The sequence below is a fragment of the Azolla caroliniana genome, unplaced genomic scaffold, assembly GCF_043228905.1.
Source record: "Azolla caroliniana isolate FFs.n. ecotype wild unplaced genomic scaffold, voAzoCaro1.0.p SCAF_3, whole genome shotgun sequence".
Lineage (NCBI taxonomy): Eukaryota > Viridiplantae > Streptophyta > Polypodiopsida > Salviniales > Salviniaceae > Azolla > Azolla caroliniana.
Window position 1 is genome coordinate 21,690,890 of NW_028230438.1, and position 72,089 is coordinate 21,762,978.

The 72,089-nt window shown below is 39.5% G+C and overlaps 4 protein-coding genes and 2 pseudogenes across 13 annotated transcripts in view; 3 read left to right on the forward strand and 3 right to left on the reverse strand.

Moving 5' to 3' along the window:
- Positions 1 to 14,160: 14,160 nt before the first annotated feature.
- On the forward strand, positions 14,161 to 16,136 carry LOC147866557 (cytochrome P450 86B1 pseudogene; annotated as a pseudogene). Its single transcript, XR_015529500.1, has 2 exons — positions 14,161 to 14,263; positions 14,475 to 16,136. The product of XR_015529500.1 is annotated as a cytochrome P450 86B1 pseudogene (transcript).
- A 702-nt stretch (positions 16,137 to 16,838) lies between these two features.
- Positions 16,839 to 32,557, reverse strand: LOC147866558 (NAD(P)-binding Rossmann-fold superfamily protein). Of its 2 annotated transcripts, none has more exons than XM_087317012.1 (13): positions 32,434 to 32,557; positions 32,280 to 32,335; positions 31,791 to 31,824; positions 30,650 to 30,748; positions 30,242 to 30,369; positions 30,008 to 30,046; positions 29,806 to 29,898; positions 29,521 to 29,619; positions 27,626 to 27,715; positions 27,465 to 27,548; positions 27,315 to 27,380; positions 26,646 to 26,721; positions 16,839 to 16,930 (listed from the first exon to the last, which is right to left on the reverse strand). In XM_087317012.1, exons 1-13 carry the CDS (start codon positions 32,516 to 32,518, stop codon positions 16,923 to 16,925), a joined length of 957 nt encoding a protein of 318 aa, XP_087173138.1. In that variant the 5' UTR covers positions 32,519 to 32,557; the 3' UTR covers positions 16,839 to 16,922. The 2 variants fall into 2 exon arrangements, with proteins under 2 accessions (XP_087173138.1, XP_087173137.1); XM_087317011.1 differs by having other exon boundaries at positions 30,242 to 30,384.
- A 4,814-nt stretch (positions 32,558 to 37,371) lies between these two features.
- LOC147866559 (phosphatidylinositol 4-kinase gamma 5 pseudogene) lies at positions 37,372 to 41,685 on the reverse strand (annotated as a pseudogene). Of its 6 annotated transcripts, none has more exons than XR_015529505.1 (4): positions 41,534 to 41,685; positions 41,330 to 41,441; positions 41,143 to 41,210; positions 37,372 to 41,012 (listed from the first exon to the last, which is right to left on the reverse strand). The product of XR_015529505.1 is annotated as a phosphatidylinositol 4-kinase gamma 5 pseudogene, transcript variant X5 (transcript). The 6 variants fall into 6 exon arrangements; XR_015529502.1 differs by having other exon boundaries at positions 37,372 to 41,039; XR_015529504.1 differs by having other exon boundaries at positions 37,372 to 39,995; positions 40,718 to 41,210.
- Positions 41,686 to 45,535: 3,850 nt separating this feature from the next.
- Positions 45,536 to 48,099, reverse strand: LOC147866560 (uncharacterized). Its single transcript, XM_087317014.1, has one exon. The coding sequence runs from the start codon at positions 48,040 to 48,042 to the stop codon at positions 45,985 to 45,987; it is 2,058 nt and encodes a 685-aa protein (XP_087173140.1). The 5' UTR covers positions 48,043 to 48,099; the 3' UTR covers positions 45,536 to 45,984.
- Positions 48,100 to 57,949: 9,850 nt separating this feature from the next.
- On the forward strand, positions 57,950 to 65,503 carry LOC147866561 (ferric reduction oxidase 6-like). Of its 2 annotated transcripts, none has more exons than XM_087317017.1 (8): positions 57,950 to 58,169; positions 58,389 to 58,441; positions 62,163 to 62,514; positions 62,680 to 62,914; positions 63,076 to 63,421; positions 63,549 to 63,810; positions 63,914 to 64,731; positions 64,982 to 65,503. In XM_087317017.1, exons 3-8 carry the CDS (start codon positions 62,186 to 62,188, stop codon positions 65,161 to 65,163), a joined length of 2,172 nt encoding a protein of 723 aa, XP_087173143.1. In that variant the 5' UTR covers positions 57,950 to 58,169; positions 58,389 to 58,441; positions 62,163 to 62,185; the 3' UTR covers positions 65,164 to 65,503. The 2 variants fall into 2 exon arrangements, with proteins under 2 accessions (XP_087173143.1, XP_087173142.1); XM_087317016.1 differs by lacking the exons at positions 57,950 to 58,169; positions 58,389 to 58,441 and adding exons at positions 61,558 to 61,612; positions 61,668 to 61,922.
- A 5,689-nt stretch (positions 65,504 to 71,192) lies between these two features.
- LOC147866562 (ferric reduction oxidase 6-like) overlaps positions 71,193 to 72,089 on the forward strand; it is a 4,727-nt gene continuing 3,830 nt past the window's right edge. The window contains exon 1 of the mRNA XM_087317015.1: positions 71,193 to 72,089. This exon is cut by the window's right edge and continues 49 nt beyond it. Within this exon, the coding sequence (XP_087173141.1) occupies positions 71,895 to 72,089 (195 nt within the window). The 5' untranslated portion in view covers positions 71,193 to 71,894.

Here is a 72,089-nt window from a genome sequence, read left to right on the forward strand (position 1 = left end):
CAAAGAACTCCACGCGAGAGTGGAAAGGGAATCCGGCAAGAAGCTGAAAGCGATACGAGCGGATAACGGAGGGGAATACCGGGGGCAGTTCCAGGAGTACTGTCGCTCGAAGGGAATCCGGCTCGAGTTTACTGTGCCGAAGACGCCGGAACTAAACGGGTTGGCCGAGAGGATGAACCGGACCATAATGGAGAGGGTCCGGAGTATGCTGGCGCATGCGAAATTACCCAAGGGGTTTTGGGCTGAGGCAATGTCGACGGCGACATACGTGATAAACAGATCACCCTCAGTACCTTTGGACGGAGACACGCCGCAGAAAGTGTGGACCGGTAAGGAAGTGTCCTACCGGCATCTGAAGGTGTTCGGGTGTCTCGCATACGTGCATGTGGCAAAGGACCGGAGAGGAAAGCTAGATCCAAAGACCCGGCCATGCATATTCCTCGGTTACGGCGACGACGAGTTCGGCTACCGAGTATGGGACCCGGTGGACAAGAAGATATTCAGGAGTCGAGACATCATCTTCATGGAGGACAAGACACTCGCCGACTGGGAGTCGGAGAAGAAGATGAAGAGCTCAAAGTCGACCGGTGAGGATAAACTCTACGTGGAGCAGTCCCGACCGGCAAGGGACCGGTTAGCACTCGAGGATCCGGCCGAAGACGGTGAAGAAACAGAACCGGCCGAAGAAGATGAAAATGATACCGGAACCGGCCCCGATCCCGAAATGGATTCGGATGAAGAAGAATCGGAAGAACCGGTTACCGAAGCTCCGGAACGGAGATATCCTCTAAGAGAGAGAAGGGCCCCCCGGAGATTTCCGGAACCAGAGCACGTGCTGCTAACCGACGAGGGGGAGCCGGAGAGCTTTGAAGAAGCAAAGCATGACACCCAGAGCCGCAGGTGGTTGAGTGCCATGCAGGACGAGATGGATTCCCTGCATGAGAACCACACATATGAACTTGTGGAGTTGCCGAAAGGAAAGCGGGCACTTCGAAACAAGTGGGTGTTCAAGCTGAAACCGGGAGATGCCGGAAACCCCCCGAGATACAAAGCCAGGATCGTGGTGAAGGGGTTTCAGCAGAAGAAGGGCGTCGACTTCGACGAGATATTTGCCCCGGTAGTGAAGATGACCTCCATCCGGACGGTGCTGAGCATAGCGGCAAGCATGGACCTCGAGGTAGAACAGATGGACGTGAAGACGGCATTCCTTCACGGTGACCTCGAAGAAGAGATCTACATGCAGCAACCGGAAGGATTCGAGAAGAAAGGGAAGGAGCACCTGGTATGCCGGTTGAAGAAGAGCCTTTACGGACTGAAGCAGGCTCCCCGGCAATGGTACCGGAAGTTCGACTCCTTCATGACCGACGAAGGGTACCACAAAACGCAGTCCGATCACTGCGTGTTTGTGAAGAAGTTCGAAGGAGGAGACTTTCTAATACTCCTCCTATACGTGGACGACATGTTGATCGTCGGACGGGACCAGGTCAAGATATGGATGCTGAAGAAGGCTCTTCACCGAACCTTCTCAATGAAGGACCTGGGTCCGGCGAGGCAAATACTAGGGATGCACATCATCCGGGACCGGAAGAAGAAGCAGTTGTGGCTGTCACAGGAGAAGTACGTGACAAAGGTGCTTCACCGGTTCAACATGTCGGAAGCAAGACCGGTCGGGTCAACCCTCCCGGCAAACTGCAAGTTGTCCAGCAAGCAGAGCCCCAAGACAAAGGCTGAGAAGGAGGACATGATGAAAGTACCATATGCCTCTGCCGTCGGAAGCTTGATGTACGCAATGGTGTGTACAAGACCGGACATAGGATACGCAGTCGGAGTGGTGAGCCGGTACATGAGCAATCCCGGCAAAGACCACTGGAACGCGGTCAAGTGGATACTCCGATACCTGAAGGGCACGGCAAACGTGTGCCTCCGATTCGGCTCCGGTAAGCCCGAACTCGACGGCTTTACCGATTCGGATATGTCGGCTGATGAAGATACCAGCCGGTCCACATCAGGGTATGTGATGACGTATGCAGGGGGAGCTGTTTCGTGGCAGTCGAGGCTGCAGAAGACGGTTGCGTTGTCAACCACGGAGGCGGAGTACATGGCGGCTGTTGAAGCCGGCAAGGAAATAATATGGATGAAGGACTTCATTAGAGAGCTCGGTATCCGGCAAGAGGAGTACCGACTCTACTGCGACAGTCAGAGTGCCATCCACCTTGCGAAGAACGCGGCCTATCACTCCCGGACGAAGCACATCCAGCGAAGATATCACTGGATCCGGGAAAGGATAGAAGACCAGGAGTTCATGCTGACGAAGATCCACACGGAAGAGAACGGGTCAGATATGCTGACCAAAGTGCTCACACCCGACAAGCTGGAAGCGTGCCGGAAGAGGGTCGGATTGGAGAGACATCCCATGCCGAAGTGAAGGGGGAGTTTGTTGGGATTTCGGTCCCTCCGGATGGGATGTCCGGAGATGAATGACGGCAAGCCCGGTTGCGGTTACGGTGCCGGATGATGAAGACCCCGGCTACGGTGCCGGATGATGAAGACCCCGGCTATGGAGCCGGATGATGAATACCCCGGCTACGGAGCCGGATGCTGAAGACCCCGGTTACGGAGCCGGATGACGAATGTACCCGGAGGGAGATCCGGATGCGGGGACATATTTGTGAATATGTTTGCCAAGAGCCCTTGAGGCTATATTTGTAAATAGCCCGAAAGTCATATGTGTATAAATATGACTTAGGGCAAACAGTTTATGTTGTTGCTCATTTTTTTCTGTTTTCCACTAAGAGGGAGCGAAGTGAGAGCAGCCGAGAGAGAGTGAGAGAGAAAGAGGAAGGAAGAGGTCGACGCCTCTGTGTAATACCGCCGCCTGTGGCGAGGACAGTGAGCTCAAGGTCGTCGCCTTGCAGCTCGCCATTGTACATTCCCGCGTATAGTGATAGTTGGAGTCTTGCACTCCCGTGGTTTTTCCCATTTAGGGTTTTCCACGTAAAACATCCAGTGTACCCTTCTCTCTATTGTTTTCGTGCATTGTTGTATTTCCCGTTTTCTGTGAATCGATCCAGTTCCTCGGTTGTGGCCGAGCACGGAATTTCGACAATTAGCTCCTTCGACGTAACTCCAGTAACCGTGTCCGAGCAGGTACTGGTGCATCTTGTAGGACCAAGACGCGTAGTTGGTTCTGTCGAGCTTCTCTGATGGAAGCGAGCTCGCCATGCCTCTATCCATCGTTCTTCTTGTTCTTCTTCGTCAAGCTGTGTCGGCTACAGAGAGGTTCTCAACCCTCGCGCTCTGATACCATGTAGAAAGTAGCGTGCGGAAGCAGGTATGAAGACCGAACAGAAGGAAGGAAACTCAGGTTCAATGGAGAGCTTGGGCTTACACGGTATACGCAGGAGAGACAGAGAGAGTAGACACAAAAAATATATTCAACAATAATACTCTTGTCTGTACATAAGACGTGCTCAGTGAACACTTTTATACAAGTCCTAGAAGGACTGACCGAAGTACTGACAGTACTTCAATGCTCATTAAGAACTCCTACACTAACTCCCAGATATATTCCTCACGGAATATCTTTCCTAACGACCTCCCGGTTTACGCACTCGGCCTAACCGATCGGTCCCAACCGATCCGGTCCTCGGCTTCTTCAGCCGATCCGGCCGATGTTGAGCTTGTCTCTCAACAGTTGAGATACAAGACACATTGCCAATGAGATAATTAGGATTTATTAATTATTATTCATTGCATACATTACTTGCTTTCCTTTCCCTTCCTCTCCTTCTTATATAGATGCCACCAGGCATATGTGCATGTGAGGGTGTAGTACATGCATACAATGCATGATTGCCATTTGGCGCTCATGCATCACATGCAATGCATGATGACCATGTACCTCATCCAAGCTCTCATGTACCAGCAGTTCGTGTGAAAAGTACAATGAAAAAAACAAGTTTTAAAGGAAATAACCTAATCTAATGGTATGTCAATTTCCTCCTATCTTAGAGGTGTAAGGTTCAAACCCTTACTTGTACCTCATTGTATGCGTTAGGCTTATTTTATATGTTTGTATAATGAACACCTAAACACACATTACACGTGCACATTCATGTGTTAACATACACGTCTAACCATCACTCCTTTCATACATGTGCATATTGCATCTTCTCGATTTCCCTCGTTCCACGCAATTTTCACACTGTTGCCGAAAATCTTCACGACACCGCATTCCATCGCTCTCTACTGGGATAGCTCATGAACCGGCTCACCACTCCAAGGACATATCCAATATCCGACTGGGCACATACCATTGCGTACATCATGCTTCCGACGACAGAGGCATATGGTATCTTCATCATATCTGTCTTCTAGAGTTGGAAGGGACTACGACAACGAGGAGAGAAGAGGCTGATGCGGAGGTCGGGTCAACGGCGGGTGAAGCGCGTAATATGAAGCATGCATTACGGTTGGCGGAGGGCCAAGAAACAAGCATGCATTCGGAGGAGCCACAACGAGTGACTGAAGATAGCGGTCAGGTTGAGCCTTTGAGAGGCGAGTACGAGACAGAAGACAGAGCGGTGAGGTGTCAGGATCGACGGATGAACGGCGTGTGCGGGGGAGTGTGCACGGAGAACGAAGGGCTACGCACCAAGAAGAGCAAACACGACATCCCGGAGGATGTGCAGGGCCAAGCGGGCCAAGAGGGAGTAGGTCAAGAAGAAGCGGTAACGAGAGCCGCAAAGGACATCGAAACAGGGAACATCGACATAGATGTCGGGATGGAGGTACGCTCTACCACGACAGAGCACCGCGAGCAAGTGTGGAATGAGGAGCGAGTAATGCGGTCACATAAGGACCTAAGAACGAGCGAGCATTCGGAGGACGACATCGACGCATGGGAAGAGCCTACGGAAGGCAAGCGTAGAACGGAGGGAGTCAGCACGTTGAGGTGTTCGGGACGAGAACAAGGTCAAACCGAAGGAGGGACACACGCAGTACGCGAGGGGCGGAATCCAGCATGCGATCGGAGTGACCGGGAGCCTAACGATGAATGAAAGAAGAGTGACAGGATCGGCAACATTGTTCGGGAGGGATACTACGACCGATCGGGGAAGAAGGTGTGAGCATCGGATATGGCGAATCGGATGGAGTCGATGGTTCGAGGACCTGCGGCGGATGTGGTGGATCGGGAGGCTATGGTGGTTCGTGTGGAAGGGACGAGCGTGCTCGAAATGGAAGACGAATTCGAGCAAGGCCAATGAGTACACAGCCAAACCCGGTTGATCACCATTGTCGAAAATCTCACCCCTTCTCCTTTCTTGGCACATACCGGTGGATGTGCGGTTTGGTGGGGGCGGATGTCGTGAGGATTTTCGGCCATGGTGAGAAAACCCGAGCGGAATGAATAAAACGAGATGTGCAACATTGCACATATACTTAGGAAAATTGTAACTTAGGAAATAGACAAATGTAAGAAGGAAAAGTAAGTGTGGGGTGTAAATGTGATGTGCACTTTGTAGACTAGAGGAAAGTACATGAAGAATGGGTGTAGGGAGTAGTGGGCATTGAGTGTGAATGTGAAAGGAGAGAGAGTTAAAGGCCCACCGATTTAAGATAAAGGAAAAATATTCCCCATTGAAAGAAGGGGATTTGACCTCTCCTTTTGTAATGTGCCTCACCCCTTACTACTATAAAAGGGAGTGAGGGGTCTCTTGTGAAAGGGGTTGCCTATTTTGAGTGAGGGGCTTCCACTTTTGGGGTTTTCTTTGGGGAGTCACCATTTTGTTGTTTCGGGGTAGACCATTAGGGTTTTAATGATCCCTATTTCGTTTTAGGGTTTGGGGTTTTAGGATCTCGTTTAGGGTTTCATTCTTCTTCTTCCTCTTCTTTACCTATCCGGTTAGGGTTTCTTTTAGGGTTTTGATTTGGCTTATGCGGCCATGGTTGTAATCATATAGTGGATTCTTAATATAGTTTGGTGATGTATCTTGTCTCTATTTTCTCTACCATGCTAACCTCTTATTCTTTCTCCTTTCCTCTTGAGCTCAAAGGTCGAAGGTTAAGCTCCCATTCCCCCTCTACTCCCTAGTCCAAGACCCCCGCGGTCCCGCCTAAGATCCTACACATACCCGCGGAATTCCGTGACACTGGTGTCGAGGGATCTCGCCTCCGTCCACCACCCACTTCCTCATTCGCCTTGTCGTGAACTCAGTTGTCCACCTTGGTGCCGCCACCGTCAGTCTCTCCAGTCTCATGTGGCCTCTCGTAGCCGGCCGCTGAAGTCTCTAAAACTGGTGTGGGCAAGGTCCCGGCACTGTTGTCCGCCGGAATAGTAACCGACGGCCAAAAGCGTAGGAATAAGTATAAAGCGTAACGTATGTAACGGTTCACGCTTTATATAGTTTCTTATTCCTACGCTTTTGGCCATCGGTTACTATTCCGGCGGACAACACCTGGCATGCCCGATGGGACAGTTGGTAGTCGAACAAGACAGACGGCATCAACTCGAAATCTGCCTAAACAATGAAATGGGGAAATTAGAAAAACAACATGAAAAGGAATCCCAGTTGTGGGCGGGCCTGAAGGCCACATATGAGGAAGCGGCAGCCGTTAAACAACAAGAAACCGCAAATCTCCAGAAGTCGATGGAAGACGCACGCAACCGCTGCCAGGCCATCATGGATAATGTGCGCATCCTTCTCCAAACCAACCGGGAAAGGTTCACAACGCAATTGAAAACTGCGTTGGACAAAGGATGGATGGCGTGGGCAACCCAAGCAGCAGAATTGCACGCGTATCGTACGGACTGGGAGAACCGGCGGAAAGACGGTCGAGGGTTTTATAAGCTAAACGAGGAGAGCATTGCGACCGTACGGGAGGACCTAGCACAAGACTATCGCGCGTTAGCAAACCAACACTCCGAAGAACTCGCACAACTCCTAGATGATTTTGGTGAAAGTCAGGAGGAGTTATGTCACCAGATCACACAAACCGATAACACGCATACAAACGAGGAACCCGGCGAGACACCAATTCCGGGCCCAGCCGAAGAAGAGGAACCTCAGGACCGATCACCAGCAAGGACAACGGAGGAGAATAGCGGGGACGAACGAGCAGAGTTCCCCACAAGACCAGACAGTGAAACAATTAACCACCAAAAGGTCCAGCCCACACCATCTTCAGAAAACGCGGAAAATAGTGCGGACCAGGCGGAATCCCCGCCCCACGCCCAGGGACACACAAAAACAGCCAACACCGCGGAGGACGTAACCATAGAGGCGGAGCAGCAGCCGACGGCAAGCACACTACCGGCGGAGCCCAGTCCACGAACTCAAGAAGAGCCCACCGTACCCGAACCACCCGCACACGGCGAAGGCGACTCCAAGAGAAACCAGGCCGACCAAGCAGAGGAGCCGCACCACGATGCTCCTACAGGCCCTACATCAACTCCGGCCGAGGACACCACAACAGAACCAAACATCCGGGGCATTTTGGAAGAAGATTAACGGGATGGGTCCGACGTGCAAAGGCACTGTCCCACAGGCGTGCCAGGTGTTGTCCGCCGGAATAGTAACCGACGGCCAAAAGCGTAGGAATAAGAAACTATATAAAGCGTAACGTATGTAACGGTTCACACAAGTACGCGTGAACAGCTAATTAAACCCTGCATATATAAAGGGCAGAAAACCTCGTAAGGAGGTGTGTGTAAATTCTGGGAATTGTAAAAAGAACGCTTGATAATAGAATATTATCTTCTCTGAGTTTCTGTGTATAGCTACGGCTAATTCAGTGTCTGTGTCTCGGATACGTAATCGTAGTAGTACGTAAGCGCAACCTGTGAGCAGGAGTCGGTTGTAGCCGTCTCCCCTTACACACAGCGGAGTCACAGAGGTTCTCTCCTTACGTAGTATGATTAAGCTCTATTCGTTGTTCCACACCCACCTTGAGGTCTAGGTCGAAGGACTGACCACGAACCGTGTTTCCTAAGAGGCAACAGGCACCACCGCTCATCATGTCTGCAACCGCCTTTATTCGTACATCATCGTCCATGGCTTCCCCGTCACTGATTACGCAAGCCTCGATTACGCTTGCCTCCTCCTCGCTCGATGTTTCGGGCAACCGTGTCCCGAAAATTCCGCCCACTCTCGAAGTGGCACTCATCGCTCCGTAGTCCCCAACCTTCTCCATGGTCGTCCCTTTTCCGCAAGACAAGAGGGTCGCTCGCTCTGCACCCTCTCCCATGTCATCGTTGCACGCTCTTTCGGCCTCCACATAGGCCCCGTCCTCCACGCGTAGGGAGGCGTCTTCCTCTGCGTCCTCTGATCCTCTCGGACCCAACTCCACAATAGACCCTACTTCGACTTCGATCTTTTTCCTCAATATCTCGCATGCTTCCCGTACCAAGGCTTCTAGGTCGAATTCCTCCGAACCATTACCCATTGAGCTCTCTTCCTGTGGTAGTGTGTAGCCACTCACCACTGTCTCTTCTTCGCCACTCACGGGTCGTGTTGTGGCCAACCACTTCTCATCGTGGTGTCGGCATACCCTTTCCACCTTGGTCCAATCCTTGATGAGGTCGGGTGCTCCATAATCATCTTCGAGCTTGAATAGAATGTCCATCGTTTCCTCCCAATGGACCAACTTAAAAAATAGGAGGACTTTATCCGCCCCCACCGATCTCTGATCCCGCTCCGAGAGTTGAGTGAGCCGCTGCTCGAACGCTCAGAATGCCTTCGTTGCGCCCCGATGGGTCTTCGCCGATGCAACCCACTGGTCGAAGTCACACCGTCCTTGGCTCTTCGGCAGTCCTCTGTATGTTTGTAGGAGCGCCTCTTCGAAGGCCTCCCACGAACTATGACCTTCTCGAAGCTCCTTTAGCTCCGCGCGCATACAGACGGCGATGACCCGACAAAAGAACTCCAGCCTCAACGTCTCGTCTACGCCTCGCACCTCCATTTCTGCGTTGTAGCCTTCCAAGTAGAATGAGACTTTGTCCCCGTTGAAACGGCTGACTCTTTCGACCACTCGCTCAATAGCTTGTTGCGTCGCTTCTCGCCTCATCATTCCTCGTCCGAACTCCATCACCACATCGGCCACCATCTCTATGAAGTCTTCGTCTTCCAACTCCATCCTCCCTTACCGCCCTTTCACGTCGGGTTCACCAAAGATGTCGCGGTATTCTACGGGTACGTGTAGGATCTTAGGTGGGACCATGAGGGTCTTGGACTAGGAAGGGGTTAGGAGAAAGGAGAAGAGATTAACATGGAACAAGAAATAAATGGAGGCAAGATACACCAATGAGTTACATTAAGAAAACACCACACGCTTTACAACCGTGGCCGCATAGGCCGAACGAAAACCCTAACCAAATAGGTAAAGAAGAAGAGTAAAACCCTAGACAAAACCCTAAGACCCAAATAGGGAGAAGAAGAACTCTAGAACAACCAAAACCCTAACCAAGAAGAGAGAGACTACCAAACCCTAGATCTAAGTGGTATACCCTTCTAACACAAAATAGGCAACCCCTTCACAAGAGACCCCTCCCTTCCTTTTATAGCCCAAGGAGGGAGGGACGTTACAATGTGGGATAAATACTCCCCTTTATTCTATACACATTTTCCTACTATACATGTGCTCATGTTGCACACCGCCTACTTGCCCATTCCATCCAGATTTCGCACTATAGCCAGAAATCTTCATGACAACGCATATGCCATGATCAACATCACAACATGTTGAGATATCAAGTTCAACTAGGTTTAGTTATTTTGTCAATAATATAACTTAGTAGTTATATAAATAGAATCTAGTTAAGTGGGATACATTCGAGATCCTCCACTCCCAAGTTCAATAAATATAGAACTTACATCCTTGTACCTATATTCTCCTCACAAATGTGCACCCTTGCACATGAGATGTATATATACATACCTCATTGTGGGTATTTTTGTAATTTGATGCTTATTAATATAGAGAAAGGTGTTCTAGATACACTCTTGTTAATCATCCCCCATTTGCTTTATTGTTCACAAAATATATTTCCTCTCTATCTCTCATTTAACTTCCTTACTCTCACACACACAAACATATCACATAGTCTTCCATTGCTTAATCACATACATGATTAACTACTACATAATTAAGAAATAATTAACCCTAATTAATTACCTAAGTATTAACAATTCCCTTATTGACATCTTCAAGATTAGTGTATGTATTACAAGGTGTTTCAATGTTCTCAACCATAGGATTCATTCGGACCTCATGCATATGTAGGCTTTGTGCATATTCTAGCATTTCTTTATCTGTAAATATATAATCAAGTTTATGCAATTAAGCATATTATAAAATATTTTTCCATAATCCATTATAATACAATCCTTTGAGCCGCGCAATCGACAACGATCCTCTTTCTGATATCTTTATATTTTGGTATTTTCCAACTCTAGCATTAAAGTCTCTCATAATTAACACTTTACCAAACTTCTCAAAAAAGGCTTTATTGCCTCTTGTCATTATTGATCTTACACGCTTTCTTGATTTGCAAACCCGCGCCAGATCGAAATCCAGACAATTCTTCCACCTTTTGCAAAAATCTCCCCTTGACAATCAGCTACCTTGTCCCTTTAACAGGTTTCTGGAGCTAATTATGCAAATTAAAATAGTAAATCTTTCTTTTAGTATACACCCATACTTTTGTTCACATGCTCCTTTCATTGTCCCAAGAGGATTAGATTCGAACCCTTGACCTTATCATTGTAGGCATAAGCTCTTGCCAATTGGAGTATTGTCTTTATATTATGCTAATAGTTTATACTACCTCTTCTCCTTCTTATCATACCTTCCTTCAATCTTTCTTATATCTTGAGTTGATGCATTTCCTCTCTTGAACTCTCCATGTCACGGCAACGTGTGTGTGTGTGTGTGTGTGTGTGTGTGTGTGTGTGTGTGTGTGTGTGTGTGTGTGTGTGTGTGTGTGTGTACATGTATGTATGTACATATGTACTAATGATTGTATGTATGTGTGTAATGCACTAATGGTTTATTTAGTAATTTGTAGAAGTTCAAAAAACATTATCTTACTTTGCATAATTTGATTGGTAAGAGTTATCAACAAGTTAGCCCATACAATTAGGTGAGACAAGAAGCCTATGATAATAATAGTCAATCACGCAATTTTTTCTAAGGAGTTGTGGGAGAATGTTTATGGATCCTCAAGTCTAGCAGTGAAATGTGTGAATTATTTTACACAACTGTCTGATGTACAAATGTGTGTTGATAGGATGATCAACACTTACAGAGGCCATTAGCTAATTGATTTGCAACGTAAAGTATGACTCTAGCAACTCTTTTGAAATCAATTATAAGGGTTGATTCTTGGCAAAAAGGCTATTCCCAACAAGCACATGGCATTGACTATGATGAGACCTTTGATGATTGACATGTATCCTTCCATATCCTTTGATATTCTTCCTATTAAGTTGCAACAACATATGAGAAGCCCATTACAATTCATATATTTACCCTTAAACACAATTCGTACTTAAGTGAAATGAAAGAAATCCTTACTTTTTTCAAAAATTGCCTATATATGCTTGGGTAAAGGATAAGGCTCCTCGTCACATAAATCTTTAGCTTAAACATATATGTTTCGCGAATTTGTGAATACTAATTGAAATGGTGTATGTCATCATTGGACAAATTAGAAACTTAATTTCCTTGGCTACTAGCCTATTCTTAATGATGATATGTTGAAGACAAATGGATTGGTGTACTATAAATCTATTATATATTGTAGATTTTATTTTAGCAACTTAATTATGTGTTCAATCTAGAACTCAACTTCGACCTAGTTGTATATATGGTAGTTTTCAAATTACCAAGGGTAAAACTTTTCCATTGTGAGTTGAGTCACTGCCTACAGGTATATATTTCAACGCTTGTACCTCTCACATAGCTACCAGTTCACTTTTGACCAATTGAATTTGTCAAGCATATTGTATACTCTTCTCAATAATTGGAGTTCGCCGCCTGTTGTATGTTATTTAATGCACTTAAATTATATGGTTCTATATGCATGTACATTTAATGTTAATGTCATCTATGAACTTGTTGCTTATCTAAAAAACTATTAACAAGTTTTTTAATACACTTAAAATTGTACATGGCATTACCACTAATGATAAATTACTTATTTTTAAATTTTTGTTGGGAGAAATTAGCAAATAATTGATATACTTATTATTAATTCATCGTTAATAGTGAGTTTAGGGATTGAGAAACATTTGAACATTAACAACATCCAAACAAGAGCCCCATATTGAGAAACATGAAGTTGATGACATCGTCTAGAAGAAAAGTTGAATCAACATCCCAATGATCTCATATGATGTTTGACAAATATGGACACACTAGACACACTTGACAAGAAAAGTTAATACAACGGTATTTATTAGAAAAGAGAAAAAAACATATATATGAACCATTGACTCTTTCACTCCTCCCCCACATTATGCACACAATGGGATTAGCTCTTCAATGCATGCCCCACCCAGACAAATCACATGGCATACTTATGAAGCCTTTTCATTACATTTCATGACATCTCTTTGCTCTTTTGGAAAAGAACAAACATCCTTGCCTAACCTTCTTGACCAACCTAGCCTTTTAGAGATATGCAATTGATTTCCCATCTAAATAAAGTTGCATTAACTAATTTACTACCTATATGTTGGTGAGCATCTATACGCACAATGTTGTCTGATGTTGTAACATTAAATCTTCTAGCATCTAATCTAGTTGTACCTTACCAGATTTGCAATGTTATATGCAAGTGCCATTTGCCATGTATGCATTTAAGAGAGAGAGAGAGAGAGAGAGAGAGAGAGAGAGAGAGAGAGAGGGAGAACACATCTACATAATAGGTAGATACATGGAGAAATAGATTTTATTACCATCCTTGAAGGTTGAATATGACCATGGGAACAATAATGAAACATATTCATGTAAAAAATATTAATGTACTATCTAGGAAAGTGACCATTGATAGCGCATTTTGTGGATGTGGGGTTGCCATTTGCCATGTATGCATTTAAGAGAGAGAGAGAGAGAGAGAGAGAGAGAGAGAACACATCTACATAATAGGTAGATACATGGAGAAATAGATTTTATTACCATCCTTGAAGGTTGAATATGACCCATGGGAACAATAATGAAACATATTCATGTAAAAAATATTAATGTACTATCTAGGAAAGTGACCATTGATAGCGCACTTTGTGGATGTGGGGTACATGTATGTAGATGTGGGACAACAATGTCACAAAATGGTCAATAGAGTACAAGTTGTCCTCATCACATAAAAATTTATGCTTAAGCACATATAGTCCCTTAGCAAATAATTAGGAATGAACTTTTGGGAGTGTTAATTGCTCTCGATTTAGAAATTGCCATCATTAACCAAATTGGAAACTGGATTTCCGCAACTATCTTTAATTTGGATTTGTTAAATCCCAAATAGGCTAGAGTAAATATATTTTAGACCTTATATTTCTTTTGAAGTTAAGTTAATTATGCATTCAATCTTACTTTTCATTTGACTAGGAACTCAACTTTGATTGAATAGTATATATTGTTAATTTTCAAATTACCAAACAGAGCAACTTTTACATTGTGAATCAAATTTCAATATTTCAATGCTTGGATTTATTGCTTCTAGATAATCCAATTTTTGGGAGTTCACACTTTTATAAATAATGGAGGTTCACTCAGTCATGTATATTATTTATTACAACTAAAGACATATTCACCTAACAACTAATGTTTTATTGGAATCACAAGCAATAAACCCAATATTACATTTTAACTAATGATTTATAACGTCCTTTTTAATTGCAATGAGATTGAATGAGAGAGATACATATATATAATCATGAGTTTATGAAAACAAAAGACAATATTTGAAAAGGAAGGAAAGATACCATGAGTTGTGTGTGTGTGTGTGTGTGTGCGCGTGTCAATGCATCCTTTGGTAAGCCTTTAATTAAAGAAGAATTTATACCTACCAATAAAACTTGGAGGGGAGGAAACCTATAAAACAAATCCGACATTACTCTTGAGTCCTACTTCTCATAACACAAACTTAGAACACTTGCAGGTAATCTCTTCCAACAATTTGTTTTTCCCATTACATTTGCTTTTAAAACATATGAATTATGTATCACAATCCAAGGCTTTGGTTATCAACCAAGAACTTCAAGTACGTTCAGATGATTAATTGCAGTTTATTTACATAGAGCTTGAACCATGGTTCAACCTCCATTAATGTTGTTTCCTTAGGAATGAAAAGAATGTGGTCAACGACCATTTACCTCTTATAAAATGTACTCTATACTATCTACATATGTGTAGGTAATGTATTTTGTACCATATACTAATACATATCTTATATTGTGGCTATATTGTGGCAGGAAATATGGATCTTGCAACAATAAGGGATGAACATGCAATGTTAAACCTTATAATGGAGAGGAACCAAGAAGTGATGGTATGTGGTACAATCATTCCTGTGTTTATGGATTTGATCTATTGGATGGAGGTGCTATTGTTGGTGAGTGTAGCATTTGTAGGAATAGGTTCTCTTAGAGCATTGATGGTATACAACAAAAATCCTTCACAACTTGTTGATTGGCCCGTGGTGAGGATGTTGCCAGCACTATTGGCCAATGCACACAACGTTTATGATTGGTTGACAACATTACTAATAGACAATGGGGGAAGCTTTCAATTTTGGGGACCATGGTTCACAAACATAAACTATTACTATACAGCTGACCCAATGACTGTGGAGCATGTATTGCGCTTAAAATTCAACAATTATCAAAAAGGTCCTGACCACCATGCTATATTCCAAGACTTACTTGGGGATGGAATCTTCAATGTAGATAATGCACTATGGTCCCTACAAAGGAAATCATCAAGTTTACAACTAAACTCACGAGAGTCCAAGACATTCAATGATGAGACAATCATTAAATCTGTAAATGAGAAGCTACTTCCCATTCTTCACCATTTGTGTGTTGGTGGCACTCCCATTGACCTACAAGATCTCATGTTGCGCTTCACATTTGATACAATGTGCATTTTGGGATTTGGGATGGACACTGGCTACCTTTCCCATGATCTCCCCTTGATCACATTTGCTTCTTCCTTTGAGCATGCACTTGATTGTTGCACCCATCGCTTCTTGCTTCCCTTGTCTTGGTGGAAAACCCTCAAGTTCCTTAAATTTGGTAAAGAGAATCAAATGCCTACCGCCATCCAAGTAATTAGTGGCTTCCTTGACCATGTAATCTCAACTCGTCGTCGTGAACTTCAATTTAACTCTCCCCCAACATCTAAAGCTGACCTCTTGTCTTGCTTTATGAGACTTCAAGAAACTTCACATGATGACAAATTTCTCAAAGATATCTCTTTGAACTTCTTACTTGCTGGTCGTGACACTTCTGCCATTGGTTTGTCTTGGTTCTTTTGGTTGGTTGCTAACCATCCACATGTTCAAGAAAAACTTCTTGAGGAAGTGAATCAAGTGTTTGGTTCTTCAAAAAAACCCTCACTTACCAAAAGTGCTCTTTGTCAATTGACCTACCTTCATGCCACTTTATCCGAGACCCTTCGTCTTTATCCTCCAGTGCCAATTGATGTAAGGCATGTAATGGAGGATGATGTATTACCTAATGGAGACCAAATAAAGGAGAACCATAAGTTGGTATATTCTATATATAGCATGGGTAGAATGCAAAGCATTTGGGGTTCTGATTGCACATCCTTTCGTCCTGAGCGATGGCTTTCGAAGGATGGCACCACATGTAGACAAGATATTTCACCTTTCCAATATGTTGCATTTAATGCAGGTCCTCGAACATGCCTTGGTAAAGACATGGCCTACTTCTTAATGAAGTCAGTGGCATCTATGATATTGTTCCATTTTAAAATCATATTGGTCCCTGAACACAAGGTTCTCCCTAAACTTTCTGTCACATTATATATGAAGCATGGTCTACTTGTAACCTTGGAACCTCATGAACCCAAATAACAATATTAAAACCTGCATTTTATCATTATAAGTTGCAGTCTATTTTAGTTTTCACACCTCACAAAGGCAATTTATGATTGTGCATAAGCTCAATGGATTGGATTTAAGGAGTTAGTAATAAAAAATTGTAGGAGTTCCATTTTGATGAACCATGTATGCTATCTATGCATATTACACATCACATCATATTTAATTTGCTACCATCAATTCTCAACTCTTTACCTTGTGTATTTAATCATTGTATGTATAGATATGCAAAAGGATTTGATCATTAGTTTTGGTGAGCACAAATCCCACTCTGGTTTTCATTGGTTGCACAAAGTACAATATCTTGTATATAAATTCAAAAGTTATTTGTAAATCTGCTTCATAAAATCTTGCATAACATCATTGGACATCAACCATTATGTTAATTTAAAATTCATTCTACAATCACTTGAAAACTTCATTCAAAATACATAATTTAATGTACCATGCTTTCTTCATATTGCTCATGTGTGCATCTTACTTCTAAATACCCCATTAATTTTCTTTATTTTCCCAAATGCACGTTGAAAAGAGGGATGCAACTAACAATAGGAACAAATTTCATTGCAAGGTTGAAAAGACCAATTAATTGCTCAAATGAGACAAAAAATGCTTGAAAGCTTATTGTTGCAAGATGTGCTTTATGCTGGTTTTCGTGCATGTTCCATCATTCGTTGTGGAATCTGATTGCAGGATGTGTTTTTTGTTCCTCCATCTTATCGTGTTTGGTTGTGTTATTTTAAGTGAATAAGGACAGCAAACTGCTCCAATAGTGTTGTTCGCCTAAAGCAATGCTTTAATTTTCTGGATCCCAACCACAAAAGAGTAAAATTTGAATATTGACAATGGATGATGGGTTGAAAACTTGGTAATGACAATTCATAAGGTTATACGTAAATGACAATTTTTATTGGTTTAAAATATCATAAAAATAAATTTTCGAAACAGATTAGAATAATGCAACTTACTGAAATCACATAATCATATTTACTAAGCATTAGTGTATTTTATGTTTCTTGCAACTTTTGAGCAAATGCAAACAATGAGAGAGAACTAGCATATGCAAACAATGAGAGACACTCCACTTCACCTCTACCAATGGGGTTTCACTTCTGGATAGCCTTATTATTTTACAAAGAGAAATTTTCACAAACGAGGATCCACAAGCTCATCCAAAGCACATACGCATACGCCTGCTGAATAGGCTGAGTGCGCTCCATCTCAGACTTCAACAAATTGGCAAAATATGTATTCATATATGCCCATCATAGCACAGGGCTAATAGTTGCAACATGTACCATTGCTTCAGCTACATTACCCTAATGATCCAGTTTGGTCAGCTCAAATAAGTAAAATGGTGCATCTAAACATCTAAACAAGACCTTAACCTAAGATCATACAAACTAGCACCAATGGGTTCTCATGTTACAACTTCAGGATTGGAGATGGCTATATACCCTCCTTCCAGAAATCTTATATATTTTTGTTGCAATAGAGGATTTCCTAAACGAATGTCTCCAGTCAAGGATCTAACTTGATTTAAACGGTGCCTAGTAGATCAATTATTTTCACTCAAGAAAGAGGCACGTGAAATTATAAGGGATTGTATCGTTCAATTACAAAATTTACACTGTAGGAGTGAAACTGAGGACAAGATGACCGATTCAAAATTGATGGATAGGCTCATAGTGGTATGACCAAACTCTTCACAATTTCATTGTACCACAAAATTGAAGATCATTCACAAAAGCATATGACGAAGCCATTAAATGTAAGACAACTTATTCGAGGGTAAACTAGCTTTAGCACTTATCTTAGTTATGCTAACTCTTAGAAATACTACGTCCGACACGTAGCACAAGATGACAAATTTATGATAGGCCATGTAATGAGAAAACACATGACCCCAGAAACCTTCTTCCTTGTTAGTGTGTTTGACATTCCTCCTACATCTTTTTTATTGCATCAACCTTTGTTGGGAACTTGCAACCATACCGCTATCATGATGTGGCGTGCTAGAAGGTGGAAAACATATGAAAAAGATAAAAATAAGGTGCCACAGATTGTACATGTCCTTATGAAAATATAAGCATATGAATGGCCTAGTGGTTAGAACCATTCACTTGGTTCAATAGGTGCAGAGTTCGAATCTCTGTAATGCAGCACAAATTAAGGAGCATTTATTCCTTTTTCTTTTTCGATGAAAAAGAGAAATATTTGCATTTAAGGCGCCTCTCTCAGTATAAGAGGGGGAGATGGCTCTTTTTTTTTCTTCTTCGATTTTTCTTCAGAATTTCAACATTTTGGAGGAGCACTGCACTCCTGACGTTCAATTTTCAGCATTTTGGAGCCCGACCTGTATTTTCATGTGAAGGTTATTCGTTCCTTCACTTCTTCTCGACCTCCTCTTCTATTTAGGTGGCCATTGTGGTCTCTAACATCACCAAACTCGTTGCATGTGGGAGAAAGAAAGAAAGAAAGAAAGATATATTAATGTCTTCTAAGGCCAAAATTGGCCCATGAGACAATTGGTTTACAACAAAATGAGTTTCAACATTTTGGAGGAGCACTGCACTCCCAACGTTCAATTTTCAGCATTTTAGAGCCCGACCTGTATTTTCATGTGAAGGTTATTCGTTCCTTCATTTCTTCTCGACCTCCTCTTCTATTTAGGTGGCCATTGTGGTCTCTGACATCACCAAACTCGTTGCATGTGGGAGAAAGAAAGAAAGAAAGATATATTAACATCTTCTAAGGCCAAAATTGGCCCATGAGACAATTGGTTTACAACAAAATGAGTATTTATCCAGTCATCAAAATGAGGGATCCGTTAGCTTGCTTATTGGCCATTCAAAGCGAGGATGGAGTGGCCAAGAACACTACTCCAAATCTAGAAACCAAAACGGTTTTGGCTTCTTGGCAAATTTGTATACTAAATTCTAGGGTCGTGGATGTGGCTTCTAAGCGTAAGGGGTCGAATACCTCAAAGAGTTTTTTGAAGAATATAAGTTTCTCTTCGGGGGGTGGGGAGAGGTGGTGAAGATGTTGACTTCATGATCCTGTAGGTTTTCTAGGTTGTCCAGAAGCGGGGCCAAGGGTGACTAAAGGGGCGATTGTGCGGGCTGCTTCTAGGGTTTTCGAGTGCTAAGAGTTTTTTTTCATTGTTTGTGTGTGGGCTATCATTGGGCTTTTCTAGTGCTAGCATTCTAGTGGGCATGGGGACAATTTTGTGGGTGTGGGACACTTTTTGTGGGCATGGGGGCGATTTTTGTGTTAGTGTTGGGATTATGTGAATCGACGGTGGTGATAGTGTTATTATTAGTTTTTTCTAGTTTCGAAAGGTTATTTGTGGTGTCTTCAATATCTACATAAATATGTTCAAACATTAAAAAAATCATTAACAACATTTACATTACCACAAGAAGTTGAAAGAGAGGGGGGAGAGGGCATGTTTGTATTTGGTTGTGCATCGTGTGGTTCGCACCTTGGAGCTTCCTTTTGGGATTTTTGACGCCATTGAAGGGTTAAGTAGTGGGCGAGGGAAGACAGAAGTGGAAGGAGAAATGATAGAATAATTGGGGGGGGAAAGAAAGAAGAAAGATATATTAACGTCTTTTAAGAGACCAAAATGGCCTAGAAGACCAAACAAGAGATTATATTACTCAGTAAATACAAAAGTAAATAAGATGAAAAAGAGACAAGAGGATCTGGTTTTCGGCACATGTGAGATTCTCAAGTTAAATAAATGATAACTTTTGTCTTTGAAAGATCTCTTGCATAGTTCGATCCAGAATGGAGAGGTCTCCGAAGCGAGGGAAGAACCTGTGATGGCGGGAGATAATGGCCATTATCTGTCGATGATGAGGGTGTTGAGGTCGTGGTCCATGGGGCCGGGGCCTACGTGCACGACAAATTGCTATTGTCCGATCTATTGCATCCCCTCTATTATGTCTTGATCAGGAGCCCATTTGTGTATCCCTTGCTCGACTTGTAGCATTAGTAGGAGTGATGGGGCCAAAGAAAGTTGTGATTGTCTCTTGAGTTCTAGCAAGAAAACCGTGTAGCAGGCCAAAGCCTTGTTTAAAGAGGCAATGATATCTCCCTCTACTTTCATAAGATACTACAATGACAACCATAGTGTTTGTATTCGTATTCGTATTCGTATTCGTTTGCATTCGAATGAGAAACCCGACGAATGCGAATATGTCAATCTATGGTTGGGGTAAAGGCCCTAAATGACGCCCTTATAGTGTGTACATGTGTATAGGCCTATTTATAAAGGCCAGAAGTCACTTATCATTTTTTTGTTATTATTAGGCCAAGTTTAGTGTGAACTTGGCTGACCTTAAAGGGGTTATATAAAACTTCTTGGGCATCGCAACAGTTCATAACAAGCTAAAACGGCAAGTTAACCTCTTCACTATGCAACCATGGTGTCATCTTCCTCAAATGTGAAGAATCTACTTGAGATTCGACGATTTGAGGGAATGGGTTTCGACTTGTGGAAGGAGAAAATGCAAGGAATTCTCTTTCTGAAGGATTGTGACAAGGCATTGGAGGCAGAAAAACCAGAGGACATGTCAAAAGATGCATGGCAGATTTTGAACAAAAAGGCTGTCACATATATTAAGATGGCTATTTATCATGAGATTTTGGTAGATTTCAAAGGCTTGGTATCTGCTTCCGAAATATAGGCAAAGCTGAAGGCTAAATATGAAAACTCTACTCTACGCCAGTTAATCAAGTACACCTGATGCGAACGCTTGTTGGCATGCAACTAGATGAGTCCAAGAGTGCAACTGAACCCTTGTCCTTGTTTACAGGTACCTTATCACAGTTGCAGGACTCAAGAATGGCTCTTGTTGATGACAAGCTCAAAGCCATTTTCTTGCTTATGACATTACCTAACTCATAGGAGACATTGGTAGTCTCATTGTCTAATAACCCCAACTTGACCTTTGATGGTTTGGGGGTTCCATACTCAATGAAGAGATCAAGAGAAAAGCAAGTGGAGAAGATCGCAGCTCAGCCAATATAGTTAGAGGTAGCATAGATACGAGAAGTAATTGTGTACACAAAAACAAAACTAAAAGCAAGGAAAGGGGAAATAGCAGCAAAGGTAAAAGCAATGTTGTACATGCTATCAGTGTCGCAGGAAAGGCCACAAGAAACCCGATTGTTGCTATTACAAAGCAGAACTTGAAAGAAAGAAGAATTTTGGAGATAAGAAAAAGGACAAGGCTGATGCACAAGACAGCCAAAAGGACAAAGGAAAGGCCAATTTGGCATCTAATGTATACATAAAGGGGTTGTCAGATGTTGAGGTAATTTTATGTGCTACTTTTTCAACTTATAATACTTAAGCATATGATGCCTCTCTAAATGTTCATTCACAGGACATGTGCATCATTAAGAATGATCTTATTGATGCTTTTTTGACCGTCAATGATGCATTGGCCCAAACATGGATAACTGATTGTTATGTTTCATTTCATGTGATTCCTATCAAGGAGTGTTTTTCTACTTTTACTACAGGCAGCCATGGCCATGGCCATGTATACCTTAGAAACAATCATGCATGTTCTATTGAGGGTATTGGCACTGTGCATTTTTCTACAATGGCACTAATGAGTTGGTTTTGAATAATGTGTGTTATGTACCAGGGATCAAGAAGAGCTTGCTTTCTGTGGGTCAAATGGATATGCATGGTTATAGCATTCTCTTTGAGAGAGGATCATGGAAAATGACAAAAGGTTCAAGGCTGATTGTGAAAGGCACAAAGAAGGGAATTCTTTATTGTTTACAAGGATATGCTATATCATGCAAGTTTATTTCTTTGGCTGAAGTTCACTCCCATATGGAGTTGTGGCATAATAGACTTGGCCATATGAGCCAAAAGGGTCTCACTAGGCTTTGTCATCTAAAGAAGCTTGATGTTAAAGGTACAAAGCTTGATTTTTGTAATGAGTGCCAATATGGAAAGCATGTGACGCATTCCTTTTACTCTAGTGTGTCTCGTAAGTCTTATGTATTTGATCTTGTTCATTCTGATGTGTGTAGCATGCCCACCAAATCTATGGGGGGTGTTATGTATTTTATTTCATTTGTTGATAATTTCTCTAGAAAAATTTGGGTTCAATTGATTAAATCTAAAGATGAAGCCTTTGCTGCATTTTAAGTGTTTTCATGCATTTGTGACTACCCAAACAGGCACAAAACTGAAACGTTTTGGACAATAATGGTGAGCATACAAGTGCTCTGACTTCAAGAAATATTGTGAAATTTTGGGTATTACAAGGGAGCTTATTGTTTCATACAGCCCCTCTTCTAATGGTGTGGCTGAATGATATAATAGGACACTTTGTGAGAGGGTGAGATGCATGTTGTCCACCGCTAATCTCCCTCATGGATTTTGGGGAGAGGCACTCAAAATCGCAGTACATGTATGCAATAGATCCCCTCACATGTCTTTAAAAGGTGACATCCCTGAAGAGGTTTGGTTGGCAAACCTACTTCATAGGACCACTTACGTATCTTCATATAAGGCCTGAGCTGAGAAACAAACTTGATGCCAAGTCCATTAATGGCCTCTTCATGGGATATGGCGAAGATGGCAAAATGGGCTACAGGATTTGGATACCCCAGCTCAAGAAGGTTATACGCGGGATGTTGTTTTCAATGAGGCAAGGCTGCTTCAAAACAATTGTGCCTCAAAAGATGACCATAAAAGGGTTAGATTTTAGCATGAGCAGCCACCTGTTAGACCCCGTTTTGACCATCAGGATGCACCACAAAGGACTTAAATTATTGATCATCCAGTGGTTTTGGAGCTAGAAGATGTTGGACAGCAAGATGAGGATCCTGAGGGGAATATGCAGCCAAATAATAATGCTGAAAATAATGGACAGCAGCCTAATAATGATGATCTCGACATACCACCTGATGCAGACCCATTGCCTAACAATGTGGATCATTGGGTGAGACGTTCTACTCGTATTAGATGAAATGTGAGCAAATTTGACCCCTCGCTGCACTACATAATGTTGACTGATGAGGGAGAACCTCGTACATATAGACAGGAAAAGGCATGTGAGCACAGCAATAAGTGGGAGCTTGCTATGTAGGAAGAGATTAAGGCTTTGCATTCAAATAATACTTGGGACTTGGTTGAACTGCCCAAAGGAAGGAAAGCTATTCCTAACAAATGGGCACATAAAATCAAGACGGTTAATGATAAACCCAAGTATAAAGCAAGGCTGGTTGCAAAAGGATATGCTCAAACTAAGGGCATGGATTTCCAGGAAGTGTTTTCTCCTGTGGTAAAAATGACCACTTTGCAAGTGCTATTTGCTACAGTGGCTGCACTTGATTTGGAATTAGACCAAATGGATGTACATACAGCCTTTTTGCATGGTGGCATTGATGAAGAGCTTTACATGAAACAGCCTGAGGGCTTTGTTATTCCTAGAAAGGAACATTTGGTATGTAAGCTCAATACAAGCTTGTATCACGCTTCTAGACAATGGTACAAAAATTTTGAAGCTTTTATGCTCAAGCATGGGTACAAAAGAAGCCATGCTGATCATTGTTTGTACATTAAAAGAGATGAAAATGGCAGCTCAATCATTCTTGTACTATATGCAGATGATATGCTCATTGCTACCAAGAAAAGGAGCATTGTTGATGTCCTTAAAAAGCAGCTGTAATCTACATTTTCAATGAAACACCTTGGGGGAGCTCAACATTGTATTTATCTCAGGAAAAATACATTGAAAATGTGCTGGACAGATATTGTATGGCTGATGCAAAGCCTCTTGGAGTGTTATTACAGCCAAATGAAAAAATCTATAAGGAAGATTGTCCTAAGACACAAGAAGTAATCAATGGCATGCAAGGTGTACCTTATGCTTCAGCTTGTGGTTCACTTATGTATGTTATGGTTGCTACTAGACCTGATATTGCCTATGCAATGGGAGTTGTAAGCTGATTCATGGCTAATCCAGGCAAGGCACATTGGAATGAAGTAAAGTCCATTATGAGGTACTTAGAAGGGACTAAAAATAAATGTCTCTATTACGGAAAAGACCCATTAGAGCTGAAGAGTTTCTATTACTCGACATGGCAGATGATCTGGATACAGAGAAATCCACAAGTGGCTATGTATTCACACTTGCAGGTGGTGTTGTATCATGGTGTGATAGGCTGCAAAAGGTTGTTGCTTTTTCCACTACTGAGGCTGAATATATTTCGGTCATTGAGGCTTCCAAGGAAGCAATATGGTTAGAAGTCTTTGCAGTGAGTTTGGTTTGCCTGAAAAGGCATCTATGCTTGGTTGTGATAGCCAAAGTGCCATCTGTTTGGCAAAGAATGCTATGTTTCTTGCACGCACAAAACATATTGATGTGCAATATCACTTCATTCGAGAAGTGCTTGAAGTTGGCCTTATCACATTGCTAAAGGTCCACACATCATAAAACCTTGTTGATGTGCTTACCCAAAGCACAACATCAGATATGTATACAGATGGTGGGAGTTACGTAGCTTAAAGGCGTCATTTATGCTTTGAAGTGGGAGGTTGTTGGGGTAAAGGCCCTAAATGACCCCCTTATAGTGTGTACATGTGTATAGGCCTATTTATAAAGGCCAGAAGTCACTTATCACTTTTTCGTTATTTTTGGGCCAAGTTAAGTGTGAACTTGGGCAACCCTAAAAGGGTCATATAAAACACAAGTTAAGATCTTTTGGATCTCACTTCAAAATGTGAGCTCCTTCAATTGTCTCTCTCTCTATCTATCTTTTCAGCCATCACTCTACTTGAGTGACTTCTAAGTGTTCCTCAACCCTATTAACATCATTCCTGACCCTTTCATCACCTACCTCAATCTCTAACTGATGTGATGAAGTTTGCAACTACCCTATCACACTGCGCAACGCATAAGATAGATGTATGTTCATCTAAGGTGACCCAATGATGAATCCATCCTCCGATGTCTGTAAAAAGTGTCTTGTAGTGGGCCATCTTTGTACTAAGTGATATTTTGGGGCTGATTCATGTTATCTTGTTTTCCAAGTTAATAATATTAGTTCGGATCACTCTATTCTTTTCCACTTTGATCATATTTAGATGGGGGCAATCCAAGCTATATTGGAACGGGGATAGTGCATTTATACTTATGCCATGTGACTCGAACCATTGCTGCATTTTAGCATAGCAACAATGAATGTCTCCATTTTCAGCCAGTTGTCTTGATGACATAAGTGCTAACCTTGGGTACCTTTGTTTAGGGAGCTCCCAAAGACATTGGATACAGGTCACTGATCAGAACAATGCATCGGTGATTATAGGTGCTGCTCCCATCTCTGCCTGGATTATATCATGGGGCACCGATGCTTTGCTCCTTATCATGCAGGCAATCATTGACACTAAGGTCTCTCTAAATCTTTCCAATGATTTGCCTTGCTAAGACTCAGTCCCCACATTTCTACTCCATAGAGAAGAGTTGGTGTGACAAATAATCACAGCTTAGTTTGTGGCTCTTGGAACTGCAAACGATTAAAAAAAGAGGGGGAGAAGGAAAAGAAAGAAGAAAAGAAAATGGTAGTGAAAGGAAGAAAAGAGCTGACCTTAATATGTGGGATAAATGTGTGTTTTAACGATCGGAGAGGGAGTAATGAGGGAACCTAACTGACCTATAAAAGAGCGCTCTTAGAATTTCTTTTTCTTTTTCTTTTTATAACAACAAGAGAGCTTGTAGAAAAGAGTGAACAAAATATCGGCCTGGTGACAGTTGGCAAAGGTGGACAGGACATTGAGGGCTCACAGAGGCTAAAAAACCAGGGACCTAGTGAGGGTTGTATGGAGGCACTCAAGTCATTGGCCCCACGATGGTTACAGAGATAGTCAAGATCATCAGCCTGGTGCTGATTCACATAGGTAGTCCAGACATTTGCAGTCCACACATCAGTTTATTGAAGGCTCGTGGAGGCAATTGAAACAACCACCCATTGAAGATTCAGAGTCAAACACGTTATCAGCCTGATGAGGGTGGATTAATTTGTCACGGAATATGGGGAGGACTGCAGAGAAGTTACCTGCAAAGAGGGAAATCAGGATGAAAGGATGATCGAAAGATTGGATGAAAGGACGAGAAACAAGCAATGAGAAACAAGCAATAGATGAAGGATGAAAACTCAAGAGACGACATGAGTGAGGTGAGGGAAGAACGAGATATGAGTCCAGAGACTAGCAACGAGAGACAAGCAAGACGAAAGTCATGAGACGAGTGATGAGCGATGAGAAAGATGAGAGTCGAGAACCGACAAATGAGCACGATGACAGTCAAGAGATGGAGGTGAGAGAGGTGAACTATACTAATTCGAAATAATAATGATAAGAAACAAATATTAACAAAAATGGTTTAAGGGTGCTTAACCACAATGACCACCCCTGACCAACAAGAAGAATGGCGCTTCATTTTCATTTAAACAGAATTAAACATAAAATCCATCATCCAATCACCTTTCTTGTTTTGACCAAATAGAAGGTTTGGACTGTAAGCTTGCTCATTACCAGCCTTCACACGCTTTGGTCCAACCTATACAGTATGGCATTATAAAAACAAGATATCAATATTTGAGTTGTCTGCATTAGAGAAATTGGCATAACTGTGAATAGATCATTTTCATCTCTTATAATGGTCATCATATGTATGAGAAAATAAATGCTGTTCCCTTTGAAAACTGCTAACAACTAAACAGGAGTTGTTATTCCCTTGTATTGAAATGTGTATGTTCATAATTACTAGACAATTGAAAAATATTCTTGATAAACCATCCTTACAATTGATATTAAATATTTCTATGATATTAGACCTTGGTATTTCAAAACTGTGTATTATTTTCTAAGAGGAATATATAGACACAAGAACATCTTTGGAAAGCTTTCATGAAAGCTAAATGAGAGGATAAAAGAATTTGAAGTTTAAAACTGTGCTTTCTTTTACTTTATGTATTTCTACAAGGTAGAGCAGTTTTTTTGTCTATTTAACTTAAGTTACTTGATCTCTCAAATAGATTTCTGAAGGCTAAAATCCTCACAACATTTTACAAAAAGGAAGAAGATTGCATCACATTGTGCGTTGCATTTAAGACCTTTTAATTAGATCAAGAAATATAGAATGGTTAATACCTTATTAATAATCGCATACCCTGCTGATGGTAGATATTGAAACACATAGAGGAGAAGCAAAATAGGCTGCAAATTTACGATTGCAACTTACCATCAGACAAGGAAACACTTTGTTTGAGCCAAACTATTCAAATTTCAGTGTCAACTTACATGATAACTGATCCATGCCTCTTTCAGTCCATGTGCTGCTGCAATAACTATTAGCTCAGCACATCTCGAAACCGGCAGTCTTCGCTGAAAGTACGTAAAATTTGAGTATTCCTCTTAGCACCAGCATATACCATATTTATCAAGTGTTTCAGAAATAATACCTCCAAACTCCTAGCTGACGATCCTTCAACTGAAGATGTCTCAATAGGACCAGGACAAACCACTGTCACTTTAATATTTTTGTCTGCAAGCTAGTCCATTCATAATATTCATTAACAAAATTAGGATGTGAGAAACAGACCAAAATGAGAGTTAGAGAATTATGCAATTAAACAGGGAGAGAAAATACATCTAGCAGAGAATTCAAGGCATTAAGTAGTAGCAACCACAGGCAGAAAAAACCACAAGCACGATTTAAGTAATAAAAGTATAAGCCTACACTTCAGAGAAGTCCATCTTAATTCTCAGCGTGTTTAAAGTTTGTCAACCGCACATGCATAGTATGAACTATACCCTATCGCATCACTATCCACATATTCAATGTACTAAAAGTAAGCTACATATCATATAACAATATTCAAGTCAAGCAATGCTAAATACATAAAGCGCAGCATTCAGTTTCTATTACTTCTACAGAGAGTGATGGGTTGACTTTGTCAGGAGAAAATCTGCTAGAAAATAAATACTAAAGTGAGGTTACTTCAGCCAATAACCAGGTGGTTAAGGCCTCTCTTATATAGGTGCCTGGCCTAGTGCATGGGTGAGGCTTGTATGTCACTTGGCAGAAGCCTATCCCATGCTCCAGACCCTTCACTAATTTTCCTAAACCACATCAATCATGTGCATATTTATTAGTGTAGATCAGTATAACAAACTAGCACATCGTACACCTAGTAATGGCTCTGCCTGTGGGCATTTTGAGGCCTCAATATCGTGCTTCAAAACATATCCCCCCTAGAACGTCCATGAAACTCCCCAAAACAGGGGGGATCAAGTTGTTGCTTTGTTTTATCGAGCTTCTTCAATCGACTGCAATGAAACACGAAGAACCTTAGAAGCCTCTTCTAGCAAATTTCGCCACTACACGAGATTTGGACCGTTGATGAGAAGAGGAATTCTCAAGAAATCATAATATCTGACTTACCCACAAGAAACTGCAACTCTACTGTGGCACAGCAAGCAGGCAAGCAAGTTGCTTTAAGGTTGTTTCAACCTTGCCTGTTTAACATTGATGCATCCATATGCTGTTTCTCAAAGTTCACTAAGCATCTTTCCGGATTGGCATAAGCCTATGTGCGATGTTGGGCACTACACATTTTTACTGAGCTACTTTGAGAATACACACGTCCTCAAAAGCCTTTCACACCTTGCAGTTTCTCATTCTGCAAACTTCGAGTCCTGGCTCTGATACCAATATTCGAAACTGATGGTCACAGGAAGGTTACTCTACCCAACCAGTGACTAGCTAGAGGGGGATAGATACCTCTCTTATGGCTCACCTAGTGCTTGGGTGTGGATGAAATCTGTCCACAACTTAGTGGAAGCCTACTGTAGACCTAAGACTCTGCCTTCGCAATCACCCTGAACTTCATCATTCATGTGCACACCTGTACTAGCACACATTTACAACAAACCAGCACCTCATACACTTGGTGACGGCAGTCTGCGGGCATTTCGACCAACTACAGACCACAACATCTTGATTCCTAACAGAGACTAGCACTGACTACATCAAAGGTTTATAGAAGAAATATATAACCTGTACAAGCATACAGTCTTACATATATATTATAGAAATGTATGTATGCAGGAAATGTTTATAAGAAATACATAATATGTAGCAGCATACGTGTGCACATACACACATGCATATACTCATAGATATGTATGTTCATATGTAAAAAATACATTGTTAACATTGTGTACCAATTATTCAAAGATCATCAATCTGAATGAAGAAGCCAAACAATACAAAAAAACCAAAACATGGGCCTTGAAGATGTTATTGTGACTATTCTATCGAGAAGTTAATGGTGAGGAGATGGTGGATGAAAACCTCAGCTCTAAGAGAGTGAAAATATCCATTCACAGCATGCTTTGAGGCCGCATATACTGTTTGTGCAGGCGATGGAATCTTTCCAGCAACACTACTCACCTGTTAGAAGTGAAATATTCAAGTTAGAGCCGCTTCCAGAGGAATTTATTAGCTTTTTCTTAAGATTTTAAAATCTATGGTCACATATGTTTTCATGTCTTAATAGTTCCTCCAAGTCACAATTCTTATGTTACATCTTGAAGTCACAAAGAAGTAACACATTTACATTGAGAATAGAGGGCATACCAAGACAATATTTCCACCACCTCTTTTAATCATTGATGGAGCAATTAAACGTGTGAGCCGAATCGGTCCCATCACGTTTGTATCAAAAGTAGCCTGTCTTAAAAGAAACCAAAGTATTTTTATGTGTATATTACATAGTTAAGAATTTACAATATTCCTTAAGGTAAACTTCCTTCACTGTGTGCCTTTAAAATGAAAATACCTTCAATAGATCATCAGTTGCATCCAATGCTGCCATTTTCTACAGGGGAAGGAGAAAAATTTAGTTTCAGCTCCTCAAGAAAAACAAATTAAATAAAGACAAGACAAGGATATCCATTTTATCATGCATACATAATAAACATATTCTCAGTCCTAAGTGAGTAAAGTCACATTCCATTCAATATTAATCTATGAAGTACTTTTGAACAATATTAGGAACGGGGAGTATACTTACTGGCCGTGCATAAGCAGCATTGTGCACAATATAATCGATTCCTCCAAAAACGCCTTCTGCACTTGAAACTACTTTTTCAAGCTCCTTAGTAGGTAAAGATATATCAAAAGGTAGAACCATTACTCCATCTGCAGCATTTGGACCTGAAAAAAACACTTTCTATAAATTAAATAGATCTGTCCGATCATTATTTCCAGTCCTGATAATGGAAAAAAGCTTCTCCACTTCGATTAAATCTAAACTTTCATACTACGACAATTTTGCCTGTTCACCATTTCTTCAAATTTGAAACTATTTTTGTACTATGATAAATTTACTTTTGAAATCTAAACTTCTATATTATGATAAATTTACTTATTCACCATTTCTTTGAAAATATGAACTATTTTCATGTTATTAAAAACTAACCTGATAGAGAAACTTTTACACGTTCAAGTTCCTCTACTCTCCTGGAGGAGAGAATCAACTTCGCACCCAGTTGTGCAAATTGTTTTGCAAGAGCTTCACCTGTATTAGTTTAAACATTGACGTGTTTGTGCTTCTTTCCTTTAACTAAATTCAATAAACATTATTAAATGGATCATTTTCTCTCTTTAGTCCAATGAGGTCATTCTAATGGCAAACTTCAGTTTCTGTGTCTAAAATTACCCATTATTATTATTTGCCTTGTTATGGTGAGAAAGATAAATTCTAACATTTTTAAAAATGCTTTTGTCTAATAGTTTAGTTTCACGTTTCTTGCATGTTACTACATGTTTTTCTTTCTTTCTATTATGCCCCTAGATATTGGACCTTGAGCAATTAGATATGGCAAACATGACAGCAAAGAAGATGACAATTCTGGTGAGAAAAGGCGAAGTGTGCATTAAGTTGTGAAATGTGATCCTAAAGAGGCAGGATCATTGCAACCATGAGTCCCTTCTTCCACAAACACACGTCTTTAATGTCGATTCGTAATCTAACATATGAACTCTTGATATTTTTCTGATTTGACAGTATATTCCTTCATACAATGATCCCATTACATGATGACTCATGAACAAGTAAGGATACATATCCAGCACGCAAAAAATGTACTGGGACCGAAGTGCAAAACTGATATAGAGTTGATTGACTCTCAACTACACTTGTTCAGTGTAAAGATTGTGGGGCAGATGTAAATATATTTCTGAAAACCACCAAATACACGAATCCACATGCAACTATGTCATACCATATGACATGTTCGCAGACACATATTGGAAGACATATAATACAAAGTTGTCATGAAATTACTAATCATTGAGGAGGCACCTACACAGTTACAAAATCAATAAGGAAAAGAAAGAAACTAGCTTTGAGGTTTCAAAACAAAAAGAGAAAATGGAATGGAAAAATACAAAAAAGTCATTTACGATTTTAGTAAATATAATGCTATTTCCATGAATGAGCTGAAAGAAATAAAAAGTTTCAAATTTGGGAAACAAAAAGAGAAAACGATCAACCTTACTCTATGAGATGTCTATACACATTCATGAGTAAGCAAAAACACGTATATGGCATCACTTACCAATACCTTGACTCGCTCCAGTAATCCATACAACCTAAAAGAGAGAGAAGAGAACTTAATTCTGAAATTCTCTTCCAACCAGCTAGAACATTCACTTCTAGCTAAGATAAAAGCAAGAAAAACGAATGGCGACTCCACTTTCACTTCCAAAATCACAAAATAATATTCATTTTCGTCTCTTAAGATTTCACTTCTGAAAACAGGCAAACAAGATGTTATTCATTTCTTAATATTTTATGTCTAAAGCCTACAACAAAGATGTATTCATTTCTTCGGGCTTTACTTCTAAAACAAATAAACAAGATTTTATTCGTTTCTCAAAAAATTTCATTCCTAAAAATAGAATAAATTTTAGAGGGGGTTTCGACTAGATCTCACTCCTAACAGCATTGAATATCGCAAGATAGGAAAAATGGAAAAACTGAATATACAAACCTGACATGATAATCTAGAGAAATAAAGAAGGAAGAATGAAAGAAAAGCAAGTACCTTGTTTTTGAAAGCATCAGGAGGTGCTGGACCTTTAAGAAGCAACGTTAGATCACCTGGAATTTATTTATTTTAAATCCATAGCTGAAATTAACCAGAAAAAAGAAAAAAAACAACAAAGAGAAAGAAAGAAGAAATTGGTGAGGAGGAAAACCATCAGATATAAAGAAGCGATAGGCAATCATGAGCCATGAGGCCACAGCAAACGCGATAAGCAACGCCGTCGTCGTGGTCACCATGATGATGGTGTGCACTGTGGGGAATATGTGGCGATAACCTGGGGAGAGGCTCAAATTGGGGCCTTTTCTGTAAATAAAAGAAACCTATATCAGAGTGAGAAGGTCCAAACCGAACCGTTTAACCATTTTAACCGTAAAAACCGCGCTCTCGCGGTTCGGTTTCGATTTTCAACAATAGGTCAATTTTAAATTTTTTATTTTTAAATTTTTTTTAATTTATAATATTTCATTTTTTAAAATTTTTAAAATTTTTAAGATGTTCCTAATATTTGAGAATAAGGTCTAAAAATGAAAATATTGTTTAAAAATAAATTTTTGAATTTTTTACTAATTTTTTAAAAAATAAAAAATCGTTAAAATGTTTGAACCGCGGTTTCGCGGTTCGGTTCGGTTCACCGTTGCCTATTGTTAGTCTTGCCCCTTGACCTCTTCTCTCTATATATGATCTAATATGCATTGATCAATTAAAACAAATGGTCGTCGCGAAGTTTGCAAAAGAAGAAAGGGTGTTGGACAAAGTTTGCCATTGGGAATGTAGTCGGCCATTCTTTTGTTGTTTGCAAATGATGTGATGCTTTAGGAGATGTACAAAAAAAAGGTTATGAGAACATTATAAGAGTTTTTGCATGCATACTAGGTCGAAGTGTCAATAGCTCTACATTAAAGAGTATGCTTGTGAGGAGAGAGCCAAAATAAGGATCAATTGTACATTATGTACACTAATGAGCCACTTCAAACTATGGAGGGCTTAAAATATCTTGGCCTTGAACTTCTTTTAGTTTATAGGTGGAGTAAATGGGAGCTTATTATGCATTCGAGAATATATCCAACTATCGAGAAATTAGTTGTTGGGTCCCCAAGATATACCATTTCGACACTTTGGTGACATTGGGTGCTTCTCTAAGTATGAGGCAGTATAAGCATTCCTAAGTCAACTTGAAAATAGCTTGAAATTGTCCCAAAACATTTTCTTACAAAGTTTCTCTATGTCAAAAAGCAAATATCATACACCCTCCTACTTCTTGAGAAGGGTCAATTCCCATTAAGATCATGTCCATGAAAGGGGTTGTCAAATACATGCTAAATGTTTAAATAGTACAACAAAAATGGGTGTTTGTGATGCCAAAAGTTGTCACAAAACACATCGATATTTGGCCCATCACCATGAGATGAGTTTATGTACAGGTGTCACAAAGCTCTACAACGCCACTCACGTAATGTGTCGCATAGGGACACTCCAAACCAGTAATCATGATGATTCCTCATTGTTATCATACTATCCATTGATGAATTAACACCCTCGTGTCCCACCTCTTATCTTGTTGGATCATCATGTTGGATGTGGAAGACTCACTTGGGTGATGTGTTGGTCTCGTTCAACCTCTAGAACATCCTGAGTTCCATGAATTTTCTGAAAATGATAGAACCCGAAAACTATAGAGAAATAGACAATATTAAAATGATAGAGCCCATAAATGGCACTTACCTTTGGATTTTGTGGGGGATACATGTTTATCAAAATTTGTATCCATTAATGTGGCTATTTTTTGTGCATCAATCATAGGTGAGCACCATAATTTTTCATCTATAAAATGAAAATAACATGAATTAGGATTAATTTTCATTTTATGCTTTCAAAAACTCAAACTCCAAACACAAATTTACACTTACGAAATGGACCTTAAAGCCTTTTATGCCACCTCTTCCCAAGTGGGCATGACCCATGCATACAGAACCAAAGGTGACTTCCTATTTTATGATAGAAACACATTGACTTAGTGATACCATATAATATACAAGAAACTCACACAACTAACATAATAAATTATCAAGGAGACTAACCTTTTGTTGTTGGGATTGCACATTTAAGGGCACCTCTTTATGAAAATGTATCCAAGTGTGTTTGTCCATAGACGATGACCTCATTACATTTGGTTCCAAAATTGCAATCCTAGTGTTTGACAAGTGAAAACTTATGTTAGATTGGTTCAAAAGTTTTTTTATTATCTTATGTACAATACATATTCAAATTCAAGTTGATCAAGAAAAGAGCTCCAAGAATTAGAACGAGGAGTATCTTTACGTTCCATGCCTCTTAGTCACACAACAAAGACATTGGGAGACCATCCAGTTCCTCTATGCGTTGATCATTGTTATATACATACAACAAAGATAGTATGGAGGATGGAATGGAGCATCATTGCCTCGTGATGGGAAGATTTTTAGTTTTTGAGGTAGGCGTTATATGATAACCTCATTCGCCATATCTCGCAATGTTGGACAAGGTTTGTTCATCGCACAAGATGTATGTGTCCCTCCACATCCAAAAGTCACACTAACTATGGCATCCTTTTTTGAAGAGAGAGAATGCAAATTCATTGCCAATGGATATTTTCTTAACTTCACGACATTAGGTTGGGAGGATAAACACAAATTTAAATTTCAAGAATGCTAGATGGCAAGGGATGGATTGATTTCAATGCATGATGATATTATGGTGGCTATCCAAAGAAGGATAATGTCATTTCATATGGCTAGAGTTACATTGGGGATTCCTACAAGTTATAGAATTGCTTGATTGAAGATTCAATGATTGTGTTGCAAAGTCCATTCACTCGTTTCCTGTATTCTTCACCGGAGGTTAATGGGTCAAAGTTTACCAAAGTCAAAACAAGTAATGTCTTTCCCAAATTAATAAAAAACATAACTAGATGGTGGAGAATTTGGTGAGAGAATGGGGAATTTTTAAGTCCATCATGTGGTGGCAACATGTGTTGAGATGGGGTGGCATTCCTTCTTTCGTTTAGAGCTAAGGTTTTCATTTTGGAGGGTTATGGTTGGCAGATAGCACATTTGAGAGACTCTCAAGGGGAGGAATGTTGCTTCTAAATTGTGTGGCTTTTGACAAAATACACGTTGTTTATCACTTGTTTAATGTCTAGATCTAATTTGACATATTTACGTGTGGATTTCTATTATAGAGGTTTTTAAAATCTCTTTCCTCCAAATCGTGATTCCATGTTAATGGTCCACATTTTCAAATAGTTTCTACATTTCTTAAGGTATTGGGACTTGTGGAATGTTTGGAGATGTGGAATGCCTTTGTATTTGATTCACAAGCAAGAGCGCAAAGACATATTATGCAATTGAAAGGTAATTTTGCCTTTGCAATTTTTTATGTTGGAAACTTTTATTGAGGTTATTCACATTAGGATATCCACATATGTATGTGTTATATTCAAATCACGTGTGGCCCTATTGTTATTGGTCATCCAACTAACATAACAATCTAACAATTAATGTAATTGTATGACGAAATTGATTATAACTATAAAAGGAATAGGGATCAAATTCTAGGCCCATTATTAATATTGAGATATCTTATAATTAAAACTTACATAATATGTAAGTAGGTATGTATATGTCATTGACAACATTTTAATGTCATACGCACAAATGGTGTGGTCAATACGATTGCCCCTTCCTATCTCTCTCTATAAAAGACGACAAGGAACAAAAAAAAGGACCCTTAGCCAATTGACACTTCCTCGGATAATTAGCAAAGTAGTAATTCTCTAAGCCCTCTTAGTCAACATGTCATCAAAATATAGCTTTGATTCTCTTGTAATCTCCATTAGTAGAGTGAACTCCTAATTGACCACTATCGTTTGTAACATTGTCTTGCCATTGTTCCATTTACTATTAATCTACCTTGTTGTTTGACTCTTTTTTTTTTTCTTGCTATTAAGTACATAAAAATTTATAATGAAGTCAAATTCATGTGTGTATTAATCATAATCCATCAACTAGCTATTATCGATCTTTGTGATTGGGAACAACCATTAGCAACATACCTTTAGTTTGGTGCCAACCCCTAGTTATTTGACAATAGACATTGCAACCAAGACAACATTCACAAAATAGTCTTGTAGAGAGAGAGAGAGAGAGAGAGAGAGAGAAAGGGATCAAGGAAATGCGGCTTCTTGGAGGGATATGCTCTCCCTACAAATCACCTAGACACACAAGAAATCAACCTAGCTTCACTACTAACTAAGAATCAACCAAAACGTGAGGCTAGGAGTATAAGAGAAAGCAATGGGTGCAAATGAGCATTGAATGCTCGACTATGACCAACAAATGAAATATGAAGGTGCATGCTCATGTGCTCTTAAGCAAGAAAATACATATTCAATCATGGTTGCTTGAAGTATACCAATTCTATGTCTCACCCAAAGGGTAGTTTAATAGATTAGGTTGCTAATCTTAATGGCTAATTCAAAGAAGCTTTTGACCATATCTCTAATCACAATCATATTGAGGATGAACTAGTGCTAACACCCCTCACATGTGCAAACAATAAAGAGCAACGAATTGTTTGGTGTACCAATCTATCCTTGCACACCTAGGGTCATGAAGGATGGTCCCATGACAAGGGCATTATAGAAAACATCCCCAAATCCAATACTCATCTCCACAATCTAGGATATCCAAAAGGCTATTCCATACATATGCACAAGTATCCCTTACGTTGGTCAAAATTTAATAAATAATCCAATGCAAAGACATTAGTAATAGCCCACAAATTTATATGCCACACAGTAAAGATCCCCCCCTATGAGAACCTTCATAGCAAATGTCCACAATTCTAGGGTGCATCCTCAATGCATCAAACTTCCCAAAGATTGTTCTTTGTCCCAAACCCCTCGGGGTGGGGGGGGGGGATTATTCATTTAGATTATGTGGCCGTGGTATGAGGTTTCAAACATGATTTTTCCAACATCGGAGGCACTCCATTTGACTTTGCTCAAATAGTTGAGATAGAAACTATAAAATTACGTCATGGAAATTCCAGCTTACAAAAACATTTTTTGCATTTAATCACAAACCAATATACACACGGTTCTCCATGCAAAATCAATGCTTGCAGAGATTGACTGATAAAAAAAAGAATATTTACAATCAAGTAATACGTAAAAACTTGAATGATTCCTACCCTTTGTTCACTGTACAACCAAAGGCTATATAGGAATGAACATAAAAGCACACGAATCGAAATCCTATCCTGGATTGTCGATGCTCTTTAACAATATGTACAGAACTAACTACCATCATTCATAAGGCTTTTAATATCTATCCTATTCTAAGCTAAGAGAATAGCCATTGATTAAAACTGGCATGAAATTCCAAGTCTCTGCCTATGACCACCATTCTGATTAGACTTGACCACTAATGCTTCCTCCAAAAGCTCCTTGAAATTATCTAAGAAACAGTTCCATTCCTTATCGCTCATATCCCCTAGCGAGAAAGCCGGTGGGACATTAGCCTTTCCTATCGCTTCAGATGGTGGCACCTTATGTTCATGGTGATAGTCCATATATCCCTGGTTCCTGTGGATAAAACTAATGCTTTTGTATGACCTTGATTTAGGTGATGATGCAGACATTTTGAACTCGGTTAGCCAATCCTTATGTTTCGTTTCAAACACATTCATCTCCTCTTCCTCCACCAATGAATGCAATTCCTCCTCTTCCTCCACCAATGGCTGAAACTCTGCCATTACTATTGGATGAAATTCTGATCTTATCATTGGACTATGTTGACCCTTTGTATTGTTTCTGGGAGACATTATCCCTAACCTGCTTAGTCCATTACTTGCCTCCGAAGCTCTAACAATGCTAAATGGTTTGATAGCTGGTCTACAATCAGGCAAGTTCAACATATCAAATTCTCCTTCCCCCACAAAAGCAGGTTTGGGACCATTAACAGGTGATTCAGGACAGTATCTTCCACCAGGTATAGCTTTTTTTGAAAGAGATGGGGAGGATTCTTCATCACCCCCTATAAATGCAGAGAATACACTATCCTCGTCCTCGTCCATTTCAAACTCAAACTGCTCATACATGCCTTCCTCAGAATGAACCAAAATGGCATCATCGTCATCACCATCACCATAGTCTTTTAAGCTCTCCATAACCTCTTTTGCTTGCATGCAAAGAAGCTCAAGCTGACTAGCCCCTCCAATACCGTCTCTGCTCATCATTTCTCCAATCTCAGCTAGACACAAACCATCTTCAGCTCCTCTTTTAAGGACTAGGGTAGAAAGAATCAGTACCCTGAGACAAGCCTCTCTCAGAGTAGGCAGCTCTTGACGAAGCATTTCTGCATCTTTATATTCATCAAGAACTTGAATATAAGCAAGCTCCTCCTCAGAAAAAGGTAATGATGATTGAGGCCAGTGCAACCATTCGAAATATGGATCTCCAAGTGATTCTGGGAGACAAAGTCCATGATCTATAGGGATGAGGTCCAACGCTTCATTCACAACATTAGAGAAATTATCAACAGCTTTCCCTCGTTGTACCAGTATGTTCCCTGCATGTCTGTCTGTGTTAAAGATTCTAATGTCAAGAATGCCAATCCTATGTACCGCTGACACTGAAAATCGAGAGCTACCATGATCACTTGCATCAAAGTCATGGCTTACAAATTGCTGACAAGACGCAATTTTTTCAACAAGCAAAAAAGACTCATCGTCGGAGCCTGAGACACCAACATTCATGTGAAATGCATGGTGAGAAACCTTGACTAATGCAGTTGGTGGTACTCTGGCAAAATGCTTATGATCAAGAAGGTATGCTGCAACCTCTCTTACCCCTGTCTCTCCAACTCTTACACCCCTATTAAGGCCAAGCTCACCCAAACTCTTACCTACAAAACCTTTTGGGTTATTTGGAGCAAAAGGCTCTTCGTCATTAGGCTTCACAATGGCAACATTTTCTCCTCTGGTATTTCTGAAATAATATGCACCTCCCATACCTCCTGTCACAGAAACCGGCTCTATTTCATGCTCAATGCCCTGAACAATTTCCTTAATGATACTTTTCATCTTCTGGCAGCACCTCAAACTCCCAACAACTTCAAAATGATGAGCATTGCCTTTCCCTGTTTCTGTATCTTTCTTCAGCAAGGAACATGAATTTGGAAGAACTCTATTTGAAGGTGAAGATTGGAGTTTATTTCTTGCCTCTCTAAGGTCCCTTTTTTGCACATCAGTCTTCTTGCACAAGTCAAGCCCAGACTTAATCTTTTTGTCAGTTATGTGAGCATTTCCAGACCCATTGCGATCTATCCCAGATTGAATCCTCCTTTCACTTATCTGCGTATTTCCATGGCCATTACAATCAATCGCAAGCACATTCCTAACATTGGGGATTAGCAGAAGATTCCTACTTCCAACAGGTCTACTGTAAGATCCTCTAGATCTACTCTGAAGCCCCTCTGGTACTGGTTGAGCTAGCTGAGTCTCCACAGGACTATCACGAGGAGGCATGGCTATAATATTGTTAAGGCTCAGCTAGCCACGGACACAGATCACAAACAGTCCACTCCTGTCTTAGATTATGATACTCACTACAGCTTGGATTATTCCGAATTATCGGCCTTCAGTATGTAATGATTTTCTCGCCACGCTCCATTTCTGGAACCAAAAAGAGTATCAGATATCCATTCACAAGAGAATATATACACCATACCACGATCTTTCAGCTTTCCACCATTGCAGTTGCAACAAAAACAGTTCATGTATGGGTAACTAACCAATTTGAGTAGAATTAGCAGTTCAAATTTAGAACAGCATGCATTCTAATTCCATAATGACGGTCAAGATACTTTCTACATACTACAATTACCTTGGAAATGTTTGCCTTTGAAAAAAAACAACTTAGTGGAATTTAACAATATCACCATGCATGCTAAATCCACAATGATAGTCAGGGTGGCTTCCACATATTACAATTACCTTGGAATGTATATCTTTTGACATAATAATTCCACAATGATGATCAGGAAACCTTCCATACATTAGGATTACCTTCGAAATATATGCCTTTGACATAAACATAGCCAAATTGAATTTAACCGAATCAGCATAGTCCAAATACAAACAGAATTTGCCTAAATACCTAAAGAATCTCCATGCATAAATGCCTGAATAACCCATAGCACGTCTATATCTTTGATACATACATGCATTAGCTTTAAGCTCTGTTCTACAAAATCTAATGTCTGAAAGTTAAAGAATCCCCAAGCATAAATGCCTGAATAACACATAGCACGGTTATATCTTTGATACATACACGCATTAGCTTTAAGCTCTGTTCTACAAAATCTAATGTCTAAAAGTTAATAGCGTCAGATTACCTCGGCTTGTGCAGCAGTACATAAATCAATAAAGTCTAAGCTATATTTCTCCAAGCAAATTAAATTGAAGTTTTGGTTCAGCAGCAAGATACAAAATCTCCAGCAACAACAGAGATAAAAACACAAAGGGTAAAACGAGAAGGCTAATATGAGATGCAGATAAAAACCAAAGTAAACGTAAACTCATAGATCCTCAAAGTTCTGCAAATTAGAAGGCTTAAAAACTTCACCTGATTTGGCCAATGGAATGTATTCTGTATATTTAGCTCGCCATGGAAACTAGGACGAGTACTGACTGCAGAGAACAGAAGAAAGGCTAAATCTAAACTCCAAAGCATGCAGAAAAACATACACAAAAGAGATATCACCGTACCTTCCTTACAGACCAAATGTTCAAAGTAATTTTAAGTTTTACGCCAGCTTACCCCTGTCGCTCGTCTATTTATCCATGTGAACCAGCACCGAGCTCTGAATTCAGCAGAAATATTCAGTACTGCATGCAGGGGAAGAGAAGACTAAATAGCACAAAACGTTCTAAAGGATAAAGAAAAACAGCAGAATTAAAACACGATTAAAGGTCTTAATTTCAGAATAAAGAAGATGAGAACCTACGTATATCAACAATTCCCTGAAAAAATGCCAAAGGAATGCAGAGAAAACGACAGAACCAAAACTTTATCAGGGGATCTCACTTTAGGAGCAACAGAATCAAGATGATGAGAACCTGGAGAAGAAAGGAAAGTTTCAATCCAAAAGCCATTAGAGAATGCAGGAAAGAAAAATTTGGAAAAGCAACAGGAGTATATTTCCACGGACCTGAGGGGAAGAGCTTCTTCTGATTGCCAGGTAGAAATGCAGGAAGGAGAGAAATCTCGGAGCTTCCTGTGTCTGCGCGAGAGGGGTGAAGCTCTTCAGATCTGACAAAGAAGAAGAAGAAGAAGAAGAAGAAGAAGATGATGGTGATGGTGATGATGATGAAGGGTTTAACTTTTCCTTTATTATCATTTCCTTAATTAAATTCCCAGTTCTTAATCACCTCTTAATCACCTCTTAATCACCTCTTAATCACTCCTTAATCACATGAGGGGAGTGTGAGATCTGAACCGTCCATCCATCCATCCGTAAACTGTCCGGCGCGATCTTGCCCGTCCATTCTGATCGTGTCCGCTCGATCCCCTTTCTAAATATAGTCACCGCCGCGATTATCCTTCGCTTTTTTATGTATTGTGTGAGTCCTTTTCATTTCCCCTGCATGAAAGCTTTTCTAATTACCACTATGAAACTCGTAAATCTACCCAATGAATGTCTGACACATGTCTCCGCCCCTCTTATGGAAAGGAAACCTAATGACTCTATTTTAGTTAAAACATGACAAATGCTCACCACCCTTCAAGAAATGTTTACATATGTATTACATTGGTAAATTGTCTGTCAACATGTATGTACGGAGCTTGGAGGCGATTTGTTGTGATTTGCACTCCTCTTACACATGCAAGAGAATAACATCCGAAAATAGTCTACCGGCACGTTGACAACATTGTTTATTGCCAAGTCTATGATCATAGATTGGGCACAACAACTCTACAATTGCATGTTGTGAGAAATCTTTGCATAGTTTTGCAAACCTTAGGTGGCAAGAACACATACACCGTAATGCCAATATCCATTACCTTGCTTGTCATACATATATATGATATAGTTTTAAAATCTTATGAACATATATTGTGTTTATATATTATCATTATTTGGCAATTATGAATTATGAATCGGTAAATATACATATACATCATGTTGTGCATTAGCATATGTAATGTATTCTCCCTCACTCTTACATCCAAGTTGCATGTCACATATATCTCATCTATTTGAGGGTGTATTGCTCTTTCTCTAATGTGTATGTGGCATTTTTATATGTAGCTTCAACATGTACAATCCCTGTTTGTGTTATGTAAAGTATACTTTGTGTACGGGTACATGCATGTATATTTTGGACATTGTGAGTACGTATTCTCCAATTTTTCTCTTCCCTTGAGCATGTTGTCAATTGGTACGTCAATCATGATTCAATCAAATTTCTATTTCCTTTTTTTTGGATCAAAGTTATTTGTTACTATTATTTATCATGGTATATGTATGGTATGCAAGCATGTCATGCCATATGAGGTTTAGTGTGGATAAGTGTAATTTTCTATCTTCACCGAAAAGACATTATTATGTTATGTATCTCACTCAAGCTTAAGAAACTCTGTCATTGGTGGTACATATTGGCTCCCAAATAAGGCGTTTTTTTCCATTGCTAATATAATGACTCTCAACACATGTTTTGGGCAAGCTATTGTTGATCTTTAGGTACTCATTTGAAATTTTCATGTGAATGATTCTTCTTATATCTCTTACCCCTCATGAAGTTTCCATGCCTTTTTGAGAATAACATACAAAAGTTGTCTATGTTAGTAATCTACTTCTTGTAGGCATATGATTGTAATAGTTATTGTCAAGCTGCTCTTGTAATTATTTTGCATTTAACTACTCATTGTGATTAATATATTAATGACCAACAAATTTATGAAATAAGTGAGATAATAATTAGAATGGTGGTGTACAAATTAAGCACCAAATTTTACATCTTAATTTGTTAGATTGGATTGTGGAAGTGTAAAGTTTGTTACTCCCATATTGTGTTCAAGCATAAAGCACCAACTTGTTAGATTGGATGGTGGGATGCGTAAAGTCACTTAATGTGACACATAGACAATGCTTACAGGTTATGTTTAAGCACCTAATTATTTTTAGAAGTTGCATTATGTGAAACCACAACCTACACTCAAATTACCTTTGACGATGTATTATAAGCTCTAGGCTTTCAAGGAACTTCAAGGAAGAGGATGCTATTTTTATGTTCAAAAGGATGATGTTGCTCAACCACTCCAGTCATGCACATCCATGTATTGCAAGCTTACATGAATAAAGCCCTTAGCTTTTGTATATTCTAATTAAGGTCATACAACCTTAAACTTGGATATATTGGGGGAACTATTATTACTCATTTGTATAAACCAACATTTTTTTGCATTATATTAAATGCAAGTAGAAATTGTCACCAAATTAGCTACATAAGTTATCCTTATATACAAACCAAACTAAAGTGTTTTAGATTAAATTGTTAGCCGGTCGGCTACTCGAAGGATAAAAGGTCAACAAGTCGGAGTCAAAGTTGATGTCGAAGTCGAACAGTATGAAAAGACAGATTTTAAAATGTAATTTTTGCTGAGGATAAAAATATATAGTAATTTAGGAATAGCACAGTTTTGTATAATTGTAGGTTCTTGCCGAACATGCAAGTGTATGATCTTGGAAAAGACTCTCAAGTCGCCTATAAAAAGGGACTGAGGGCATTGTATGATTATTGTTCTATTTTGGTTTTAATATAGTTTTTGTAGTTAGAGGATTTCTGTGTCGATTGTTCTGTCATTCTTTGTATACTTATTTACTGTGTTCGAATTATTCTCTACTACACCGATTATGTTATACTAAAAGTCGATCAGGATCATATGTCCTAGTTCTATGTAATTAGGTTTTGGAGTGACCGTTGTTTTACATCAAGTTCTGAGTGAGTGTCGACACATACCATCTCTCCAACCACAATCATCTTGATAGAAGGTTCTTGGTAATAAGACGTTCGACCTATTGTGTCTGTCAGTTGTCGGTAGAACAACATAAATGCAAATTGAAGTCGTCGCCTAGGTTTATGACCTCATAGGAGGTGGTGCTTCTTCAAGAATGATCCATTAAATCAATCACCCAAGTACAAACGACATGAATTCTACTAAGGATGAGTAGGTTGGAAGAATCAAGAATCTCATTTTAATATTGGGAAAACTTCCTTGACCATGAAAAACCATAGACATTAACTTTCTGTGAAGGCTTTGATCAAAGTTTGACGTCCCTACTAAGCACATCCAAACTAAGATTTAGGAAATAATTAAGAAAATTGTCCAAAACTGCATGCATGATTTGTCTACCAAATTATCTACATTAGCTTTGTTCAAAGCCAAGCTCCTATAATCAATTCACATAAAAACTAATATTAAGGATTAGCCGAACTAATAATCATAATTCTCAATAATATTCTGAATTACATTAGTGTTTCAAGTTCAGTTTTTCTTATTTGAACACAATAAGTAGTAAGAGCCACTAGGGTTCAAAACTTCAACAAATGGGTTTTCTAATTATGACTTCTAACTCTCAACTATTACATGTCAACTTTTCAAAATAGAGAGTGCATAGCAATTTGCATGCTATAAGTGACCTTGATTTCAATAGAGCATTTTTGGGCAATTACTGAATTAAGCAAAAAATACTTCCCAGATTTCAGAAATATCAGAGCTAGATTTGGTAGAACAATACTGATGCTAGGGTGCCATTATCTCTTCCAAGATATTAATCACAAATCCTATGGCGCTCACAAATATTTTGCCTTGCTTCCACGAAACCACACAAACATATACATAAGAATGCTCATTCTCTCTTTCAGCATATACCGTAGGAATCCTTGTGAGAAATTACTGCTTCTTTCGAACACATACTTGTAATTTCCTCGATAGAACAGGAGATAAATATTTTCATAATAAAAACTAGCACTCTGCACTCCAGCAAACTTGAAAATGAATAAAATCTTCATAACGAGCTTCATAAACAAATGACCTTCGTAATGGGTTTCACAATAGAATCATCGCATGCTGGTCAACAAAGGACATATTTCTATGGCAAAATATGTTGCAAACATGTACAAGAGGAAATAATCCGCGATTCAACTGATGTAGAAAACAAATATTTTCACAATAAAAATTTGCGCTCTGCACTGCAGCAAACTTGAAAATGAATAAAACCTTCATAATGAGTTTCATAAATAAATGACCTTCATAATGACTTTCACAATAGCATCATTGCATAACACAAAAAGAACAAATTTCTATAGCAATATATGTAGCGAACTTGTATAAGAGAAAATAATCCGCGATTCAACTGTTGTAGCAAAAACATGTAAAAAATGAGAGATTTTGCCGGAATGTATAAGGGGGTTTGGCCAGGCATACCATATAAATCTGGACATATATCCATCTAATCAACAGAACAATGTTTTTTACCATCTAGCATGCACGCCGAAGAAGATTTAACTTGGTTTTGAGCAAATGAATATCCTCATGAAAAATTACTCAAATGCTTCTTCTTCTTCTTTTCAAAAAAGAAAAAACCCAAATTTGTCTCTACTCGGCACCTTTCTTTGACCTAAAATTCTCTTTGAGTTCAGAAAACTTTTTAAAGCATTGAACTTTGGTTTTCCCTGGCACAGCAGTGGAAATTCTTTCCCATCTCTGAGGTGTATCCTTCGGGAATGCTTTCAAAGCCTTGATGAGTGAGCTTTCTTGAACATCAGACCATACATCCTGTTCAACTTTACTTATCTTACCGTTTGATACTGTATCATTTCCATTTGAAACTGTTTCATGTTTCTCTTCAGTCTTCACACCCACAGATTTAATGACTTTTGTGCTTCCATTCGGTAAAGAGCTTGATGTATCTGCCTCAGCACTGTTAGTGTTAGTAGTAATAGTACTAGTAGTAGTAGAGGACTCAGAAGATTCCACTACAGAATCTTCTCGTGTCGATAATGGAGACTCGATAACTACATTTGATACTTTCCTCTTCTCTAAGAAGGAATCAAAAGCTTTGGTTGAATCTGGCTTCTGTAGAAGAACAGTTTTAACAGCCTTTAGAATCTCCTCTACAGATCGATTTGTTCCAATGTAACTTGAAACAACTTCCCATCTCTGAGATGTACCCTTAGGATACTTCAATACTGCTTTCCTTAGCAATTCCACTTCTTCTTTACTCCATGGCTTTTCTTTCTTCTCAGAAGCATTAAGAGTGTTGCTAAATACCTTAGAGCATTCTACTGAAGCTTTCACATCCTTACTAGGAGAAACATTATCAGATGTTTGGTCCAAATTTTCAAGATTTCTTAAAGCTTTTTGAAGAATCAATGCCTTTTCTTGAATATGTTTACCTTCCACTGCTTCAGATATACTCCTCAGCCTATCACTGTCAAGGGAAGTGCATAGATTTTCAATATCATCTTCTGTAATGTCCAAATCTCTCTGTGCGACCACATCCAAGGATGCAGACCTCAACCTAGATTTCTCTTTCCTCAGCAATTTCCTCTCTCTTTCTTTGTTCTTCCTCTTCGCGGCAGCTTCTTCTGATGCTCTCTTCTCTTCTTGCTCCTTCCTAATCTTCTCTTCTTCGATCAGTCGAGCAGCTTCTTCTTCCTTATCTATTTTGGCCTGAATCTTTGCTTGCTTCTTCCTTAGCTTCTCAGCTTTCTCATCTTCTCTCCTCTTCAAAATCCGTGGATCTCTCTTGTATGCATTTTCCACTATTGTTCGTATCCTCACACTTTCTTCCTTCCTGGCTTTCTCAGAAAGTTTTGCATTCTGCCTTTCCATCCATCTCTTATGCTCTCTACTCTCCGCTTCATCTATATCATATTCGTTTGCATCGGGAAACTCTCGCCAGCTCTTGAAACTGTTCCAGAAGTCATAGAACTTATCTACTTCTTCCAAGGGAGTATTATCGTCACCAAGGGAAGGAACTTGTTGGACCACAGACCATTTTGCATTTCTCATGAACACAGGACCATAGACCCTAAAGAAATCTTTTGGTGAACAATCTCCTGGTACATCATCATCAAATTCATCAGTTGAATCGTAGATCCTTCTCTTCACGGGATCTATCAGAACCTCGTAAGCTTTCTGGATTGCCTTGAAATGCTGATCAATCTCTTCTTTCTTAGCTGCTTTCTTTTCCTCTGTCTCTTCAGCGAGAAGAAGAGACGCTTGCTTATCAGGATGAAACTTGAGGGCACATTCTCTGTAAGATTTCCTCACCTGATCTTCCGTTGCGAGGAAACGAAGATGACCCAGCCCTATCAAAGCGTAGTGATCTTGCTCTCCTTGGCCAGAGGGAGACGAAGAGGATCCTTTCTTTTTCCCTTTGGAATAGAAAGAATCAGAAGAAGCAGAAGAAGAAAAGAAGCTCTCTTCTTTATTATTGTTCGGCGAGCTTCCATGAGCTTCTTGTTTATCTTCCTCATCAGCAGGACTGAGACCTAACCCTAGGATCTGCAGAGCGAGAGAGTGAAAGGAGAGGCCAGCAGGTTCATACCTTGAGGTCTTGAGTGGGGGAGCATTTGAAGAGACGAGGAGGGGAAGGAGAAGGGAATCGCGAGCTTCTGGCGATGGGTAAGTGATGAGAAGAGGTGCCATAGCTCCTTCCTTCCTTCCTTCCTTCCTTCCTCTTGATTTGTCCCTTTCTTCCTCTTCTTCCTCTTCTTCTTCTTCTGCAGAAAAATTAGGGTTCAGAGAGTGCTTCCAAGATTTTTTATTTCTACAGTTATATATAAACATGTATAAAATATGTATATATAGGTTTTGAGCATTTACACAAATGCCCTTCCTTTCTTCTCAAATGCCCCTCATTCCTTATAAACACGCATAAAAATATATAATTTGTGGGAGTTTGCACAAATGCCCCTTCTATCTTCTCAAATTCCCAAAATACCCCTCGTTCCTTCGATGAGATGCAATACATGACACCGAGAGAGAGAGAGAGAGAGGTTTTTAAGATCCATGGAAGACCGATTGCTATCTATGATACGGGGTCTAGCCCATGCCAAGGATTGTGTTCCCTCAAAGTATCGGTTCTGTAAAGGCAACGTTTCTCCAAGAAAGAAGTGTGAGGCATGTGGCGTTGCCGATGAAAGGTGGCGTGTAATGCACACACACACACACACACACACACACACACACACACACAGATTTTTAAGATCCATGGAAGACCGATTGTTATCTATGATACATGGTCTACCCCATGGAGAGGATTGTGTTCCCTCAAATTTATGAACTTTGATGTTATGGTGTAAAGCACCAAGCCGAGAGAGAGAGAGAGAGAGAGAGAGAGAGAGAGAGAGAGAGAGAGAGAGAGAGAGAGAGAGAGAGATTCTAGCATCATCTTTAGAGGTTAAATATGACCTATGTGACCAAAAATATTACATTTCACGTGATATGTGTGAAAGTGAATAGCGACTCTCGATGTTCACATAGAACAGTTGGAGTTAAGTAGTACTCTCTCCCTATGTGGGGTAAGGAAGCAAACCCATCCCTTTCTTCCAATTCACAACTAGATTGGGTCGCCACATTCTAGCTGGTCAAACCGCCTGAGAGCCGGCTGTTGCGAAGGTTTGGCACACATTTCAAGTTCCTCCCACAATAATCACCAAGTTTTGGAAGAAACTCTGGAAACAACAACACGTGAGGCAAATTACCACGTTCCAATGGCTATTAATACATAAGTTCCTACCGGTGGGAGCATGACAACGTGGGAACCTTAGCTCTCCCAATTGTGTAGAGTGCCCACATGCAGTAGAATCAATACGACACGCTCTGTGAGACAGCCCAACGTCCCATCGAATATGGCGGGGGGTTGGCCGCTTGTTGCAATTATGCCAGATGCAAGGCTCAATCTAGTGGGGAAATATATGTTGGCTATCATGGCAGACCGCAATTGGCAAATACGAGCATTAGGAGGAGGGGATGACTTTGGTGATAAAAGCACAAGAGGTTTCTTTCTCCTCCAGCGGCAATGTCCACTCCACTCCTCTTAATGACAATTCTCAAGAGGTGTTGGAATTGGTCACCCCAATAACTCTTTGGATTCTATGGAAACAACGATGTAGGCGAGTCTTCTCCAACCAAACCGTACATCCAACAAGGTTATTGCAAGAGATATGGAGTGAAATTTTAGCCACTCTGAAGAACCAATATGATGGCCTTAAGGGCGGCTCCGAGGGAGTTGAAAGACAACGAATAGCCTTCATCCAACAATGGTCGTCCTCTCCCTTTCTTGAGTCAGTGGGCATCTACATAAGATGGAACTATCGCGTCCCTTTAGGGATTCGTACATAATTGTTTCATTTGTAAAATTTTATAACTAATGGAAGGAGTTTTTTTTTGGAAAAAAAAGAAAAAAGAAAAAAGAAAAAAGAAAGTAGTACTCTCTCTCAATGTTCGAGAATTTGTATTACTAAGAGGATGTTAATATATGATGTCAATAGTTTCTATCAGAATTTTATCCATCAAACCCAATGTCGTGTAAATAGTGGGATACATGTATGCCGAGGAATGAGGTGGAAACACTAAAGTTCAGAACAAGGGGAGTTTTGAGATCAACAAGAGAATTGGCCAAAATCAAGTCTTGGTAAAGTCTTAAGATATTTATAAGATAGATTTCAAAGGGGACAAAATGAAAAGAAATAGTAAGTAACACTTGATAGGATTTGAATAGAAAAGTCGATAAAGTTTAGGTGAAAAGTTTCTATCACAATTTATTGTCCTCAAAGATCTACTTGAACCTTTTGGACCAAAATGAAACCTTTTTCACATAATGTGTATGGAATTTTGAAGAACTCTTTTCAATATTCAAAGCGATATATTGTATGTGGTGAATTGTAAGGATCATGTTTTGATACTTCTTTTCAATATAAAGCATATACCATGTTCCTTATGCTCATGTTAATTGAGGATACAATGTGGTTACTATCACGAGGGATAAGTTAGACATGGCCTATATTCATAGAGGCCAAGTTCAATTGTTAGGGGTAAAAGAATATGGCTCATTGGCATTTATGCACAAAATGATTATGTTCAACATGTGAGCTTTATGATGATCATAACCAAATCTCATTGGGCAACTAGGTTTTTCGATACGTGATTTGCATATGTATTTTGATGTGGTCCAATCTATCTCGACACACCATTGAATGAATGCTCCAATTGTGGGTGTCTTGACTCTTCATCTTATGGGTGAACACAAGTCTTTAGTACATAGTTTTTGGTATGTTGGGTCAATATAGATCATATACATATTCTTCCCTTTAAATGCCAAAGTGATATGTCTTAATATTTAGCAAATGGAAATGTCCACCAATTGTGTATATGTGTTGAACCACACGTGACACATTTGTGTAAATGTAAATGTGTGAATTTATGAACATATATGTAATTATATGTATGTATGGATAGATGGAAAATATGTTTGTTTGTATGTGACTATGAAATTAATATGGTATGCGCACCCTTACATATAATAGTAAAGTTTTTGGTGTATTAAATTCACATTTTTCTATGTGATTACTTGTGTTTATTGTCAACATCAACATTTCATAATTATCAAATTTTCTATGTGTAAGAATTGTTCAATATATGTGTGCAAGGTAAGATATATCTCCATTACATGCCTAAATTGCTTTGATTTCAACGCGCTTCACATCTTTAAATATCTCCTCCCTCACATTCTCTCAAAGCTGTCTTATTCTCAGAATAGGGAAACTACTCTATATGTTAAGCCTATTCATTTGTTCGCCATATGTACCATTGCTTTCGTAGGACTTAGCTCAAATTCTCTTTAATGTGGAATGAGGCATTGAGACGGAGATGCATTGACTATGCATATTTTGCCCGAAACAAGTGTGGGAGCTCGAGTATCACAATTTGATGAAATGAGTTTGTTTTCGTACGTTGTCAATCTTGTCTACTCCCAACACACATTCATTTCATAGTCACAATGTGCACTCTCAATCGCAACGTTTATTAGTACAATTCGTGAACATCGAAAGTCAATAAATGATTTGGTTTGGGTCCCATAACTCATATTTGACTTCCAAGGACATCAATAAATCCTATCTATCATAGAATATAGAAACAATTTATGTGATTCACACAAACTATGTAGTATACGCAAACATCAATTATAATAAAACATTCTGCCACACATTGAAAAACTCAAGACAGGGTGAAAACTAATTGTACTAAGGCATTTGGGCTATCCACTAGGTTGGAAATGATAGAGAAATAACATTGCATAATATAATACAAGATCTAGATTACTAGAAAATTGCCATGGCAACATCTCTCTAGTCATCATTTACAAGTTCTTCATTTTGGAAGTTTCCCAGAGTCACTTCGTAGTATATCCAAATTTTGAATGTTGTGAAGGAAAATATCATGGAGTTGAAGGCAATAATGCAATGACCTGCCTAAGAGATTGCTTGAAGTGCTTTTGAGGACAACATTATACACTAGTTTATCATGAGACTAACAAACTATGGATATAGGGTAATGTCTTCAATGTCTCCACAAACATGATCCTAATACATCAAATTATATACATACCTATGCACATACATGTGCGCACTTACACATAAACACAATCCATATCAAAATTGAATAGAAACTTACCCACCCACATACATACACACAAACATATAATGTGAACAAATGCATATGTACATGATAGACATGCAAGCACACAGACAAAGAACATATGTGTCCACATGTACAAAGGGATGTGCTTTGACACATTTATTGGTGTAGACACACACATACTAAACTTTTCTTTTTGGTGAGATTCTTAATTGAGAGGTGATTTTATTCCATTAAGATGAACTTTGACCCAAATTTGTGCGCATTTTTGAAGTTTCCTTCTCCATGAACCATGGCATGATTCAATATGTATGATCAATCCATGCTAGCTTCCATTAATTGTCATATGCAATGCAATAGCAAATCATAGTGAATGTTCCCAATTCAATCTTCATAATTGTATCTCTCCTAGTGATTTGATTAATCGCATAATACAATGAATTTTTTATTTACTTCTTGATTGACATAATATAGTCAAGAAAAGTGCACATAATCCATAACTACATTAGGAGAGACAATGATCAGTATTTGCGTTTTCTATAGAAAGAAAGAGAGAAAGGGGATGCATCCCATGTGCTAACAAGTTAGTAAAAGGGGGGAGATTTGCAAGACATTGTTTTTGTTGTTGCATATTGTTACCACATTCTTTGGCTAATGACCTCAAAAAGTGACAAGAACTAAAGATTAGCAAGCGGAAATGGTACATGATGGTATGTTGGATCAATTAAAACCTAGATAGGGGTTTAAATGAGGGCCAACCAAATGATCCTAGGATGATAATGATTAGGGGAAGGAGGTATTAAGGATGGAACACAAGAATCAACAATATAAGCACATGGGGAAGGCAAAGAAGGTGGTTGATAACCTGTGCCATGGAATGTATATATGGAGGGTGTTACGAGCATGACCATATAATATCTCGTGGTATTCTATACACGTGGATAAAGTGTGAGGGTTAAATGAGAGTGTAAAGAAGGGATGGATTACTTTTAATCCTTGGGATTGGGACAACCCATAAAGCTAAGTGTGAACTTGCATGGGGGCCTTAGGTCTGACTATAAATATGAGGCCTAGCTACCCTCATTGGATAACTTATCGACTATGTCGAGCCTCTGTCCTTGTGGTGGGTCAACTCTTGTAACGAGCACGCTAGAACCCACAACTTTTTGGTCTATGTGTTGAACCTTTAACCATTGTAATAACATATATGATTTGTAGCTATAACAATTATATTTTTAGTATTGGAATATTCTAGAACATTCTTGAATATTTCATGATTATATTTATTATCATAAATATCTAAACTATTCTAGAATACTCCATAAGGATCTATAAATAGGTGTTAATACATTCATCACAACTCATTCAGTTCAATACTAGTCTTTAGCCCTTAGCCTACTCTTTGTAACCTTGTTTTCTCATATTATAATACCATTTCCATTTCCTCTCTCTCTCTCTCTCTCTCTCTCTCACGAGTCACGAATTGGTTCTCAATAATGCCACTTGCCTCTTTTTATAGTGTGCTTAGGAGTATTCTTGACATTTCTAGAATGTTCCAGAGAAAGCTAGAATATACATGGATTTCCTACGTGAAATTATAAATGAAAACAATATTTTGTGTATTACGACGTCGTGAAGATTTCCGGCTATAGTGTGAAACCGGGGTGGAATGGGCAAGTCAGTGGTGTGCAACATGTGCACATGTATAGTAGGAAGACAATGTATAGAATAAGGGGGAGTATTTATCCCACATTGTAATGTCCCTCCCTCATTGGGCTATAAAAGGAAGGAAGGGGTCTCTTGTGAAGGGGTTGCCTATTTTGAGTGAGAGAGGTATACCACTTAGGTCAAGGGTCTCTATTCGGTTTAGAGTTTCTTCTAGGGTTTCTTCATCTTCTTCTTTACTTAGGAGGTTAGGGTTTCTTGTAGCCATTGGGTTTTGGCCTATGCCGCCATGGTTATATTCGTTTGCGGATTCATAATATAACTTGCTTGTATATCTTGTCTTGTTGAGGTATCTTGCTTATGTCCATTCTATGTTATTGTCTAATTCTTTTCTCTTCTTCTCGTGAGCTAAGCTTCCATTTCATGTCTTACTCTTTCTCCTCTACTTCCTAGTCTAAGACCCCCGCGGTCCTGCCTAAGATCCTACACGTACTCGTGGATTATCGCGACATAATTTGGTGAACTAAGATTGGAGGTCGAGGTACACAAGCCACGATACACGGTGGGAGCTGGTGAGCGTGAGAAGGAGGCCAAGCGGACGCAACGACTACGGTCCGGTGGAAGACTGGAAACAAGAGGAACCCTCCGCACCTATTCTAGAGATTTCGGCGGTTGCAGATCGACGTAAGACGGGTGGTGGCGAGGAGTCGGAAGCCGGAGCGGACAAGGTTACTGGAACGGGTATCCGATACGAAATGACGGACGAGCGGGGCCAAGACGATAAGCTGGAGTCGGAACGGGCTATGATAACAAAGGGAGAAGAGGCTGGCGCGGAGGTCGGGTCTACGGCGAGTGAAGGACGTAAAACGGAGCATGCACTACAGCCGGCGAAGGGCCAAGAAGCAAGCATGCACCCAGAAGAGCTGCAACGAGTGACCGGCAACAACGGACCGGTCCAGCCTTTGAGAGGCAAGCATGTGACGAGAGACGGAGTGGTAAGGTGCCATGATCGACGGACGAACGACGAGAGAGAAGGATGGTGCACGGAGAATAAAGGGGTACATGCCGAGAAGAGAAAGCGCGGCGTCTCGGAGGACATGCGAGGCCAAGAGGGCGCAAGTTGAGGTGAAGTGGTACCAAGAGCCGTGATAGACACCGACACGGAGGTCGGAATGATGGTACGCTCTACGACGATAGAGCACGACAAGCAAGGGGGAAGCGAGGAGTAGGTAATGGGGTTGCCTAAGGACTGAAGAATGAGTGCGCATTCGGGGAACGATAATGGCACATGGGAAGAGCCTACGGAAGGCGAGCGCGGAGCGGAGAGAGTCGTCACGCGGAGGTGTTCGGGACGTGGAGACGATCGAACCGACGGAGGGACATACGCGGCACGCAAGGCGCGGATTCTGGCGTACAACTGAAGTGACCGGGGGCCCAATTGAAGGGCATACATGGCGGACAAAGTCGGAGTGGCCGGGTTGACAACAACGTCCGGGAGGACCGATCGGGGAGGAAGGCACGAATGTCGGATATGGCGAATCGGATGGAGCCGATGGTTTGGGGACGTACGACGGATTGGGAGGCTCGACGGTTCGTGTGGAAGGGACGGGCATGCTCAAAGTGGAAGACGAAGTCGAGCAAGGTCAACAAGGATGGCCACGGAGGCGAGTTCCCAGAAGGAGGACATGCGCGGTCCAGAAGTCGACGGATCGGGGCCGGTAAGGAGACGACGAGACGGTCGGGTGCCGGTAAGGTGGAGGACCCAATTGATCACCGTCGCCAAAATCTCTCACCCTTTTCCTTTCTTGGCACATTCCGGTGGATGTGCGATTTGGTGGGGGTGGATGTCGTGAAGATTTTTGGCTATAGTGTGAAACTGGGGTGGAATGGGGAAGTCTGTGGTGTGCAACATGTGCACATGTATAGTAGGAAGACGGTGTATAGAATAAGGGAGAGTATTTATCCCACATTGTAATGTCCCTCCCTCCTTGGGCTATAAAACGAAGGGAGGGGTCTCTTGTGAAGGGGTTGCCTATTTTGAGTGAGAGAGGTATACTACTTAGGTCGAGGGTCTCTATTTGGCTTAGGGTTTCTTCTAGGGTTTCTTCATCTTCTTCTTTACTTAGGAGGTTAGGGTTTCTTGTAGCCGTTGGGTTTTGGCCTATGCCGCCATGGTTGTATTCGTTTGCAGATTCATAATATAACTTGCTTGTATATCTTGTCTTGTTGAGGTATCTTGCCTCCGTCTATTCTATGTTATTGTCTTATTCTTTTCTCTTCTTCTCGTGAGCTAAGCTTCCATTTCATGTCTTACTCTTTCTCCTCTACTCCCTAGTCCAAGACCCTCACAGTCCCGCCTAAGATCCTACACGTACTTGCGGATTATCGCGACAACGATGTATAGCTTAATGGTAAGGCTTCCACCCATGTGACACACAAGGTCATGGGTTTAAATCCTTTTGAAGCCATACCATACTATATCATGAAAACATTGAGCATGAGCTCCACGGATCATCCTCAATCTGATGGATAGACAGAACGAGTAAATCAAATTATTGAGGACATGCTTCGAGCATACGTTGGTGCAAAACCAACAAAATGGGAACGTTATCTCCTAATTTTGGAGTTTTCTTATAACAGCTCTAAGCATAAATCGACATGATATAGTCCTTTTATGTTGATGTATGGTTTTTAGCCACGAGCCCCGATTGATGTTAATATACATCATGAGGAGTTGTGAAGTACGCATGATATGTTGCATATTGCACAAGATAATATAAAAACAACTCAAGATAGAGCACATTTTTGTGCCAATCATAATTGGCAACCTCGTGTATTCAACCCTAGACGCAGGTATTTTTACGTGTACCTCACAATTTTAAGACATTGTCTATAGGTAAGTTGGCTAAGTTAGCCCCAAGGTTTTGTGGACCTTTTACAGTCCTCAAATGAATGGGTTCATCAGCTTATCATCTCGCTCTTCCTGATGGCATTGAAATCCATCTAGTTTTTCATGTAAGTTGTCTAAAAGAACTTCTTGGTTTTGGCGACAATACAATTACAACTGCAACTTTGGTTATTTCTGAAGAATTATCTTCTAAACCACATTTACCAAAAAGAATTCTCGATGTTAAAACAAAACATTTACGATCTAACATAATACGAGAATTTAAAATTAAATGGATGGATAAATCTGTCAAAGATGCCACATGGGAACACGAAAATACTCTTAGAACTAACTTCCCTAACTTTCCATTACAAGAGTGCAATGTTTTAAAGAGGGGGGAGTATGTTACGTGCATGAGCATATAATATCCCGTAGATAAAGTGTGAGGGTTAAACGAGAGTGTAAAGAAGGGATGGATTACTTTCAATCCTTGGGATTGGGACAACCCATTAGGGCAAGTGTGAACTTGCATGGGGGCCTTAGGTCTGGCTATAAATATGAGGCCTAGCTACCCTCATTGGATACCTTATTGACTACGTCGAGACTCTGTCCTTGTTGTGGGTCAACTCTTGTAGCGAGCACGCTAGTACCAGGTACGACTCGACGCCACGACGGTGGTATGGGATGCCGATTGAGGCTCGAGTCCGTGTCGATCCCTTCATTCGGGGGTGGTTGGGTGGATCAACACCCTTCTTTCTCTCTCTTCTCTTATTTTCTATCTATATTATCCTTATCATATGCTTACATTAGTAGTTAGCTCTAACAGAGGGGAACAAAGAAGAACAATCCAAGGGTTAGGAATAGAGTTGCGGTAGAAAATAAATGAATCAATCCTCCCATAGAGATGAAAGAACATTTAGCCAGTCCCGCTCAATATGGGTATTATGGGGCTAACATTTGACAATAAGGTGCAAGTAAATCCACCTAGCGGACAATGTAGAATATTCCCACAAAGGTTAGAGGAAGGACCATCAATTTTTTATGGTTGATTGCTATAACATAATTCCCACACCGTATTGAGAGATGTAATGTTTTGTTGTCACGTAGTTCGATGATGAATAATGATTGAAAGTACAAGTTATTTTGTAAAAACTTTTGAAAACGTTTCGAGATTGTGACTATCATAAAGTGTTTGTAAAATTATGCGAGAACTTCATGACAATAATTGTCAAAATTATGAACAATTTTTTTGTGGTTTGAAAATCAATGCACAAAAATTGGTGTTATCTTTTGTTCAGAGTAGAACTTTTGGGTCAGATGTGGGCTAATTCATATGAGCGGGGGGTAAGGATTGATTAGTCTCGATCATATGGTGGGAGATAACTTTAGAGTGTTTTATCACTTGACCGTTTTAAATAAAGCAATCAAGTGTGAAATAGATAAGGGCCTAGGGTTTGATACTATATAAGAGGGCTAGCTACCTTCATGAAAGGGATCATCTTTATTATTTTAATTATAGAGACTTTGTCAGTGTAGCAAAGCTCTAGCTACATACGCGTGTGTCGCCTTCTTCAAACCTAAGGTATGATCCATGTTTAAACTTGGTGGTACGGGACACCAATGGTGAACCCAAACTTGTCTCTAACCTTCATTAGGGGTGTTTGGGTGGTTTAACACCTTTTCGTCATTTTTTCTCCTTAATTTTGCTTAGCAATAATTTAAATTCTTATAGTTGTATTAGAGTATACTTAAGTTTTATTCTGTGTTCTTTGTGTTTTTCGACTTTCTCTTAATCCTACAGCAATTAATGCATTGCGTTTTCTCGATCTAGGAGCAAGCAATTCGAGAATTACAGTATTTTCCATTCCTCTATTCTTTTGTTTTATTCAATCATGTTAATTATCCTCAATCATATTGGTTCATTGGACTACCACCTTGACCTTCCAATTGGCATCAAAGTCTATTATGTCTTTCATGTTAGTAATCTCAAAGGGTTGTTGGGTTGGGAGTATAATTCATTTTCTATTAAAACTCTAGCTAGTTTTGAGGATTTGGCATCCAAACCTCATAAGCTAGAAAGAATTCTCAATTCTAAGTAAACGCTTATGATCTAAGCATATTCAATTGTTTAAAATTAAATGGATGGATGGTTCTATAAAGAATGCTATTTAGGAGCAGAAAAATGCTCTTAAAATTGGCTTCCCTAAATTGTCATTATTAGAAGCAAATATTTAGAAAGGGGGAGTTGATTACGAGCATAATCGTAACCATAGTTCTTTAACCTGAGGTCTTAGTATGAGCTAATTCATAAGGAACGAAGGGTAAGGATTGAGTTACTCTCCATCCTATGGTGGGAGATAACTTTAGAGTGTTTCATCACTTAACCACTTTAAATGTAGTCAAGTGTTAAACAAACGAGGGCCTAGGTTTTGAGCCTACTGTAAAATTATGCGAGAACTTAAAGACAATAATTGTCAAAATCATTCAATTTTTTGTGGATTACACCAATCAAATGCTAGATATAATGTGGTAAGGATGGAGGAGGAGCAAATGTATAAGGAATCACATATCATTGCTAGAAAATGTCACGAATATTGTACTAACATGTTTGTCTCTGGTCATAACTGATGATGGTGGTAAACACATGTAAACTTCATTTATCACCGTGGGTAGGAATCTTGATGGAGATATTAGGGAGGATGAGGTATAGGTGGGTGGTCCCACACTTTCATGGCTTTATCAATTTTGGTCATGCTTTGATAAAGCCATGAAAGTGTGAACTTGTTTCTTTTGATTTAGTTTTGAAAATTAATGTAGAAAAATTTGTGCTATCATTTGTTTAGAGAGGAACATATAGAATCTAGGCTTGGCAAAAAATGGCGACTTTCTTTATCGAAAAAGTCGGGGTTAAATGTGGGGGAACAAGTATACTAGCCAATTGGTGAAATATAGTGAACCCTACCAACAAGTGAAAACTGGGGTTCAATGATAGTAAATCATTTGTTGACATCAAGGCGTAAGTTGTTGTAAGATGTACCATGTTGTCCACCTCTGCACATATAATATGAAAATTCTTCGCAAAGGGAGTTCCCATGAACTTCAAGAGCATTGGATTGGGAGGACAATCTTTCTTTCCCAATTAATTTCATTGAATGGGAAGCGTTGGATTGATTACAATGGTGATATGTTGTCCACAAAGATAACCGATTTAGGATAATTAGGTCAAGCTTCGGGATTCCTTGAAATTGTAAAGAAGTGTGATTGGACCAATACCCCACCCAATACAAAAGTGTAGAACTTTACATCATAGTTGAGGTGGAAATTCCAACAAATAGGAGATCTTGTCTTCCATTTCATGCTACAAATTTTATTTGCATAGTGTGGGTGGGACGGCTAGTTGTATGTGTTGCAACTTGCATTAGAGATGAGAAACATTGTTGGTGGGACATGTTTCTTTTGTATAGTAGCGTTGAAACATATTGCACATAATTTTATGCCTTGTCCCTTGTCCAAATCAATTTGGAAGCATCCTTGAAAAGGAGGTAAAAAATTGCTTTCCAATGGGTGTTCCCACAACTAGAGTTATTAGTGACTTTACTACACTAATTTGTGCTTTAGTTCTTGAGGCAAAGGGGTTCTAATCCTTAAAGTCCCTTGTATTAATAACACATACAATCAAAACACACAGACACAGACACACATAGACACAGACACACAGACACACAGACACACAGATACACAGACTCTCTCTCTCTCTCCAAGAGGTTGTAAACAAAGAGAGAGGATAGACTTGCATTGGCGATCCAATAATATCTTGCTAGCCTAAAAATTGTAACAATATTTTTAAATCATTTGAAAAAGAAGAAGAAAAAACTTTGCCTTCTCATTAGTTCCTGCCCCTAGAAATTTTCATATTGTGCTTCATTTTTGTATAACTTTATCTTTGTTATCTTTTGTCAAATGAAGGGTGCTTCTAAAATAAATTTGCGAAAGTCAAGGGCACATTTTATACGTGAACTTAAAGCAAAGAACATTTGAAGTTGAAAATTATCCCAAAAAATATATGAAGGGCAAATGAGAGTCGAGACCATTTATTTACCCTCTCTTCCAAGTACATATTCTAGATATATTAGTTTCTTCCACATGTATTGACAAGCAATGATGGGTAAATGAATGTATTAGTTCATCCAATGCAATACTAATTCAAAATATACCCCCAAGTCTATGAGCAATATTAGAGTTGACTAGTAGAGGTTATATAATTCAAAACTTAAGCACGATGCTCGTATTATCGTACGGCTAGACGAATCATGTTCTTGCGGTTATACAATACATAACTTAAGCAGGATGCTCGTGTGTGTTGTACGACTAGATAGATTACATACTTTGGTGAACTATTATGCAACTTCCAAAGAATGACACTAGGAACATCACATGGCTAGAAAAATTTACCTGCTTGGGCCATAGAGAAACTCCATTTCGGCTACTAGTACAACCCCTCCAAGATGGACTATATGTAAATATTATGTGCAATGAGCACTTTGTTTATTGTAACTTCTAAAATATAATGTCCCATGGGCAGGCACCTCGACAAATGAATCAAGCGGCATTAATTTACCTCGATTCGACACATGCAAACAATGTCGCATGAACCTATACTCAATCGTATTGGAGGTCTGTCTCTGATCATTAACTCGACGTATTATGTGATCAAAGCAAACGAGTACATTGAGAATCTTCATGATTCGATATCTCGCGAAGTACATGGCAAGATGAGTAGTACACGTTTGACTTAGAAAAAGGTTCGTACACATTTGGGTTATTTCAAATATGTACGTGAAAGAAGGTACAAAAGCTTATTAAAGAGTACTGAATGTGGAACGATGGTCAAAAGTAGCTAGAGTAGTATAAATAGAGTGAATTCAGTGTGAGCGTACATCCATGTTAGCTAGTTGGACTGGATGCAGGTCAGTGCCATCATAACCACAAAGCTTGATTAGCCACTAATCAAGACCTTAATCCCTACTTATATAAAGATAGCACCCACTCCAGAGCCTCAAACACTCCCCCCCCTCCCAACAAATCATGCTTAACGGCATCCCGGCCTTGTCGACCGAGATCGGCCGCCCCAAGCGGGACTTGGAGGTGATCAAGCAGGAAATAGCTTGGGCGCGCTTGGCAAAATTCACTACGCAAGGCGTGATCGTGGCCTCGTGCATCTTTTGGGCCGCGTATTGGCTCGTCTCGCCCGACCCTGCGGCCGACGACAAGTATGTCGAGACCTTGGTCGGCGGTCGTACTCACTCTCGCTTCTTCAATTCCGACGGCTATGAAGGTAACCTTCAGGAAGCCTAATTACTTACTAAATAGTTGAGCTTACAAAATCGGAGGTTTTGGATGCCCGATCACCGTAATTAGTAAAAAAAGAAGAAGCTTAGGATTAATGAAATGGTTTGAAAGCATTTGTCCATAGTATGTTTGGAAATCTATAGCTCCAGCAGTACTGATTGTATTTTTATCCCCCTTCCATCATCCCCTCTTGCCGGTCTGGGGGCATGTGTAATCAATGATGCAGGTTCGGCATTCATATACCAAGCCATGCCATTCATGGTGGTGGCCATGTTGGGGTTCGCGGTGATAGAGCTAAGGGCAGTCATAAAAAGGAAAGAGGTGGAGATAGGTTCATTAATATCGGCTAATTCAGCGGGAAATACTGCGGGGAAGCAGATTTATGTGAGAAAGTGGCAATGGAGCTCCTATCCATTGTGGATCGACAGTAGCATATTCGGCATCCTCACGGCCGCAGAAGTGGTCGGGATCCTCGGCATCCTCTTCTTGATCTCATACAATTTCGGAAGGAATGTGCACCTCTCGTTCGGCCGAATCGACGAGGGGACTATAATGTTTCACCATGCGCCGCCTGCTATGTAATGATGCCAAAATCTATATACCTAACTATATGTATATATATATTCCTTCCACAATGCATTATATAAAACACATTCGGGGGTGAATGAAGCTCATTGGGATATGGGGGAGGAGTTATATCATTATCACTATTAGTATTGATCGGTCGGGACTTGTGAACGCAGCCCGTGGCAGAAACTAGATTACGCGTCTTATTACTTGGGGACAGCCGCAACGGTGCCATTCTCATTGCTATGGATCCCGGTCTCGAGGGGCTCGGTGCTGCTGCGGATCGTCAGGATCCCATTCGAGCGTGCGGTCCGCTACCATATCTGGCTTGCAAACCTAATGGTCCTCCTCCTCACCCTCCATAGCATAGGCTATATTGTCTACTACTCCTACACCGGACAACCTGAACAGGTAATGTCATATTATGTCTCAACTAATGCATATATGTCTCAACAAGGAATCCATTGAAACTATGTCCAAAATATATCCAAGCATCGAATTGGCTTTTTATATACATGCATCTTTCGTCAAATGTCGAGCTACTAAACATTGGACCATGTATGTCATCTCAGATCTATGGATGGGAGACAAGCAACGATTCATGCGCTGTTGTCGCGGGCTTAGTCGCGTGGATATTGTCGGTCATTATATGGGTCACGTCCCTCGACATCTTTCGTCGCCGTTTCTACGACATGTTCTTCATCGTGCACCACTTGTATCTCCTCTTCTCCCTCTTCTGGATCTACCACGCTGTATGGAACTATCACTTCTTCGTAATCCCCATGTTGCTCTTCTTCGTCGATCGCTTCCTCCGGATGGTCCAATCCCGAACTGTCGTTAATATCCTCTCTGCCAAGGTCCTCGAGTCAGGGGAAGTTGAGCTCAAACTCCCTCTCAACTCTAAAGATAGTGGCCAAGGTATGTGACCGTATGTCCTTATTAACACTTAAATAACAAAATGGCTATAACTTTTGGAAGTTATGTCCCAACCTCTACTCTAACTAAATCATGTGCCACATCCTACTTCAAATGTGTTTGTAATCAGGACACCTCTCTTACAATGCACTTTCAACATGGTGTCTCCAAATCGCCGGTATCTCCAAGCAACAATGGCACTTCTTCAGTGGAGCATCATCACCTTTGGACAATAGCCATGAAGTTTCCATCATAATCAAGCCCCTTGGTAATTGGACGAGAGCACTACGTGACGAGTTCGTGGGTTACAAGAAAGCGTCAAACTCTTGTCCTTTCTCCTTCAAGGCTAGAGTTGAAGGTCCCTATGGTGATGAATCCAATTTCTACCTAAAGTAAGAGCCTTAACGTAGCAACTCTTTATATTTACTTGCTTCTAAAACTTCGATAATATTGCTCAATATAACGAGTTGCCATGTTTCGTTGTAATTGTTTCAGGTATAAGACCCTCGTGCTTGTGTCCGGAGGCATTGGAATAACTCCCCTCCTTGCAATACTTCGTGACATTTTGCATCGATATAAGAATATAAAGTACAATGCATCCACATGCCTTCCTACATTCATTACTGTTTACCATTGCATAAGGAAGCCGGAGGAGTTATGTGTGTTGAATAGTGTAGATCCTAACCAAATTCTTCCGGGCTATGACACATTGGGGTTGACAATCAAAATCCATGCATATATAACCTCACAAAACAAGGATGATTATCACGAATTACATTCTAAACAAATTGGGGGGTTGGATATGAATCACGAAATGTTCGACATTTCTACATTTACGGCATCACATCCAGGGTCACAGACCCTGGTATTCCGACCACTTGTTGGTAATGGGGGAGATGTTCAAGGAGCAATTTCAAGTATATGCATAACTGGGAGTACCTTTTGGGTAGCATGCACCACCATTGCATCTATTCTAGGTTATGTAGTTCTTTCAGGCTTGGCTAACACTCTTATTATCAAATCTTCTACTGAACCTGGTTTCCCTAACTACAACCGTGCACATATAGTGGTAGCTTGCGTGTGTTTAGGAGTTGTAGTATTTGGTGGACTTGTCGTTTTCATGTGGTCTCAAAAACTTAAACAACAAAGGAGAGATACATCCTCGGTACAACCAAGAAACCAAAGTACAATTAATTCTCCATCCAATAGTAATGATGAATTCATTGTAGATGATGAAACATGTGTTGGATTGGATGTCAAGGCATCTCCATGGATCGGTGATGTGCACCTTTATCGTCGTCCAAAGTGGAGAGGTATAGGCCCAACAAATTGCATCCAATGCTTTAAAATATGTTAATTTCTCTTTTACTCCATGATTGTTAGCTTGATGGGATCCTTGTCATGGTTTCTACCGATATGTCCTATATATCTGAATTGGTTTCCCTCTAAAACACACAGTTACACACCTAATGAAAATTTTACAAACGTTTTCTATTAATATTGAAATTATACCAAATTAGGTTTGAGAAGTACTTACCTTCTATTTCATAATACGATATACAGATGTTTTTGATGATCTTGCCAAACAAAACCATGGCGAGTGTGTTGGTGTTCTTGTGTCTGGATCCGAGAGCATGCAAGCAGACATTGCAAAACAATGCAAGAGAAAAACTTCATTTCATCTGAAATCTTCAGAACCTACAAGCATGATGTTTCATTATCACTCTGTAAGCTTCAACCTTTAGTTACCAACATTCTTGGGGTTAATGCTTATGATCACATGATATTAATGTGAGCTTATCTATAGTTGCTCACCTATTTCTTAGAAATGTTGCACTTGATGTTGTAAATAATAAGCAAAAATCGAGATACGTCATATATGTTTAGCATACAAGGTTTGTGAAATGTCTTGTCGAGTTGTGAAAATAGTCACAAATTGTGTAAGCAAATGTATTATGATCCTTATAATTTTGTTTTTTGTGAATATACTCATATAATATACAATTTACTACAAAAATGTATTTACTCATTATAACATGTATCTAGCTCTTTCATCCTTAATTTGAAGGCAAAACATGTCATCCATTCTTAGGCTACTAGCATGCATGCTAAAGTCTTAAGAAAATGGAAAATCACAATCTTCTTCCTAATGTAATGAATTGAGTTTACCTGAAACGACTACCTTAAATAGTTGCATTCCAAGGCCTTAATATAGGCTAGTTGAGGGATTGGGGACATCACTCCCCAATGTCAAACTAGACTACACCATACATAAACACAAAAGCACATGTTTAGAACTACACTCCGTGCAACTATGGAAGGCTTAAAGGCTTCTTAACACACACCTAGTCAACACACAATTAAAGAAATATGTTAGTCTCACTTAAATAGATAATTATAATATAAGAACATTCAAGTTATCTTAGTTAATTGATAAATAAAAAACGTGCATATATATCTTGATCTTGATTAAGTACAATAACTGTGGAAAGGCTACACAGAGGAAAGAAACTCTTAGAGTATGCAAAATGGAGAGAGTGAGGACCAAAGGATAGCCCTAAAGTTGGGGCACCTTAAGGCCTATTTTACATGAGAGCTATTACTTTTTGACCTTTTAAAAGTGTTCCTTTCATTTACGAGCCCATTTATGAGCCACCAATCATCCCAACCTAATAAAGGGTAGTTCCCCACAAATTACAATATGACTTTGTTTCTTGTATACCTTTGCATACATTTGGGTTTTTTCTTTTCCTTTTTGGTTGCTATTTGTTGTCTTGGAGAGCCTTATTTTTTGAACTTTCTTTTTCGTTGTGCATGGTTTGTTTTCTAATAAACTCAAAGATTCTCCTCTCTACTAGCTTCGCCTTCTCTTTGCATCTTCTACCCATTGTCCCTTGGCAATTTCCTTCTCTACCCTCACCTAGTTATGGGCCCGATTTCAACTCAAACTAACAAACCGTTAAGCTATGGTTTAACAGGTATCAGTTCCAATATAATTAAACGGTTTTGTTTGGTTCAATTGTTATTAAACAAATTGGTTCTAAAACTCAGTTTATTGGTTTATAGGTTTAAGTTGTTTGGTTTTTTTAAAGTCAAGATTCACCTTGGTATTAATGAAAAGATGTCCAAAGGCTACAAACAATCCATACAATAAAATATAACCCTCTTACCCTCTTACCAAACCGAAACAGAACCTTCTCTTAGTTTCCACATTTTCTCACCTTCTTTGTTGTATTATGTTGCTCGCTATCTTGCCTCATATCACTCCCATAATCTCATTATCTGCCCCCCGCCCCAATTGAACCGAATTGTGAAACCGTAAAAACCGCAGTTTCGTGGTTCGGTTTCGGTTTTCAACATAGGTCAAAATTTTAATTTTTTAAAATTTATAATATTTCATTATTTAGAATTTTGAGAATTTTTAAGATGTTCCTAAAATGTGAGAATAAGGTGTAAAAATGAAAAGATTGTTAAAAAACAAAATTTAAAATTTTTTAGAATTTTTAAACAAAATTGTAAAAAAATAAAAAATAGAAACCGTTAAACCGTTTAAACTGCGGTTTTTTATTGTTGAAACCAAACCAAACCGAACCGAACCGTTTAATAAAACCTAAACTTGAATCGAAATGAACCATTGAAACCGTTAAGCCGTCAAACCACGGTTTCACGGTTCGGTTCGGTTCAAACCAAACCGTTGCCGATTGTTAAGTACACTTGGGAGTGTACACATATTAGGTTGGAGGGTTGTGAAGTATCTCTCAAATATGTTACTTGTTATGAGCATAATTGTAACTATAGTTCTCAAACTGTAGGGTTAGGTTTGGTGGGAGATAACTTTGGAGTATTTCATCACTTGACCACTTATAATAAAGTAGTCAAGTGTGAAATAGACAATGTGCAGGGTTTGGGGGGGGGGGGGGGGGGGGGGGGTGAGTATATATTAGAGGGATAACTACCTTGATGAAAGGGATCATCTTTATTATTTTGATAGAGACTCGATCAATGTGGCAAAGCTCTAGGTTCATGCACATGCGCCTCGTTCTTCTTCAAACCTAAGGTACGATCCATGTTCCAACTTTGTGGTATCGGATACCAATGGTGGACCTAGATCCGCCTCTTAATTTCACTAGGGGGGTTGTTCTAACACTTGTTCTTCCATCTTTTCTCTTTAATTTTGTTTAACATTAATTTGGATTATTATAGTTGGTATTAAAGTGCATCATTAACATTTTCTTGTTTGTGCTTGTGTTTTTCAAAATTTTCTTGATCTTACAGCAACTCTCGGAGTATGTTTATCGATCTAGGAATAAGCAAGATGGGAATTACGGTATTTTACGTTTCTCTCTTCTCTTGTTTTTTATCAATCAGGTTAAGATTTTTTTCTTCCTCTTACGGGGCATATGATGTTCACCCTTCATGTAAAAATTCTCTATGAGTAAGTGTGCTAAATTAGCCCCATGCTTTTGTGGACCTTTCGTAATCCTCAATCATATTGGTTCATCAAACTTCTATCGTGACTAACTCACACAAGGTTCATCTTGTCTTTTATGTTAGTTGTCTCAAAGAGTTCTTGTGTTTGGAATGTAACTCATTTTCTATTAAACTTTGGTTACTTTCGAGGAAATGATGTCCAAACCTAATAGGCAAGAAGGAATTCTCGATTCCAACTAAATGCTTACAATCAAAGCATATTCAACAGTTGAAATTTAATTAAATGGATGGATTGTTCAATCAATGATGCTCGTAAAACCAGTTTCTTGACTTTTCACTATGAGACACAATTTTTTAGGAAGGTGCAGTACGTTACAAGTATAACCATAAACCTAGTTCTTTAACCTTAGGACAAAGTGTGAGCTGATTTATAAGGAAGAAAGTGTAACAATTTTGTTATTCTCAGTCCTATGGTGGGAGATAACTAAAGAGTGTTCCATCATTAGATCCTTTATAATAAAGTAGTTAAGTTGGTTTGAGCCAATATAAGAGCTCTAGCTACCTACTTCATGAAAGGGATCATCGTTTTTAATTTTGATGGAGACTCTTGCAATATGATAAGGCTAGCTTCATACACATGTGAAGGCATCAATGTTTGGTGATGGTAAGCCAATGATGGTACAAGAATCTTAAGTTTCTTAGGATTGAACTCTCCTAACCCTCTAATAGTGTGTGTATATTATGTGCCATTGTTCACACAACAAAAGACGAAAATAAACATGTAGGTGTCCATAGCCCATTCACAGATGTAGGAAATGTTAACAATATATTATATCATCAACAATTGAATTATTTATCCTCCCATTCAAGGGATCTATCAAAACCTCATAAGTTTTAAAGGTTACTGCAAGAGATATGGAGTGAAATTGTAGCCACTCTAAAGAGCCAATATGATGGCCTTAAAGGTGGCTCCGAGTGAGTTGAAAGACAACGCATAGCCTTCATCCAACAATGGTCGTCCTCTCCCTTTCTTGAGTTAGTGGGCTTCCACATTAGATGGAACTATCGCGTCCCTTTAGGGATTTGTACATAATCGCCTCATTTGTAAAATTTTATAACTAATGGAAGGAGTTTTTTTTTGGAAGAAAAAAAAAAAAAAAACCTCATAAGTTTTCTAGTTCACCTTGAAATGGTGATCAATCTCTTATTCTTTTCATAATGAATCTTTTTTTTGCCAAAAAAAGATACTACATTAGTATTAGAAAACGCCCTTAAGACTATACATACAAGATATACCATAGATCCCCTTTTTTCTAAATACTAACCATCGGCTTAAATAAATACTTTGGTGAAGAGTAAAACCATTCCACCTTATTAGAAATGCAAGTTGGGCTTATAAAAGCAACTTTGTGATTTGTCATAGTTGGCCCTTGTCGACACAGACAATATTTCTTGGATCCCCAAGAAGACGAAAAAACCCTATTGACATGTTGAAATTGGTTCAAGTTAAAAACACAAGCCCATGTAAGCATTGTAAGTGCATGTCAGTAGGATAAATTGTACAAACTTGTTCGTCTAGAATCGATGTCCAATTATTCAAACATCTCAAATTTACTAGACACTTGTGGGATATCTATGTACTGGATATTTCCATGTTGAATAAATGCCATAAATGCAATGGTTGATTTTCGATGCAAATTTGTAGGATTTTTGTACTCTAAATCATGTTGGGAGTTACAAATAGTTTATGCAATGTAATAAGAAAATATCATTTTCATAGAGGTCAAAATTCTCATATGAGATTCACTATGTTCACAAACTTTGGTTTGTACATAATACTTGGTGGTTGGAAGTATGAATTGGTATGATCATAATATGTTGTGTATGACATAGTAACTAATGTCATACAACAAATGATAACACAAGATGCTTTTATGGTCTAGCTTCTTCACATTTCCATTAAGCATGAAGCAAGGATTTAGCCTTTCAAATTGATAATATATGACCCTTTTTATAAGACTCATGCAACACCATTGTTTCCACTCCTTATGCTATAAAAGGAAACACAACTAACAAATACAATAGACATGGATTGAAGTCACATTGTATTTAATGTTGCAAAACACAAGATTTGTTGCTATGGTAAATTTTTGTAAAAAAAAAGATTTATTGCTATATATTTATCATATGCTTTACAATACAATATGCCCAACCTTATGTATCTACAAGTAATGATTTGTTGGGACTTTTAAAAGTTTATTATTTTGAATATAAAGAGTATATTGCTTTCCTTTGTGCTACAAAATCATAAAAGAACAATTTGGATCATCTTCGACAATAGCTAAATATCCTTGTAATATTCATGATCATTGACATATTAAGTATCTAAACATATAATTCTCGAGATATTCATAACATCATCAATTTAGGTTTATTGTAGTTGACAAATGCCTTCCAAGTATTTGAAAACTTGCATATAATATTATTGTTCCTTGGTTTTCAAATCTTTGTCCACATTTAATAAAGACAATTAACGTTGGGCAAATGCATGCATTAGTTCATGTGATGCAATACTAATCCAAAATCCAATGTGCAATAATACATTTGAGTAGTTCTCATGTGAATACAAGTGTCATTTTAATGCAATTTAGAATAGTGTGTGTCGAAGGTCTCATTGCACGTAATATTTACATAAAGTCAACCATAAAAGGCATTGTACTAGCAATTAGAGAAATTTTCATGCGGCCCAGGTAAATTCAATCAACCAAATGACGTTGCCACAGGTATCATCGAATATTAATTACAAATAACCATGGGCAAATGCATTTATCAATTCATCATGTGATGCAATGCTAATCCAAAGTGCATACCCATTTGTATGCTCAATATTAGAATTTTGTAGTCATATGAATGCAAAGTTTCATTTTAATGCAATTTTCTATAGTAAATGATGCTTTCATTGCCTCGAATTGTTTACATAGAGTCAACCACAGAGATGTCCTAGCTGTCGAAGAGGAGTTTTTGGTCTGGCCCAGGTAAATTCATCCAGCCACATGATAGTACTTCAAGCATCATTAATAATGACAAGTAACAAACGGCACATACATGCATTTGTTCATGCGATGCAACACTGTTCCAAAATACATCCTCATTGTGTGTACAATATTAGAATTGAGCAGTAGTCATACAAATACAATGTGTCAATTTAGTGCAAATTTGAATAGTAAACAAAGCTCTCATTGCATGTAATATTTTCATAAAGTCAACCACACATGAATTGTACTAGCAATCGAAGAGGAGTTTTCGTATGACACAAGGAAATTCATCTAGCCATATGACGTGGCAAGCATCATGCTCTGCAAGTTGCATATTAATGGATAATCACAAGCTTAACATAATGCCTCTAGAGTCGTGTGATACTCCGAGCATCATGCATCATGATTCGCCTGGCCATATGGAACTGCAAGCATCGTGCTTACGTTGGATGGTGAATGCCCACAAGAATGTTCGTCTAGCCGCATGACATGTTGTGCTCAAGTTCATGTATATTGGCGATCCATCAAGATGTGGGATTATGTGTGTTGGGCCCATGGGTATGAAGTGCTCGGTTCTGATTCAAGGTGTAGGATGTTCTAGTGCATATTATATGGCCACTGATATGTGGGGCATGACCCTCGATAATTTAGTTTAATGCAGGTGCCGCATTTTAACTTCAATTCGATGGATACCATCCCATGAAGTTACTCATAGCGATCAAAGACTAGTACATGATCATCACGTGATGAAAAACTAGTACATTCAAGAATCTTAATGTTTTGTCACTCTATGTAGTACACTGGAGTACACACTTGTGGTAGTACAAGTTGACTTAAAAAAGTGGGAGTACAACAATGGTTGTTGTCAAGAATGTCAACGCCGACTACATAATACATAAAGCTAAGGGCTGGATTCATGTGAACATGCATGGTAGCTGAAAGTTGATGGCCTTTTAAAATCATATCATTTAAAAGCTTGAGTAGCAACTAATTGAGGGAGCTTAAATCACATGGGCAAGGCGGCAATTGCGACGGAGATGGGAAGACCCCATGGAGACACGGCGCGGATCGAGCAGGAGATACGTATGGCACGCGTGGCGAAGTTGGCCGTGCAAGTTGTGATCGTGGCCGCGTGCTTCTTCTGGGTCCTGTATTGGTTTGTATCGCCTGACCCCGCGAGCGACCAGAAATATGTCGAGACGTGG

Bases quoted from the DNA above. Each gene is read 5' to 3' on its own strand.
- LOC147866558 (XM_087317011.1), bottom strand. From the start codon at position 32,518: ATGGTGACCACGACGACGGCGTTGCTTATCGCGTTTGCTGTGGCCTCA. The intron at 27,381-27,464 runs GTAAGTTGACAC...GTAAATTTGCAG, and splicing joins AGGCATGGATCAGTTATCAT to CCTATTTTGCTTCTCCTCTA. The intron at 26,722-27,314 runs GTATTAACCATT...CATACTGTATAG, and splicing joins GGTATGCGATTATTAATAAG to GTTGGACCAAAGCGTGTGAA.
- LOC147866561 (XM_087317016.1), top strand. From the start codon at position 61,673: ATGCTTAACGGCATCCCGGCCTTGTCGACCGAGATCGGCCGCCCCAAG. The intron at 61,923-62,162 runs GTAACCTTCAGG...TCAATGATGCAG, and splicing joins CAATTCCGACGGCTATGAAG to GTTCGGCATTCATATACCAA. The intron at 62,915-63,075 runs GTAATGTCATAT...ATGTCATCTCAG, and splicing joins ACACCGGACAACCTGAACAG to ATCTATGGATGGGAGACAAG.
- LOC147866560 (XM_087317014.1), bottom strand. From the start codon at position 48,042: ATGGCACCTCTTCTCATCACTTACCCATCGCCAGAAGCTCGCGATTCC.